Source organism: Artibeus jamaicensis, unplaced genomic scaffold (genome assembly GCF_021234435.1).
Source record: "Artibeus jamaicensis isolate MK-2021 breed Jamaican fruit bat unplaced genomic scaffold, CSHL_Jam_final contig_1803, whole genome shotgun sequence".
Lineage (NCBI taxonomy): Eukaryota > Metazoa > Chordata > Mammalia > Chiroptera > Phyllostomidae > Artibeus > Artibeus jamaicensis.
The window spans coordinates 1278343-1350280 of NW_026521356.1; the positions used below are offsets into that span (position 1 = coordinate 1278343).

Genomic DNA, 71938 nt, shown 5'->3' on the forward strand with positions numbered 1-71938 from the left:
AAGTCAGTTTGAGAGCTGCTGGTCTGTGTGATGCCACACAACCAAGGTGCATAGTTTTCCCAAAGTTCAATTCAGTTGATACAATTCTTAGCAGTACATAAATAGAGCTACAGTCAGTACAACATAGATAGTGGGAAAACTGTCAGATTTGGAGGCACAAGGACCTGAGCCAGAGTACCCATTCCTACCTTTTCTGGATATTCATTCGTACAAAAACACTGTGTGTCGGGGGAAATTTTAGACTTTGAGAATATAATAGTGAGTGAAAACATGTCCCAAGTTTTGGGAGCTTTATTGCTAGTGCAGAAGACAAACAACAGGATGTAAAGTACAGCATAGAGAATATAGTCAATAATATTGTAATAACTATGTATGGTGTCAGGTGGGTTCTAGACTCATCGGGGGGATCACTTCTTAAGGGATATAAATGCCAAATCACTGTGTTGTACACCTGAAACTAATATAATATGGTATGTCAACTTCAATGGAATGATAAAATTTTTTTAAATTTAAAAAGACAAACAATAAGGAAGGTAAGTAGGTAAAATATATATGGTAAGTTAGACAGTGGTAAATTTCAAGGAGAAAACACAAAGGAGAAAATACAAAGCAGAAAAGAGGGCTATGCACAGTTTGAGTGGGGTCTGGGTGAGAAGGTGACTTTGAGTAAAAACCTAAAGGAGGCTAATAGGCCATGGACAAGTCCTCACCTATACACACGTACATAACTAAGCATTTCCTTGTGTAGGGTGTTCCTGAAGCCCAGACAAGATGATGTATTTGAAACTCCAGGCAGAGAACCCAGCATGTGCCAAGTACTCAGAAGAAATTCATGTCCCAACACCTTCCTTACTTCCCCAAGCTCCCAAAGATGTATCTACTCTATGGATTCTCAGTAGTAAAGAATTTATCCAAAGCCAGTTCCCCACTAACCTTGGTGTCTCTCAGGGCCAATACTCTCTTTGTTCACGTCCTTGTTCTTAAGGAACGCTGGGCCAACTTAATTTCATGCCAAGTCTAAACCAGTTAAGAAGGTAAAAACTGCTTCTAAGTATAGCCATAACACACTTTTCAAATCCAATGATCATAAATGAACCACTGGTATGGAATTATCCATCCACCCACCCATCCATTTATCTATCCAGCATACACATATTGAGCACCTACTATGTTTCTGGCACTGTGCTAGATGCTTGGGATACGGCAATTATCAAGACAGGCAAAGGGGCCTGCCCTCCTGGAGCTGACATTCTAGTGGGGAGAGAGAAAACATTCCATAACAATAATTAATAAGTAAATTAAATAGTCTGTTAGAAAGTGATAAGAGCTAAGGAAAAAAAAAAGCACACCTGTGTCACAGTGATTGGCAGAAGAGATTATACTTTTCAATGAGCAGAGGACCTTCATGGCTGCTCCCCAAGGCATCTGTTAGTGTGAGGGAGGAAGCTCTGGACAGGGGTGATAGGAAGTCCCTTCCTGACCCTGACCTTGTATCCCTCTCTTCCAGGCGCCACAGCCTGAGTGACCAGACCATGGAGACCCTGCTTGGTGGCCTGCTGGCATTTGGCATGGCGTTTGCTGTGGTTGACGCCTGCCCCAAGTACTGTGTCTGCCAGAATCTGTCTGAGTCGCTGGGGACCTTGTGCCCATCCAAAGGGCTGCTCTTTGTACCCCCTGACATTGACCGGAGGACGGTGGAGCTGCGTCTGGGTGGCAATTTCATCATCCACATCGGCCGCCAGGACTTCGCCAACATGACAGGGCTGGTGGACCTGACCCTGTCCAGGAACACCATCAGCCACATCCAGCCCTTCTCCTTCTTGGACCTCGAGAGCCTCCGCTCCCTGCACCTCGACAGCAACCGGCTCCCTAGCCTCGGGGAGGATACCCTGCGCGGCCTGGTCAACCTGCAGCATCTCATCGTGAACAACAACCAGCTGGGTGGCATCGCCGATGATGCCTTTGAGGACTTCCTGCTGACTCTGGAGGATTTGGATCTCTCCTACAACAACCTGCATGGCCTTCCCTGGGGCTCTGTGCGGCGCATGGTCAACCTGCATCAGCTCAGCCTGGACCACAACCTGTTGGACCACATTGCTGAGGGCACCTTTGCTGACCTGCAGAAACTGGCCCGCCTGGACCTCACCTCTAACCGGCTGCAGAAGCTGCCCCCAGATCCTATCTTTGCCCGCTCCCAGGCCTCTGCTCTAACCGCCACACCCTTTGCTCCACCCTTGTCCTTTAGTTTTGGGGGGAACCCGCTGCACTGCAACTGTGAGCTTCTCTGGCTGCGGCGGCTTGAGAGGGATGATGACCTGGAGACCTGTGGCTCCCCAGGGGGCCTCAAGGGCCGTTACTTCTGGCATGTGCGTGAGGAGGAGTTTGTGTGTGAGCCGCCTCTCATCACCCAGCACACGCACAAGCTGCTGGTTCTGGAAGGCCAGGCAGCCACACTCAAGTGCAAGGCCATTGGGGACCCCAGCCCGCTCATCCACTGGGTGGCCCCAGATGACCGCCTGGTGGGGAACTCTTCGAGGACTGCCGTGTACAACAATGGCACCCTGGACATCCTCATCACCACATCTCAGGACAGTGGTGCATTCACCTGCATTGCTGCCAATGCTGCTGGGGAGGCCACGGCCACTGTGGAGGTCTCCATTGTCCAGTTGCCACACCTCAGCAATAGCACCAGCCGCACAGCACCTCCCAAGTCCCGCCTCTCAGACATCACTGGCTCCAGCAAGACCAGCCGTGGAGGGGGAGGCAGCGAGGGTGGGGAGCCTCCCAAAAGCCCCCCAGAACGGGCTGTCCTTGTGTCTGATGTGACCACCACCTCAGCCCTGGTGAAGTGGTCAGTCAGCAAGTCAGCACCCCGGGTGAAGATGTATCAGCTGCAGTACAACTGCTCTGATGATGAGGTACTGATTTACAGGTGAGCTGGGGCTGCACAAGGGCAGGAAGGGGTCTGGCTGGGTAAGCAGGAGGTGGGGTAAGGGCTTTGAGCTGTTGCTAGCTAAAGCCCTGTTCCCCAAAGGTGCCTGTAGGGATCCTGGGATAAGCCATGCCATTTGTGCAGGTAAGAGGAGCTAGAAAGAACATCTACATGTTTAAGAAGAAAAGAATCCACATGGGCAACCTGAGAAGATTTGTATGTAGGAGGACCAAGCCGCTAGGGGTGTGGCTCTGGTAGGTGGTCATAGGGCTTTGAGCCGCAGAACTTCTTGTTTTGAGCCACAGCTAGAGGGTAGGCATGAACAGTGAGTGGACCTCCTGGCCAAAGGGTCTGACTCCTCCAAGGAGGAGTGAATCTGGCCTTCACATGGACTCAGATGCAGTCATGATTAAGGTTTTGAGGTGAGAAAGAGTAGAATTCAGATCATGGCTTGGCCACTTGCTAGTTATGTAATTCTCCTGGGCTGCCTCAGTTTTCCTCATCTGGAAAATATGGGTGATCCATACATAACTTACTCTGGACACTTAGTTGTAGGTAATTGAACCCAAGTTGATACTGGCTTAAAACAAACGAACAAACAAAGGAAGAGGTAACATGTTTGCTCATGTAATTGAAAACTTGAAGACCTGCTTCAGGCTCAGCTACATCAGAAGCACCACAAACATCCTTCATTCTCAGAGCTTCTTACCTTCACTAAGTTCCATTTTCTTCTAGGTTGACTTTATCCCCTGGTAGCCTCTACCCTGAGCAGCCCTAGCAGGAGAAAAGTGTCTCTTTCCCAGTTCACTCCATTGAAGTCCTGAATGAGCTTCAATTAGCTACAGAAAGTCACATGAGCTCCTGAGATATTAGAGGTGGGGTCATCCTGTCCACCTGTCCCGACCTCTGGGTGTTAGTCTCTTCGACTGGAAGTGGAGACATTGATGTTGGCCTTGTAAATTTGCTGTGAGAATCTAGGGCCTATTTTCTAGGCATGGTAGGAAGGGAGGTTTAAGATAGAAAAGCTGCAGCAAAATTGCTCAAGTCATTCAGCTGGAGGGAGGAACTCACAGAATGACAGATGCAGGCGGGAGGCCCCAGAGGTCTGACCGCTCATGAGTTTCCTTCTCAGGTAGCCTCAGTTTGTGTGAAATATGAGGAACATGGTCTAGAATCTTACTGTTCAAGGAATGCAGTTTCTTTTCAAATCCTGTGTTTCCTTTCATGTATGTAAAATGATCCTGTAGACTGCACCTACAGCCAAAGTGTCCATAGGTCAAGAGAGGTCAAGAACCCTTGATCTATTGTTGAAGTTTCTTCCAGCTCTGACCTCCAAAGTTGATGAGTCTCAGTGGGAAGGTGTGGGAGATAAGCCGGGGAAGTTCCCTTACCTGGTGTATGCTTATGTGGACTTTCCTTCACCTGGTTCATCTGGATAGCAGCTTCATTTCTCAGGATGAAGGGAAAGCAGTATTAGAACTTAAACATATGCATGTATACATGTGTGCAGAAAGATACATAGATATAGAGATATAATTAAATATAAATATACATATGTATATTTTTATTTATAAAATTAATAGTCTTTGTAGCAAATTTGAAAAATAGAGAGAATTGATAAAGAGGGAAATAAAAATTACATGTAATTCCGCTACTCAAAATTAATCAGAGGCCTTTAGTCTTTCCATTTTATTTCAATTCAAAACAATATTTATGATCATTCTAGTGTGTACTTTTGTTTCTTAATTTCTCCACTCAACATTATAGTTTGCTTAGTTCCTATGGTGCTAACATATTTTTCATTTGGCTGTACCATAATTTATTTAACCAATCTTCTATTGTGGACATTTAGGTTGTTTACCATTTTTTAATATTAAAAGTAATGCTGCAACGAATGTCTTTATACATAAATTTATTTGTGCAGCTTCAGTGATTTTCTTAGCATATTTTCCTAGGAATTGAATTACTGGTTTAACGAGCAGAGTATAACCTTTATATATTGTACATGAATATTTATTTACCCTCTCACCAGAGTGTCAGGTGACAGCGCCCACTCTGACCACACCTTTGCCAATTATTGAATATATAATTGCTTGCGTCTTTGCCAATTTTATAGGTGAAAAATGGAACTTATTTTAATTTGCATTTCCTTGATAACTTATGAGATTGACCTTTTAAAAATATGTATATTTCTTCACTTGTGAATGTATTATATGGTCTTGACTTTGATAAAAAGCGTGAAGGGGAAAAGGTATCAGCTCTAAGGCTTGCACAGGCCCAGGAGGAAGGGAACTGAAGTTTGGGGTGGGGGAACGTTGGTGTCAAGGGGGCAGCATACTAAGGTTGCTAAAATGGTGGCCTCCCAGGGGTCCCAGGAACTCTGGGAGGGTAAGTGAAGGGGTTGGAGCTGTAGCCCTGAAGTCAATCAAGGTTCTGGGGACATGGGGTTTATAAATATAAGTAAAATCAGAGGTCTTGGAATTAAAAAAAAAAAGATGCTGAGTTGCTCTTAGAGCACCATGAGGATTAATAGACATACCGCACAGAAATCTCCCCAGATAGCATGGGCACATAGGAAGCGTTCAAGGAACACAAGTTATTTTATCTTTGGTAGTGGTAGTAGTATGGGAATGGTGAAAGTAAGACCATTATCTTGTCTGCCAGCCTGGGGAATGAAATGGAAGAGCAAGGTTAGATACACAGTTCGGGCTTTAAGTAAACAGACTTCCCACCTTTTAGAGCAAAAGGTCAAAGTGTTGTGTATGTAGCAGTCACTAGCTGACACTACTGCCCACTTATGTATGTGTGACGTGCAGCTCCACAGGCAATCTCTCATTTAATTCTCCTGGACATACCAAGAAGTGTAGAGGCCGAGAGAATGAAACCACTCCCTGAGGTTGCACAGCCAGAAAGAGGTAGGACCGAAAGAGCCCAGGCCTCTGGCTTCAGACTCAGCCGCCATGGCCCTGCTGCCCTGCCTGTGACTCTGGCTCCAGAGGAACAGGAGACTCAAAGAAAGAAACTGCACTTTTAGGAACAAATTGTTCCCGTAAGGAGGAAATTACACCAATGGCTCTCTGATACGCTCCAACTTTGACAGGAAAGTGTACCAAAAAAAGAAAGAAAGGCTTGTATCCAAAGATGAATATTAAAGAGGAGCACATGCCATACAGAGAGAACTATAGGCAGCCAACAAGGGCTTTTAATCCATGTTTAGAGCAAGAAGAGAAAAATTACAAAGGTCTGCTGTTTGAGAATGGGGTTGCAGGAGACTGGACAAAGCCAGTAGGCAAGGCCAAGCAATTTCCAATATGCCTCCACCCTCCCCAGCAAGAACGACAGCAACAATATAGTCGGTCCTCACTTACCATCATCCACAGGTTCTGTGACTTTGAACAATGCACCATATAGCCAAACCAATTTTACCTTAGACTAATTGATGCATACACACAAAAGTTAAGTTCCTTTAGCATCTATCAATACTATAATGGAAAGACAGTATTATTGGAGGACCTGGTTAAAGGTACAAATCTGCACTGAGAACTTTCTTGCACTGGGAACTCTTCTAAAGGCTTTGTGCGTAAGTCATTTAGTTTTCATAAAACTCCAGGAGGCCAGACTGTGCTTCTACCACATTTTATATAAGAAACTTGCCTGAGGTGTTACATGGTGGGGTGGGGCAGGGGGCTTAGTAGCACAGACAGAATTCGAATCCAGGCAACCTGGGAAGGACAAGACCAATACTATGGAGAGGGATCCATAGCTCAGCAGAGATGTATCACACTGCCAGACTGGTCCCCAGGACACAGGGGTCACTTCTATGTCTAAAGGAACACTAGGTGAGGTTCCCAAGCCCAGGCAGTGATCCAGAGACAGCATGGACAGAAAGGGAAGTGTGTAAGATGGGAGATGGGAAGATATTCTACTTTGCAAAGAATAGACCCAGAAAACCATAGGATTCTGGGCTGCACATGGGCATTCCAAATTCTAGAAAGAATTTTTCAACAGATGGGTATAAGCCCCTGGAAAAGAATGCTGACTGCCAGTCCTGGACCTGGGTTCACAGGAAGCAAATCCTGCCAAGTTGTTGAGCTGTCTTCAGGGGACACAGTGGACAGTAGTTCTCAACCTTTTAATCTGCATCCTGGTCATTCAAGAGGGCAACACTTCTCAGTGACATCCCTCCTTGTACTGTGATTCTCCACTAGACCCCATCCCCATGATGGGGTCCAGAGCAAAGTGGACCAGGATCTCTGTGGTGATAAGTACATTTGGAAAACGTCCTAGAAGTTTCCAATGGCTGAGACTCACTGCCATAAATAGCCCACCACAATTGTATGGGGCATTTGACAAAATCTCACACTGTATTTGGAACAAAATGGAGAAATGGAAACTGATAAAGCGGACTTATAACTGGCCAAGAGCCAGCCTGGTGAATAAATTGATGTGAACATGCAGGAACGCCTCTGCCTTGTGCCTCTGTCACTGTGCTGTGCGGTGTGTCAACGTGGATAACAACACAGGAAAGTGTGTTCCTTTTGACTCAAGGACTCAGTTGCCTGAGTTCAAGGTGAGGAAAATCTGGCTCTACTGGAATTTTGTGTGGCATAAGCTCAGAATTTTAGTTGATCTCAAAGACATCATGGCCACAAAGTGGTGGAACTGCTAAAAAAAACTCCTGTAGTTTTCAGTTGTGTTAACAGAAGCAAAGTGCTCGGGTCACATATGGGAGGTTATGATTTTAGTCACTGAATCATTCACACTGGTCAGAACAGAGCTGTAATATGTTTAATACAGATGATGCAGTCTGAAGGGTCATCTTTTACCAACTGCACTGTGTCCAGTGATCAAGTGATGGAAATGTAATTCTGGAAGCTTACGTGTTATGGGCAAAGGTTACCTTGGAGATGACAGGACTTAGAAAAGAAATCATAGCACCCTTAACTTGTTCAAAAAACTTCCATGAGTAGAAGAGAAGAAAACACACACATACATGCACACAGGAAAGAGAGAGAGAGAGTAGGCATCGGCCCAATACAAGAAAAAATTCCAACAGCAACAGCTTTCCATGCCCCTCTCATAGCTCTCTCTCTCTGGCTGTGGAATGATTTGGCTTTGTGTCTTTCTCCCTCTCTAGCATGTGCTATTCTTGTGTGCTCAGCTCTGGACCCTGCAGCTCCTAGTGAGTCCTGGCCCATAACAACTAACAAGTCAACATTTGGTGAACTGAACAGAATGGAAATGAACATCAGAGCTGCCTACAGCAGAATAAGCAAGGGCTTCCACTAAGTCGTCAGCTGCCTGGGCCCGAAGGGTTCAGGCAGAACCCAGCTGACTCTGTGCCAGGGCTACTGAGTAGGCAGCCTGAATTTAATGTGTGACTTTAAATGAGTCCAGCCCTGATAGTCTATGACTCTGTTTAAGACTTTTACAATCCCAGGACCCAGACAATATTGTTACCATGGTTGCTAAATCCACCTGCTTTTACAAGCTGGGGCCCCTAAAGCATCTTGCCTCTCATGGTTAGGGAGCCCTGTCTCATAAGGTTTTGAGTCCCAGGGCCTGAGGACCCAGACAGGGACTTTGGCAATGGCTCAGATTGTCCAACCAGACCTGGACACAAGTCACTGACAGGTCACCCTTGACTCAAGCCTGGGGAGTTGTGAGCCGTGTCTGAAAGCATCAGGTTCTATTCTACATGCCAAGAAGGGAGAGCAGCAGCCTGGATAATCCCAAATCATGGATAACTCAGGATTTGAATTTGGCTATGAAATAGTGTCTTGTTCTTTTATCAGATATTAGCTGTCTAATTATCTAATGGTTCCTGCCTACTTCCCAAGACATTTGCCTTCCCTGAGTACACACTGCTGAGCCCTGCCGGCAGGTCCTGAGTTATGCTGGACACAGACAGTCCACAGGTGGATCCTGTTTCCCATATGTCTAGGGAGGGTAAGTTCTCCCATCTCTCAGCCCTAGAACCTGCCCTTGCAGGAAGAGGCCTACATTAATAGGGACAGTGTCAGAGGGAGGGGGGACAATAAGGGGAAGAGAAAGGGTGGCCAGAATTGAGTCAGGAAGAAGGGGTTCCCCTTACTCACCCAAAAAAAGCAGCAGCCCATTCCAGCTCTGCTTCCTCCCTGGTGTGACATAGGAAATTAAGTGCCCTGCATGTTATTATCAGTCCAAGTAACTTTCACAAACACTTGTCTCCAAGAGTCATCAAGAACATCTGTCACCAGGCATTATGTTGGAACAGTCCCCAGGAGGGCCAGGGGAACAGCAAACATGCTTCTAAAGCACACTGCAGAATTAGCCAGGATGCGGCGTTGCCTTCGTGGTACTTATTAGGCTGCTATTCTCTCCGTGTAGGGAAAGTGAGGGATTATGAGAAGAGAAACCTTGCAGATGGGGGGAGTCTCCCTCACTGTATATGCAGATCTCCCTTTCCATACTATATTCTTCCATGATTCTCATCCATACCCCCTATGCTGGGGAGACTAAACTACCCTGCTGAGTTTTTTTGGGCTGGTAAGAAGCATCTTTTACTCTTGCTCTGTCTCCCATCTTAGGAAAAGATAAGAAAGCATATTCAGTTCCCATTCCACCAATCAACACTTCAGTGGAGATTTGCTCCCTCCCCATGAAAATATAGCTGCCTTTAGCATGGGGTAGAGGAACATTTACTGGTGAACTGGGAATCTTGTGGGTATAGGGAGAAACTGCTAGGGATAGGTGTGCTTAAAGGGAGAGGGCATGGCAGGTCCAGGACCTGCCACCTATTCAGGGAGATTCTTTGATTCAGCTGCCTGCCCAGACATCCCAGCTTCTACTGAAAGGGTTGATTGAGCCCCCACAAGCAGAGGAAGAAAAGGGCATGAAGAAGGAACTTGGGGTAGGTTGGTGGGGAGGGAACTCCTTGGCAGTTCCTTGGTTGGAGCCAAAATCAAAATCAGCCTGCCTTGGATTTTACTTTTCTAAATATTTCTAAACTTCTTTCATGCTGTTTGATTGTTAAAACCTGACATCCACAAGTAGGGATGGACAGGACAAATACTATGCCCATTTCATGGATGGTAAAACTAGTCTCAAAGGAATTGAATCAATTTTGCAAGGTTCTACAAAACAGACTAGACATGTGGTCTCCAATGTCCATGTACCATGCTGGGAGGCACACCTCAACAACACCCCATGGAGGTTTTGTGAAGGCTGAAGACTTGGGCTGAGAGCACTAACTGTTATTTCTCTTTCTGGGAAGAATAGGGTAAGACGCTAGGAGTCCAATAAGATTTCTTCTTCAGCTTTAGTGTCTTCCCTCACATTGCTAAGGTTCAGCAATGTTGGAGCAAAGGGGCATGGGGATGCCAGTGAGAACCTTGGATCCCACTCAGAAATAGCTCCCTGGAACCAGCTAGCAGACAAGGTTAAGATGAGGATTTCTGGGTTTCATGTCTCATCAGGTGAGACATCATGAAGTGACCATATCGTTAGAGGTATCACAGAGAAAAATGAAGCTGGGAGCAAAAGTCTAGAGTGACAATTAGGATAATAACTTAATGTGACTTAAGGGTATATGTCTGTCATGTAAAAGAAATACAGTGGAATAGAGTTTAGGTCTAGTTTTCTGTGCAGCATGACCACCAGGAGACCCAGTTATCTTTGTGCTCTGCCATCCTCAGCACAGTTTCTGTCCTGAAAATCACCTCATAGTTCAAAATGGCTGCTGGAGCTCTAGCCATCACATCTCTTTTCTACGCATCATGAACTATGAAAAGCCGAAAGGTGAGAAGGCAAGGGGGAGGGGATTCTCAGAAACTCTAGACAATACTTTATCTTATATCTAATCAGTCACTCCTGACTGTAAGGGAAGCTGAGAAACGTAGTTTTTTAAAAGGTAGGCATAATATACATCCAGTAATATAGAGAAAATAAGAAGGCAGCTAGCATGCCTAGATCTGGGTTTGTACTCCAACTCCACCAGTTACTAGTCCTTGTCCCATGGACAAATCATTTCACTGTTCTCAACCTCTGTTTTCTGTCTGTAAAGTGGGAACAGAGATTCCTTTCTGCATATTTCATATGTTATGGTGTGGACTGAGTTAGGTCATGTATTTGAAAGTGCATCTTTCATAGTCAACTATGAAGTACTGGATACATGTAAGGACTTATTGTGATTAAGAGCCTGCCCGCTTTCCCTTCTTAACCCCCTGTTCTTGTCCCTGTTCTCCAGACTGCCTCCTGTGGCACCGTTCTTCAAAGCCTTACTCCAAGAGAGCTACAAACCAGGAAAATGATCTGATAGTGTTTTTAGATATCAAGGTATGAGGCATAACCCCTTTCAGAAATTTTTGTAGTTCAACTAGGAACTCTGGAAGAACCAAACAAGTGAATCTCTAATGGTGTAATTTAAAAACCCACAGCAGGTTTGTGTGTTGGAGAAATATTTTTTAGGGGTACCTTCCAAGAGTGTCTCAAATCATATCACTACCCTCTCTTACTGCCCTCTTTCTTTGCACACAAAGATTCAAAAAACCTTCAGAGGTGACTGACTTCTCCACTTGTTATTTCTTCATCACTCTCAAAAAGCTCTGGCTGGAGACACCTCCGAAGATAGAAATAATTAGCAGACTAAAGGGCTTAGTGTGCATCAGGTCTGCCTCTTCTCTGAAATGTGGCTTTTTCCCCTCCTAGGAAAGGTGAACCAGACTACCAGTCCCTTGTTAATTTTATATATGTTTGGATAGTTTAGTAGTAAGGTGAGGATATTGCTTATTTCCCTAGAAAAGCACTGAAGGTTTATAGAAGGAGGGGTTGGGAAGAGGAGTGTCTGGGATCTTTAGGGCTTGTGGTGGTAGCAGCCATGAGAATGACATCAATCACTCCTCTGACAGCTAGACTTTGCCAGACATCCACTGCAGCTAGCTCCTGTCAGCCTCAGTACAGCTCTAAGAAGACCTGGGGTGAGCAAGCAGTGAAACCAGGTGTTCTGAGACCAAGCCTGAGGTTTCCCACCACCCCAGCATCTTCCAGCCCTGGCTTCACATTGCAGTCCCCTGGGGAGTCATATAACCTCTCTCCAGGAGATCCTGAATCAGCTTGGTGTGGCACCCACCAGAGCATCAGTAATTTTAAAGTTCCCCAGTGACTCTGATGGGCATTAGCATCATGCCCCTGTACCCAGTGAAATCAGGGGCGTGGGAAGCACTGGTGGGGGGGACCCCTGCCAATCCCACAGCTGGCGGTTTGGTCTCTGAACTTCTAGTGATGGTAGAAGGCAGAAGATCTGGATTCTAGTCCCAGCTGTAGCCTAGTCACCTTACCTCTCTGAGACTTTGCTCCAACTATAACACCGACATAAAAATCCCTTCAAATGGGGGTATCTCCAAACAGATAAAGTATGGGAAACACTTAGGAAGCACAAACATTTTGTGCATTTTAGTTGCTGAAGTCATTTTTCTCATCCCTCAGCTGAGCATGAATGATTGATACGGGCATATATTTATTGTGCTTCACAGATACTGTGTTTTTCACAATTGAAGGTTTCTGGTAACCCAGCCTTGAGCAAGTCTGTAGGCTCCAGGGTCCCAATAGCTTTTGCTCACTTCGTGGCTCTGCTGAATTTTGGTAATTCTCACAGTATGTAAATTTTTTCATTATTATTATATTTGTTATAGTGATCTGTGATCAGTGGTCTTTGATGTTACTATTATAATTGTTTTGGGGCACCATAAAGATATCCATAAAATATGGAGAGTTTAATCAATAAATGTTGTGTGTGTTCTGACCATTCCACCAACCAGCAGTTCACCCATCTCTTTTCCTCCATCAGCCCTTCCTAATCCCTAAGACACAACAATATTGAAATTAGGCCAATTACTTATCTTACAGTGACCTCTGAGTGTTTAAGTGAAAGGAAGAGTTGCACATTTTTCACTATGTATCATGAACTACCAATGATTACACTTGGTGAGGAAGGCATGTCAAAAGCTGAGACAGGCTGAAAGATAAGCCTCTTGCTCCAGTTAGCCAAGTTGTGAATACAAAGAAAAAGTTCTTGAAGGAAACTAGAAGCGCTACTCCAATGAACAATAAGAAAGTGAAACAGCCTTACTGCTGATGTGGAGAAAGTTTTAGTGGTCTGGATAGAAGATCAAACCAGCCATGACATCCCCTTAGGCAAAAGCCTAATTCAGAGAGCAAACCTTAACTTTCTTCAATTCTGTGAAGGCTGAGAGATGGGGAAGCAGCAGAAAAAAAGCTAACAGGTTGGTACATAAGGTTTAAGGAAAGAAGCTTTCTCCATAACATAAAAGTATGAGTGAAGCATCAAGGTGAATGAAGCTGCAGCAAGTTATCCAGAAGATCTAACTAAGATAACTAATGAAGGTGGCTACACTAAACAATAGATTTTCAATTTAGATGAAACAACATTCTACTGAACTTTCATCTAAGACTTTCCTAGCTAGAGAGAAGTCAGTGCCTGGCCTCAAAGCTTCAAAGGACAGGCTGACTCTTTTGTTAGGGACTAATGCAGCTCTGTCTTCAAGGTGAAGCCAGTGCTCATCAACTATTCTGATAACCCTAGTCCCTTTAATAATTATGCTAAAGCTATTCTGCCTGTGCTCTATAAATGGAAAAAAGCCTGGATGACAGCACATGTTTTTACAGCATGATTTACTGAGTATTTTAAGCCCACCATTGAGACCCACTGCTCAGGAAAAAAAAGATTTCTTTCAAAATATTACTGCTCATTGACAATGCACCCAAGCTCTGATGGAGATGTACAATGAGATTAATGTTTTTTTCATGCCTGTTAACACAACTTCCGTTCTGCAACCCATGAATCAAGGATTAATTTTGACTTTCAAGTCTTATTGTTTAAGAAATACATTTCATAAGGCTATAGCTGCCATAAATAGTGATTCCTCTGGTGGATCTGGAGAAAGTAAATTGAAAACCTTTGGAAAGAAATGACCATTCCAGATGCCATTAAGAACATTCATGATTCATAAAGAGAGGTTGAAATATTGACATTAATAGGAGTTTGGAAGATGTTGACTCAAACCCTCATGGATGACTTTGAGGGGCTCAAGGCTTCAGTGGAGGAAGCAACTGCAGATGTGATGGAAAAAACAAGAGAACTGGAATTAGAAGTGGAGCCTGAAAAAAATGACTGTATTGCTATAATCTCATGATCCAACTTTAATAAGTGAGGAGTTGCTTTTTTAAACAAGCAGAGACTAGGTTCTTGAGATGCAATCTACTCCTGGTGCAGATGTTATGAGGATTGTTGAAATGACAACAAAAGATTTAGAATATTTCTTGAACTTATTTGGTAAAACAATAGGAAGTTTTGAGAGAATTGATTTCAATTTTGCAGGTCTGCTGTGAGTAAAATGCTATCATATACCATTGCATGCTACAGAGAAATTGTTCATGAAATGAAGAATCAATTGTAGCAAACTCCATTATTGTCTCATTTTAAGAAATTGCCACAGCCACTTCAATCTTCATCAACCACCACATGGTCAGTCAGCAGCCATCAATATCAAGGCAAGACCCTATACTATGAAAGGATTACCATTCACTAAAGGCTGAGATGATGGTTAGCATTTTTTTAAGCAATAAAGTACTTTTAATTAAGGTATGTACATGTTTTATGTATAATGTTATTATGCACTTAGTAGATTACAGCATACTATAAAGATAACTTCTATGTGTACCAGGAAACCAAAAATTCAGGAGACGTACTTCATTGTGGTGGTCTGGAACTGAACCCACAATATCTCCAAGGTGTGTCAATACAGGAAAGATGGAATTAGGGACTCTAGACAGGAGCTCCTACTATCTCCCTGTCCTTCACTTCTCTGAGCCTCAGTCTTCTCATCTGCAGAATGGGAATAATAATAACTGCCCTGCATACTTCACAAGATTGTTGAGAAATGGAAGATGTCAGGATGAAAGAAGAGCATCTTTATAAAGTGTTTCTAGTAGCAGAGATCTGACTGCAACCCCTTAACCACATGTGGGGAGTTGGTTTCTGTCATGTGACACAATCCCAGAGGGAGGTAATTCAGGGCTGGTATAATTTCTCTGTGGACCTTGAGGACTGAGGCTCCTTCTGCAGGTCACCTGCACAATCTTTAACATGTGGATCACTGTTCCTTTGCTTGCTGACACTTCCACCCAGGGACCTTCTCTGGGGTGTCCAGCCCACAGGCAGGACCGTCTCAAGTACAGAGGAGGTGATGTCCTCAGGAGCAGCCCCAGCCTGTGACAGAGGGAGTTGGAGGGTTAGCACCCCAGCTGCCTCCCCTTGGGTGGGGGGGAAGAAAAAGGAGGACAATTGAGTCATGTTTTATCCTGTCTCCCAGAGGGTCCTAGGGGAACTGAACCCCAGCTGTCCACAGTGGTAACTCACTTAGCAAAACACACTGTGTTTATTTCCTTCCCCACTCCATTACCAAATGGTCCTGAGTCCACCTCCCACAATAAGCTAATGGTACTGGAATCCTTGTCTCAGGGTCTGCTTCTGGGAGATGCAAGCTTCCCCCAAGAGTCAGCCCGTTTAGAGAGCCTCCCAGAAGTCTCGTGCAGTGTCTTCTGCTTCTCTCTCATTGTGTTTCCTCCAACCTGCATTGGAAGTAGAGAAAGGTAGTTGTTTGTTCAGGTATGTTGCCTCCCCAAATAAAACCAGGGCTCTGCTGGGAACTTAGGAGAGGAGAATGGGTGTTGGGGAGGTATGCAACCTCAGCTGAGCTGTGGCAAAAGCATCGGTGTCATTAATGTTTGTTGGCACCTGCCCACACAATCCCAGAATCCAGTAGCCAACCTGCAGCTGAGGCCAGCCTGGGAAGGAAGCTGATCAGGATGCTTTTCTGCCTCATGTCGATGCTCTGTTTTCGTCTCTGGAGACACTGAGTCACAGTGCAGCCAAGAGGGATTTGTTAGTTCTTGCCAATTAAGCCTATGGTCTGGAATGTGTGTGTGTGTGTGTAGCAGGTCACCCTGTGAGTAACAGAAGGGTTTGGGATATGAAATCAAATTAATGTCCATCATCTTCAGAGCCTCAGAGGTGGGGGCCGGGGTAAGTGGGTAGAATCACACAAAACCACCGACTGGTGTGCGAGCCTAGGGTGAAAGCTGAAACAAGGAGACATGCAATAGGGATGAAGAAATCCATTAATTATTTATAAAGGAGAGCTATTTCCAGCTGGGGTGGGCTGCAGAGATGGACTCCAACTTCTGTGGCTGTGGGGCTGATGCTGTGGGTGGGAGTACAGACCCAGATGTGGGAACTAACTTCCACTGCTTCGTGAAGAAGATAAGTGGTCAGAAATTAAACATCACAGGGAACTATCAAACACTTAACCTTCTAACTAGGTAATTAGCTAGTGATGGTACTTAGTTAAAGGGCTTTTCAGTTTAGTAATTAGCCACCTAAAAGGTTAAAATGTAAATGAATTACTTGGTGAACTTTATCCACTTGAGCTTTTTCATTAGCTAACTAAAGCAAATTCACATACTTGCCTTGGGAGGGGTATATTCTGTGGGGCTCTCTGGCCCAGGTGGAGAGGAGCACAAGCTGTGTCTTCATATAGGTGGGATTTGGAGGAAAGACAGGAGGGGTAGCTTTCAGTGGAACCGGCAAAGAAAGAGAGAGGCAGAAAGAATCAGGCCTAGTCAAGAACCTGTGTGGGCTCCTGATATATTTAGGCAGCTGTTGCCTCAATAATGTTTCAAAAATCTAGGTGGGCCCTGGGCTGGGTGGCTCAGTTGGTTGGAGTGTCCTCTTGTGCACCAGAAAGTTTCATGTTCAATCCCCAGTCAGAGAGCATACATAGGTTGCAGATTTGATCCCCGGTTGGAGAACTAGAGGCAACCGATCGATGTCTGTCTCTCCCTCTCTAAAATCAATAAAATCATATCTTCAGGTGAGGAGTAAAAAAATCAAGGTGGCTTACAAGCACTAACATTTAATATTCTTATTTGTGGGTCTATAGGTTGCTTGGAGTTCAACCAATCTCAGCTGGGTTGGGCTGGGCTGGGCTCCAGGCTATAGATAGCTTTAGACTTTCTTTATGTATCTCATTCCAGAGCCTAGGCAGGGGGACCATGGCCATGCAGAGTATGTTCTTCTTATGGTGATGGCAGAAGTGTAGAGAGTAAGCCCAACTGGAAAAGCCAACATCAGGTGTCTGCTGGCACCACATTTGGTACATTCCATTAACCTATGTAAGTGACATGGACAAGCCCAAAGTTAGGGGGAAGGGCATGTACTTCACGTACCATCAGACCATTTTATTACATCAGGTACCATTTTATTACAGGGGAGTGAAGAAGCAGGACCAACAACTCAGTCTTCCACACCTGGCCTACCTGGTAGAAAGGCTATCTCCATGACAGTTGTTCTCAGATCTGAGCACAGTCAGTCACCTGGTGGACTTAGCACACAGATGCAGGATGCTTCACCCCTGAGTCTCTGACTGTGTATGGAGTGTGGTCTGAGAATCCGCAGTTCTAACCACTGAGCTGATGCTCTCTGTCTGAGAACTTCCAGCCTAAGGAAATAATAGTAGTTTTGTTCAGAGGGGATGGGAGAGGGCCTTGAATGTCAAGCAAAATAGCTATACTTACTGAGCCCTTACTATATTTTAGTTATTGTTTTTAAAATTTTCTGTGTGTTCTTTTAGTTGGTAAGTCAACCCTGAAAGGTATGGTATTGGCACTTGACAGATGAGGACTCTGCTGGGGGTGCAGGATGTGACTTATGAGGTCCCACAGGTTGGAGATGATGGAACTGGAGCTTGTAGCCAGAGCTCTGTCCTGACCTCAGGCTTTTTTTCTGCTAACAGTGGGGACCCAGGATTGAGTTCTGAGGGCAGGAATGATCTGTGGAGGAGAAAACTCTGGCTTTGTAACTGGATGCTCATAGGTACAAACCACACTTTGACTTCTGGTGGCTAGATTTTCATTTATTTAATCAACAGATATGTATTAAGTATTTGCTTTAGGGTAGACTCTGGTCAAGACTGTATGGTTGGAGCAAGATAGGCAAAGTCCTTGCCTTCAGGAAGCTTACATTCTTATTGAGGAGAGGGTTAATAATTTTTAAATGTGCACTAAGCATAAAAATAACTAGTGTAAGGAGACAGAAACTGGGAGTTTACTGTTGTGTATGGGTGGTCATAATGGCCTCTCTGAGGACTGACATTAGATGGAGTGAAAGAAAGAGCCAGGCAGTGGAAATAACATGTGCATAGGACCTTGGGTAAAGACAAGCTGGTCTTGTTGGAGAAGCAGCAAGGAATCCAGTGCATCTGGAGGAAAAGGTAACAGCGAATGATGGTAGAGGACTGGTCAGGGCTCGATCATGTAGGACCCCAATAGACCATAATGATGCCTTGCATTTTATCCTGGATGATATGGGAGCCATTGGAGTGGTTGAAGTCAGGAGGGTGGCATGATGTGATTAGAAAGGAAGATTCTGGCCACTGGATGAAGAATAGCCTGCAGAGGGTCAGGGATGGAAGCAGGGAGACAAATTACAGGATGGTTGCGGGTGTCTTAGCTTTGTCTTGAGATCTCTTGCTCCATACTGTCCACATCCATAAAACAAGAGAAGGATCCTTCCATCTTTTCCCCTTGGGCTATATGGGGCAAAAGGAGATCAGGGTAGGGGCATGTGAATGAGCAGGCAATATCAGAGCAGTGTGTACTGATGGTTTTCCTGGCTGAATTCTTGGGCCAGCATCTGCCTGGCCTGAGAAACTCAGGGCCCACGGCCTTGAGTGGAGAGGAGCCTCGATTTCCCTTTCCAGAGCAGTGCATGTCATCCATCACTGCCCCAGCTCCTTAGTCAGCATCCCCCACCCTCTCTGCCCCAGTCCTCTTTCTCTGATAGGGAGTGATTATTTATGTTCTTGTTTAATGAGCTCTTTAGACATGTGCTGCAGTATTTCTGAGAATAAATCTTCTCTAGTGGCTTTGAAGTGCATTTGCTGGTGCTTGGCTGTGATGATGGAGGTGGCAGTTGTGGGTGGGAGGGTGGCTGATGGTCGGGGGCTTGGTGACCTGTAGTCTCCCAGACGTGTGTGGACAGGTGGGGAAGTTGCCAAGGTCCTAGTATGGAGGCAGGACCTTGCAAGCTGAGATGGTGGCAGCAGCCAGCATTGAACACCAGAGATTTTTACCGCCCATCAAAATGCCATTGTGTGTGAGCTAGTGCCAAGGGCTGCTTCTCAAGGTGGCTATGATTGTCATTCAAAAGGAGGTCTGAATGGCACAGGGAGGCTTTGAAAATTTCTGGGTTGACTAGGCAGGTGCTCAGCAGTCTTTCCCTTGGGCAGGAGGCTGGAAGGACGTTTCTGTCATGTAACAAAATTGAGTGGATGGTGGCTGCCTCCCTGAGGCAGAGAAAGCACACATGCCCCCATTAGACCCAAACTCCACTCTCCCATATCCTGCCTAGAGTGGGCCCAGAAAAAGGATGCCACCCAAAAGTACTTCCTTTATGGAAAATCAGAGGGCCTGATATTCTACCATTAGAGATGCATTTCTTTGCATCTATCATGCGTAGAAACCAGGGAGATCCTGAAGTGGTTTCCTCTGGGAGTGTCCAATAGATATGGACATAGTGTCCTCCAACAGATGGAGGACATAGTGAAGGTCCCAGCAATAAAAGGATGGAGGGGTCAGGAAGGGGTCATAAGTCAACCTCAAAGCCCAATTCCCCCATGCAGACATATTGCCAAGGACTTGAGAGAGCTCAGGGAGAGGGGGAGAAAGCTAAGCTCTTAGCACCAGCTTATCTTACTTACCACAACTCTCTTGGACTCTGTTCTTCTATCTTTAAAATGGGCCTAATTCTTGCTATTCTTCTAGGCTGGAAAAACCTTAAGAGTAAGAAAGCGACAGTTCAAGGTCACCCAGGCCAGTCCTCTCCATTCTTTGTGAATCTTTGTTATGCCCACACACTCTCACCCATCACCCCACTCTTACCTTCCCTGGGATGCTGACTGGCCCCATGTGGAGATAACTTCCAGACACAAGAAACTTCCCCCTCCTTTTTTTAAAGAGTCTGTACCATGTTGGGTGCTCTAGCTAAAAAGCTTTCCTTAAAGCCCCTAAGTCCGTTTCCCTCCACCTCTTGGGTTCGGCCTCCATTCTCATCAGGAGGAAAACAAATTCTTCTATGTTTATTTCATTTTTGCAGATAATTCTCATGGCTCACTTAATGCTGTTTTTTTTTTCAGATTCAACATTCTTCCTCCTTTCCTTCCTCCGTTCTTGCCTTTCACCTTTAGTCTTTCAGGAGGTATTTATTTTATATTTATAACATCAGGTCTGGGTCACCCAGGGAAGATGGCTATGAACAGGACACTCCTGGTCTCCTGCACCATTTATTTCCTGGGGAGACAGACATTAAAGGACTATGTGCTTGGGTAGTGATTGATTCAGTCCTACAGCTGTGATCAGCATTGTGTGTGTGCATATGTGAGATCAGGTCCTGGGGGACTGACCCAGACCAGAGAGATCAGGGAAGCCCTCCTGGAAGAGATGACTCAGAAGGTCAAGTAGAAGCCCAGTCAGTGAAGAGACATGAGAAGCACCACATGTACAGGGCTTCTGTATTTGTCTCTGGAACAGGAAAGGGTGTGTCCTGTGGTGCATCTCCTGGTCCCTTGCCTCAGATGTGTGCCAGGTTGTGCGACCCCTATGCATGTGTGGAGTAAATCAAGGGACAATGTGCTGGATGTGGCCTGGCCATAGCAAAGTGGACTGTGGCAGGCCCTCCTGTGCTTTGGGGGCCCTTCTTTGAGGGCAGCCTCAGCTCACTCTGCCATCCTGTGGTTAGAGTCCTACACACACAGGGTGCTCCTAACAAAGCTGCTCCCTTCCCATGGTTCTGAGGCCATCATGCCCCCTCCAACCTAAGCTATTCCCTAGATGCAGTGGCCCAGGGTTGTGTAGCAGCTTTGTGGACATGTGAGGTTTTAACTGAAGTTAGTGCATTGGATGTCACAACAAACCAGCATGAGATCCAGGGCCTCTAACTCAAGCCTTCCTATTTATTTACTTGTCTGCCATATCACATTTTTAAAAACTTACTTGTCTCATTTTATACATGTTTTTATGTTGCAAGTCACTTCCTATCTCTGGTGGGAAGTAGGTGGGAAGTAAGTGGATTATAAATCACAAAACCAACTGATGGAAATTAGGTCAAAAGTGCCAAGTGAATGCAGGTGGTTTCTTCTCCAGTAATGATGATGGTAATAAGAGCCAACCTTTCTGAGAAGTTATTACATGCCAAGTATTGTGCTAAGTGGTTTCCATTTATTAGCTCATTTAATTCTTCCCACTTCCTGATGAAGAAGGTGCAGTTATTATCTTGATTTGATGGGTGAGAAAACTGAGGCACAAGCTGATTAAGAAGCTCACCTGCAGTGTCTTTCCTGAGGTTTGAACCCAGGTGGTCTGGCTCTAGGGTCTGCACCTTGACACCTGCATAACTAGCATTCGAGTGTGTGCTGTGTGCATTCCCAATGCACTAACCACACATAATCCCCTGGGAGGCAGCTGTTACTATCATGCCCTCTTTACAGAGTAGGAATCCCTAGTTCAGAGGAAGTAGGCAAGCTACACAAAGTCTCCCAGCTTGGAAATGCCAGAACAAGAATTTGAACCCAGGCTTGCTGTGTTCCAGAGGGAGTGCCTGACCCCCCTCTCTTCCTCCTGGGACATAAGTCAGGATGGAGAGGAGAGATAGAAATAGCTATTTTGGAGTCACAGCTGGTGTGTTTAAAACAGAAGACAGTGCCCTGACAAATGTGGCTCAGTTGGTTGGTCATCATTCCACAGAGTGAAAGGTCACCAGCTCAATTCCTGGTCAGGGCACATGCTTGGGTTGTGGGTTCAGTTCCCGGTTGGGGCACATTTGAGAGGCAACTGATCAATGTTTCTCTCACATATCAATGTTTTTCTCCCTCTTTCTCCTTCCCTTCCCCTCTCTAATAAACAAACAAACAAACAAACAAATAAATAAAATCTTTAAAATAAGAAAATAAAACAGAAGCCTGTGACCCCACTTTCCTTCTAGACTGGTCCCTTCCCAGCTGCCTAATCCATTACCAAGCCCACACCATCAGCTGTTGTCACTCAGAAGCACCATGAGGAAACATGGGAAGTGTAAACCGGACCAACCCATCCAACCCCCCACTCGGAGGGGGAAACAAGAGGAAACGTGTGGGTGCACAGGGTGGGGTCTCAGGTAGACAAATGGAAGGACTACAGGCAGTGCTCATAATGTCTAACAGGCAAAGCCATGGCTTCTCTGAGAACAGAAGGCGGCCTCGGCCACCTCGAGGACCTGGAGGATTCCATGCGAGACCCATGGACTGATGCATGTCTTTCACCCCTTCTCCACGCTGAGCCAACTGATGACCGTGCCTTCGGGCATTCTAACTTATGAATTGTTATTTGAACCGTAGCTGCTCAGCCTCCCTAAGGCTGCCTCCTCCCAGGACTGAAATGGAACCTGGGTCACAGGTTCGATCCTGGTGAGGGGGTGTGTTCAGGAAAGAGTGTAGAGACTTATGTCTTGGTCCCTCCCCTCAACCAGTCGTCATCTCCCAGAACCACTGTGACTGCTGCCTCCCTGGCCCACAAATCCCAGGCCCAGGGCTTTGGGGCAGGCAGGGCTGGAGGACGGCACCATGAATCTCTGACAGCCATGGGGCTCCCTGGCTCACAGACATCCAGTGGAGGGAGCAGCTGATAGATCACAGCTGGTCTGTTGACCTTGAGTCTTAAGCAAAGTGAGAAATAAAAGGTCATATTTATGTCATCAGAGCCACAGGGGCTGTGAAGTCCCGGAGTGTGAATAAAGACAGCAACAAATCACTCAGCGCTCCTGGGAACTTGGCTGATCTGTCTTCTGGCCCTTGGCTGATCTGTCACCCACCGGCAAGCTGGGATCAGTGTACTCAGAAAGGGAGAAAAAGGAGGGATGGGCAGTCCAGGGGACCCAAACAGTGCTCTCTCTGGAATGTAGCAAGAATCACTGAGATTCATAGGTTGCTAGGATGTAGGATGTCCCTCACCTCAAATGTCATCCTTTTAAATAGGTTACCCCCAACCACTCCACTTAGAGATCGGCCTGCCCTCCCTACCCCCTAACACTTTTGCCTTCCCTTAACCTGTGATGCTTCTCCTTTTTCCATAGGATGCTCTACTTCCTAACATACTAAATAATTTACTCATTGTGGTTATTGTTTACCATCTACCTTGTTCCCACCAAGGTCAACTCACGAGGCAAGGACTTGTCTCTCATGGTCACTGCTGTATAACCCAGGGCCTACAGCAGCACTGGCACATGACAAAGCCTCTGTGGCATTTACTGGGTGAATGGATGAGTCTGGGAAGACCTTAGAAATGCACTAATCACCAGACCCCTCACCGGTGAAGAGCAGAGACCCAGACGAGAGAGAGGACTTGGGCTGGGTTACATACAGCCCGTTGGGGGCCACAGATCTGGGAGAAGAACCAGGCTCCAGAATTTTAGGCCAGAGCTCGGGTCCTGTGCAGTCCAAGTTGCAATCACACCCATCAGAGAATGTGTTTGCCGGGCTAGGTCACATTTTCTTAACTACCTATAGGACCAGAAGCTGTGTAGCCCTGGCAGGGAACAGGCTGGGGGCTTTCTTGCTTCCTTCCTTGATTTAAAAAACAAAAAAAAAGGTGATAAATATGCTGATTACCAACTCTCTGTCTTAAAGGGCATCCAAAAATATGGCTTCCATGACTGGGAAAGGTCAGGGAATTTCCCTTCCTGGGATTTTTAAGGGCTGGGGTGGGAGTGAGGTAAGAAGTGTTTATGAAGCACCTGTGCCCTGTCTAACCACCACTGCACTGGAGCCTTTACATGGCTCACTCATTTAATCTTCACTTCCAAGCTGGGATGGAGGGTAGTAGTAATATCTAATATTTATTGAACTATGTGCCAAGCACTGTTCTCCATGCTCTCAGGTACATTCATTCATTCAATCTGCCCAACAACTCTGTGAAGTGTATAGCTTCTATTATGGTCTCCATGTTCCAAATGAGAAACCAGGGGCAAATATGCTGTAAAATAAATGCTACCATTCTGGGTGCTTGGGATGCATCAGTGAACAAAACAACTTGGAGATCATCGTCCTCATGGGGAAACTGGCAACAAGCACAATAAATGGGTAAATTATATAGGTGTGGGGTGCAATCCATGCTATACAAAAAAAAAAGCAGAGTAGGGCTGGGGCTTTGGAGTAGTGGGCAAATGGCAATATTACATAGAGGGACTTGGAGGGCCTCACTGAGGAGGAGAGACTTGACAAAGACTTGAATGAGGTGGCCAAGCAGAGCAGTTTGGGAAGGGCATTTCAAGCAGAGGGAACAGCCTAGGCAAGGCCCCAAGGCTGGAGAGCATTTAAGAAGCAACAAAGGGCCAGGGTGGCTGCAACGAAGAGAGACAGGGCCAGAGTCTAGGAGTTGGGGCAGGGAGGTGGTGGGGCCAGATCACAGGAGACTTGTAGGCCCCTGAAAGGACAATTTCTCCAGTGCATCACCTTATTCAAATGCCTACCTCATCTCAGTGCTTGCATCCATTCACAGCCTCCAGCCAACACCCTCCTCTCAGCTCTGCTCACGCACTAGTGTTGTTTTTACACTGGCCAATAGCACACACTCATGCTCACATACACACAGAGCAGCCTATGGACACACATACACACCAGCCAGTGCATACACTTGCACTCACACTGGCCAATGTACACACATTTATACACACACACTATACTCACACTCACACACTGGGCAGTGGGCACTTACTCAGCCCCCTGCTGGCCTTTACCCTCTACCCACCTGCGTGTGGGAGAGGGGCAGCAGCTGTCCTCATCAGCCTTGCTCCCTGTGAAGCCCAGCATGGCCTCTCCCCAGCCAGACCAGGAGCAGGAGGAAAGCAGGCAGTTCCTGAGGCCTCAGACCCATATCCCCAAACAAACAGGGCTGGAGAGACTCCCAGAAAAGTACAGATGGGAGAAAGTCTGTGATTTACTTACATGTAATTTATTCACATGTTTACTTTCACACTAAGATCACAGCCCCATGTGGTCATCCTCTAGGAATACTGAAGAGCATTTAGTGGCTCTGTTTTGTGCTGATTGTCCCCACAGGAGCTGACTGTTCTCCAGGCTTGGAGAGGGGTTGGGGAGGGGAAGAGAGTAAAACTGCTGTTTTTAATTATTCCCAATTAAAACCAGGACAGTGCACCTCTAAGCCAGGACAGCCTCACCTGCAAGCTCCTGGCTAATGAGTAAATCCCCTAGAGAGGCTCATCTTCCTGCTCACCTCAGAGACCCTGAACCCCAAGGCGACCTACCAGTGCCCTCAGGTGCCACTCACCTGCCGCTGCGAGAGATCCTTCCAGGAGATGGGGGTGGGGTGGGGTGGGTAGTGTTAGGGTTCTCTACAAAAAAGATGACAATAGTGATGGATAGATGATAGACAGATAGATAGATAGATAACAGACAGATGATAGGTAAATGACAGAAGACAAAGTAGGCAAACCTTCACCATACACATTAAACCCTCACTTAACATTGTCAGTAGGTTCTGCAACTTATGTAAAATGATGTCTAACAAAACCAGTTTTGCCACAGGATAAAGGTTAAATTCCTACAGCATCTCATGAACAGTAGAACAAAACAACCTTAAGTGAAACAATATTATTCAAAGACCTGCTGCACATATATGATTTATTGAGTATATATTATATGCCAATGCTTTGCATATATTATTTCTAATTCTCATATGAGTCTAAAAATTAGTTTTCAAACTGCTTTCACAAACAAGACTGAAGCTCTGGGAAGTTAAGTAACAGGGGTAAGATCATCCACCCAATAAAGTTATGAGTCAGGATTTGAGTCCAGAGCTCAGGTCACACTGGTGTCAAATTCTGTATGCTCTGATAGCTGTGCCCTGCCTGCCCGGCTCCTGCATCTCGCTTGCTCACCTGTATTCTGGTGATGTTTCTGGAATTCTAGAATGTCAGAATTGGACATAGAAGCATAGAGAAAGAAAGTGATTCCCCCAAGGCAAGCCCCAACAGAGCCAGCCTTAGAGCCTCGTCCACTCAGGTTGGACCTGAGGATATTTGATGGGTGTGGACAGCTCTGCTCCCCCATCCCCACCTCTGACTCCAGGGTTGGGATCCTGTCAGCACCTCTCACTTGGCTGGACAGTGTAGCCTCCCCACTGCCCACCTGAGGTCTCACAACAGAGGTCATTTCTCCCCCCACCCCTGATAAATCCTTTCCTGGCCAACCTGCTTGGAGAGGCACTGATACCCAGGGAGGATCAGCAGAAACACAGCCCAGAGAAGTGCTGAGCAGGCACCTCCTGACCACTGGCTGGAAAGGCTTATCTCTGTGGGGTGAAGCAGCAGGCGAAATGACACTGCAGCCAGCACAGCAGGCATCTGGCAGGCCACCCTGTCGAGGGTCCAGCCTCCACATGCTGCGTGGAGCAGTCCTCAAGGTAGTGCCAGTCAGTGTCTTGGTCACTCATTCATGCATAGGTGCTGGAGTGTGCCCACTATTTAAGAAATGGCAGTTCCCATTTGCAGATGCCTTGTCGTTACACACCATGTCCAAGAAGACACATCTCTGCAGGTTTTCTCAATAATTCTATGGACCGAATAGCAGTATTATCATTCCCATTTGACAGATGAGAAAGCTGAGATTCTGAAGAGTGATATCTCCTTTTTCAAAGTTGCTCAGCTAGCAGATGATGGGTCTGGATTTGAACCTGATCTTCACACACCAAATCAAACATCATCATGGCTGCTTTTTATTGCATAAACCAAACATATTCCAAGTACTGTACTCAGTACTGAATAAATACTGTATTTAATTCCCACAATGATGCCATACAATCAATTTTATTAACCCATTGTGCAGGCAAACAAAACTGAGTGAGGCTCAGGGATGTGAAATGACTTACCTACAGCGCACATTAAGTCAGCTTTTTTCACCATAGCCCAAATTCAACCCCAGAGCCTGATACCACACATTTCTTCAGGAAATTCCTGACTTCACAGAGGGAGGGGATTATAATTGGAGGAAAAGGCAGATCTCCAAAACTCACCCAGGAAATGACTGAAGACTTCATTTCACCTTGGTTTCTTCTCTAAAGGGTCCTCATTGACTCTGCTGTTGTCATTGAAACAGAACCTAGTGTCTAGGTTCACTCATCTGTTGCCAAGCACCATGCTAAGTGTTTGACACCCATAACCCCACAGTCCTGACAATAGCTCTACGGAGTAAGTGCTAGAACGCCTATTTGAATAGACAGAGAGAGCTGAATAATCTTTCTTAGGTCACACAGCCAGTCATTAGCGGAGAGTGGGATGTGAGTCCAGGCCCAGTGGACAGCATAGTGGATGCTGGGAACCACTGTGCTTTACCTTCCACAACCTCTTTGCCTTTGTATTTGACTCATGTCAAGTCCTGCTCTGGAGCTGCCCTGTTCTTCACCCACTGGGACAAGAATATGGCCAGGGACCACCCTACCCCAAGCAGGTCCTTCCCCAAATGCTGCTGACCATCCCAAATCTGATGGGGCTAACCAAGCCATGGTCAACAGAGCTAAGAAGCTCCTGCTGATGGGGACTTACACCCACATGTGCATCAGCCACACTGACATGATAAATACGGTTCCAACAACCTCTGCTCTTCCTGCCCACCTGGCAGGATTTGCTTTGTGATAACACTTTCTTGCCATTGTTAAAATTGTGCTAAAATGTAGACGGCATAAAAATTGCTATTTTCACCAATTTTAAGTATGTAACTCAGTGGCATTAAGTACATTCACACTGCTATGCATCATCACCACCATCCATCTCCATGGCTTTTTCATCACCCCAAATGGAAACTCTGCACCCATTCAACACCAACTGCCACCCTCCTCCCCCCAGTTCCCTTCTACTGTCTGTCTCTATGAATATGACCACTCTAGGTGCCTCATAAAAGTGGAAACACAGTGTTTGCCCTTTTGTGTTAGGCTTATTTCACTTAGCATGACATTCTCAAGTTCCCTGCATGTTAGAGCATGCATCAGAATATGGCCTTACACAACACAGAATACTTCTTGAATTTGTGTCTTCCATGTACAGGGCCACACAAATCTTCTCTGTATCATTCCAATTTTAGTATATGTATAGCCAGGGAGAGCTCTGTGATTTCAATTTTGAGGAGGTTGGTGCTGTAGGTGATTGTGCCCCTGGGTGGTGCAAACTGCCAGCAGGGGAGAACTGTCTGATCAAGCTCATCAGTGGGTGGCACTGACCTGGGGTTTGTGTGTTCTGGTGGGGGTTCTTTGCTCTGCGCACTCCTGTGTTTATAACAATGTATAATTGGTCTGACACCTTCTGCTTTTCTTCTGTAAGTGATTAATTGTTTTTGAGCAAGCTTTTCTCAGCTCCTCAAGGAGAAAAATGGCAACAATCTTCCTCATCGTCATGATTATTGGGGCACCCAATGGCTCTGGGAGGGGAGCAGAAGGGGGTGCCACATCCCCATTGTACGTAATTTCTCAGACTCAGTACAGGAGGTTGATACTGATGTCCTCACTATACATGTGAGAGAACTGAGGTTCAGAGAGAGGAGAAATGACCCAGAGTCACACAGTTGGTCGGGGGCAGAACCAAGAGACATTTCTGTTTGATTACAAAGCCCATAGCTTTTCTTCTGAGACACACCAACCCAGTTCTTAGGTCCTGGGAGCTAAAGAGAGTTAAATACAGAGATAAATCCACATTCATAGAAACTTGTATGAAGAGAGACAGAGAGAATGAGAAAGAGAGAGAGAAAGATAAGGAGGGGGCCTGTTGCCCTGCGCTGAGGAGCTTGCCTAAGTCTCTCAGTCTGTAGTGGTAGAAATGCCACTCCAGGGGAATGGACTGGGTGCAAAATGGCTTAAGAGCAACCCTCGGGACATCGCAGGGCACACCCATTGACAGCCTGCTCAGTGGAAGCCACTGTTGGGATATAGCTTCCTGTGGGGCCTCACCAGAAGTGTGACATTTGTTTGGAGGAATGTGGGTCTGACCCAGTTCTCTGTGCTCAGACCTCCCAGGAAAGGAGGGTTAAAGACAAAGGTTGTGTGATCAGCAGGGAGCAGCTGGGATGCAAGCTGGAAACTGTGTCCCAGAGAAATCGTCAGGAGGAATGCAAATGTTAATTCTGGAGAATCGAAGACTCAGTGGGTTGAGAGAGTTGCTGCACAATTTGGGAAGCACCGACATATGTTAAGGAAAGAAACACCTTGTTCTGGGTGTCCCCATGGGGTAGAGTTGGGGCTGGCTGGAGGAAGCATCAGCTGTCACCACAGCCTGATGTGAAGGGGAGATTCTGGGCCACTAGGGGCTACATGAAGCTGGGCCCAGCATGTCCCTGGAAGCGAGCAGAGCAGACAGCCAGCGCACACACTGAGCACTCACTGTGGACCAGTCATGGTTCTAATCACAGGCACCAACTCATGCAGTCCTCTCAGCAATCCCGTGAGGGAGGTCCATCATCTCTTCCCTTCACAGGGAGGTTAAGTAGCTTGCCCAAGGTCAGACAGCCTGTAAATGACAGCTCTGGGATTTGAACCCTGTTGGTCCAATGCTAGTGCTCATGCTCTTACCCCTGGCTTTATCCTCTCCATGAAGGAGTGCCATGGAGCAGGGTGCAGCTGCCACCCTGACACTGCTTTCTCTGCCACACACAGGGGCTGCTGATTCCCCAAACACTGGCCAAGCCGCTGGATCTGCTACACATCCTAAGTCAGGGAGCAAAGGCAGTGCCTAGAGAGGTCACATCCTCACCTCTCACCAGGTGGGAGATGAGTACAAAGGCAGCCTGCTGGGGCTTGGCTCACTTTGACCTAATTTCCAGTAAACTCTGCCATCATTGAGCCAGAGCTTAACTAACACTGTTACCTACCGTGCCTCTTCTGAAAGAGACTTCTAGAGTCATGTGGGGCAGAAAACACGTCCTGCTGTGGGTATTGAAGCCATGATGTCTTTCTGCTGGCCCAGCCAGGGTCCAGATGTAGCCCAAGTCTCTCAGTTCCTAGCTCACACAGGCTTGCCAGCCACACATCCCAAGGCCTGGATTTCCAAGATCAGAGATGTGCCTCCTTTGGTTCAGTATCACCCACCCCTTAATACAACAAACCCTCAAGTTGAGCTGATCTGCCAGACAGATCTGGTCTGTGGGATGGGTGTTGAGAGCTCTGCCTTAGATTCTCGGCTGTGTTGAGTATGGCTCCTCTACTTGCAGACAGGGCAAAGCCACTGCCAACCAGACAGAGTGACTCAGGGTACCTGCGTCTCCGCGTGTTCCCAGGAGAGGCAAAGGCAGTGGGGCAGCAACCCATGGACCTTCTCAGAAGTTGGTAAGAGGCTTCTGACCCTTGGAGCCCTCACAGGGTCATTCCAGCCCCATGACCATTCCTGTGTAAGGAGCAGCCACATGCCTTCCCCTGTCATTACTCAGGGCCATGAGTTTAGGGATGGCTAGCATCCCGCACCAGAGGAGGGGATCCTACCATTTGTACTGGTAATTCCAGTCATTCTAACTGTTCCCTGATCCCTGGGCCAGAAACGACAAATTTGAGACATACATTCTCCCAGACTCATAGCACTGTGTCCCCAGTGAATTTGAACATAGCCTCAAAATCTCTCTCAATATGAGCAGCCAGCAAATCCTTGGAGTTGGAGCATAAGACTGAATCTATTCATGAGCCCTCCAGGCCCTGGCTTCTGGCTACTTACTCCCTTGGTGACCTAATTTTCTACCACTCTCCCTTTCCCTCACTCTGTTCCGGCTGTGCCAGCCTCCTTACTCTTCCTGCCTCAGTGCCTTTGCACTGGCAGCTTCCTCTGTGGAGAAACTGACTACAGATATCCACATGGCTTCCTTTCTTCCTTCAGACCTTCCATGAGCATTCAGAAGTAGCAAGATAACCCTCATCACTCACTAGAATCCGATCTGCACCTCTAATTTAGCCATGTGACTTCAGGGCAATCAAGTTAATCACTGTCTCTAAAATGGGGAGCATAATTAAGAAAAATACTTCCCAGGGTTATCATGAGGGTTGAATGTTGAGGTAATATGAGAGTGCTGGGTTTAGTTCTTACCTAAACACAAACATCTCTCTGTCAGACCTTAGGCAAATCACTTAACCTCTCCAAGCCTGAATTTTTTCATCTGTAAAATGGGGATAATAATAGTCCATCCCTCACAGTTACTGTTGATACATGTGACTTACTCAAAACTGTTTGTTTGACATGTATCAACATGTGGTAAGAGTTTGATCAATGTTAGCTGTCATTGTAGTAGGATAAATACTTTTAATTGCTGTCAAACAGTCTAACTCTAAGACTTGCTTCCTGCTGAAATCTGATTCTGCTCAATTCAGTTCACGGTACTACAGTATAGGGAAGACCACACTCAGTGGCTTGGCAGACCTGGCTTACAACACTGGCTCAGCCACTTTCCAGCGTGTGAACTTGAGCAGGTCACCCATCTGCCTTAGCCTCAGTTTCTTCATCTGTAATGTGGGGATAATTATTCCTACCTCCTAGAGTCAGTGTGTAGAAGCAAAGAGACCCTGCCTGTCAAGTGCTCAGCACATGGTAAGCAGTCAATCAGTTGTGTGCAAGATAGATGCAGCCACATCTCCACCACTGCTTGCAGTTTGTGCAGGGAAGCAAACAGGCCCCTTTGGGGCTTGCAGGAAAAGGGAGAGATTGGGGAGCCAGGGCCACTCACCTTGGTTTAATGAGGCCTTTTCCTGTGCCCTGAGGTCTCGCATCTGGCCAGAGAGGTTGACCCAGGTCAGTGCTTCTGTAAAGAGTCAGTAATGAGGGTGCAGAGCCAGGGAAGTTCAGTGGGGAAGCTTGACATGGCTTCTCCAAATTAGTGCTGAGGCCCAGCAGGCAGCTGTGCATCATCAGTGGGGGTTGGAGAGGGAAGAGCACCTAAAAAGCAGTGGCTGAAAGGGGGATGGAGGCTGGAGATTAAAGAGGGGGAGTTTGCTGACAATTCCAGGGAAGCAAGGATTGCAGCTCTCGTGTAGTCACCAGCACCAATTTCTTCCTCTTCCACAAATACACACTCCCCTGCTCTTTTTGGTCACACACCTATGTGTAACAGTGACAGACTTCTCGGGTTCACCTCATCTCATCTAAAGGTGGCCATATTAATCAGAAGGGGCTAATTACTGTTGCAAACGCATCCAGGGCTCAGGTACAATAGCATCTGACTTCTGGCTCTCCTAAGAGACCGGGGTGGTATACCAGGTTAGTCAGGGTGACTTCTTCACTTGGAGACTCAGGCACCAGGTCTTCATCACCCCTTGGGCCTTGTCACCACACCCAGGCCAGCAGAAGGGAAAAGAGGGACAGATGCTCCGTCTCTTTTAAGGCCTGGCCCAGAGGTCACACACACTACTGCCAACAAATTTCATTTACCAGAGGTTATCACTTGGACAGCCCCAACTGCAAGGCAGCCTGGAGAATGTAGTCTGGAGTGAGCTCAGAAAAGGGGAAGAGTGGACTTTGGCCGTCAGCTCACGGCTTTGGGTGGAGACTCTGAGGACCTCTCCCATTCCTATTCCCATTCCTGGATGCCACAAGTGCCTGTAATGGTAGCACTTAGGAAAGAGCAGGCTTGGCCTGCAAGTGTCTCTGGAAGAGGTCACATGAGGAGTCATCTCAGAAGTGTCAGGGGACATATGGAAGCTGTGGTTAGGGCAGTGGGTGGGAGGAGGCAGAGCAGTGACCAGCATTGCCTGGGATCAGAATCCTTACAGACCTTATATACATGAACACCTATTATACCTTATATACAGACCTTATATGAACACCTATTCTCTCTCTCTCTCTGTCACACACACACAGGCTTACAAGTAACCACACATGTAGTTCGCAAATGATACTTAGACACACACACTGTCTCTACACACTGTCACACACATGCACCCCACACACTGCCACACACTGTCACACATATGCACACCCATGTACCTACACACCTGCACTCACACACCCCAAACACTTACCTACATCACATCCATAAACATTGTCAGGTGGAGAAATGCCTCCCTGGAAACCCCTCACACCAGCCAGTGTCTGAGAGTCACCATTAGCCAGCCCTCATGTTGAAATGAGAATGTCTTACATCTGTATAGGCCTTCACATTTAACAAAGCACTCTTTCATTCACTGCTCAGCCATAGAGCAAATATTTACTCAGCAGTGACTTGAAGTCAGATACCATGACTGGCAGTGGAGATGCAAAGATGAATAAGACACAGGCTGTGGCCTCGTGGGAGACACAGGCACAGACAGAGAAGGTCTCCAACAGAGGAGTGAACAAAGGACTGTGGGACAGGAGAGCAGGAGCAGGTCTGCACAGGGTCAGAGAGGACATTTGAGTCAGGTCTTAAAGGATGAATGAGGTCACCAGATGAAGAAAGAGATAAGAGATTTCCAGGAAGAGGGGCTGGTAAGTGCAAAGGCTCAAGGTGGTTTGTTTCGGGAGTGAGGAGTGATTCAGAGAGGGTGTCGAAGTACTTTCTAAGGCTGGAGGTCTGCTAGGTAGGGCCGAGATGTGCTGCTGCTGATGTGAAGTAATGATGGTCTTTTCCCAAAGAGTGAGGAGAAAATGATAAATTAACAGGTAGAATATTCTTGTCATGTAAAGGTTGTGTCTTTGTGTCACTCAGGATGCCATAAAAAAAAAGAACACTCTATATATCACAGGGAATTTAGTGCATGGAGGGGTTGGATTATATGGGTGATGGAATTGCTATGGGTCAGTGGGGGGGACAGTGAGGCATTGCAGACACTAGCTACAGCCCAAAGCCACTACCACCACCTATTCCCATCCAAGGATGAAAAGACATGGAGGAGACAGTATGACCAGAGCCTCAAATCCATATCCATCTGGCAGGAGCTAGAACCCTGGAAACTGGGATCACACAAGAGGCTCAGTGTCATGAGCATCTGTTTGTGATGTAGCCTTTCCTATAAATCAGCTGGGAGATTGCTCGGCCAGCAGCTTGCTCAGAAGCCCGGCTCCAAGGAATAGACAAGTCACATGCAGTAACTGTGCTATTCACTCAGTGTTTATTAAATGCATGTTCACTTTAAAGAAGAACATCAACACACATTAATATCCTACTCACACTCAACAATTTAAAAGAAATATAACACACACAGCAATCAAGGAGGGATAACGAACCCGAGTCCCAGAGTGTCCCGCACCGTGCAGGTGCGGGAGGCAGCACGGTGGGCAAGGGAGTGATCAATGTCTTGCAAGGAAGGATCTCCAGAGCCAGGAGGGCAGCAGGGCAGACGAAGTCCTCAGTCCAGCAGGGCAGAGCCTCCTGTGGCTGATGCCAAGGGAGATCAGCGTGGCGTGGAGCAGCACTCTGGTGTGTGGAGCTCGGCTGTCTCAGCCGTGGTCTGGAGCCTACCTCAGCTATATGTTGAAAATGGTGTAGCCCACTGTTCTGGGTCTTTTTGATAAATGTCTTGATAACCCTGCTGGCAAGTGTGGAATTTCCCCAGGAATCTATGGGTGGTCCCACTCTGCAGATGTGGCTACTCTGGTCATGTGTGCAGATATCTTAAGTTGTCTCCTTTCCCGACATGTCTGCTCTGACCACATGGGCAAATATGTCTACTTGCCAGATATGTTTACTCTGACTTAGGTCATTTTCCTTTGGCACTAAAGTGTCATGGCTAACTGACAGCCATTTTAGTTGACATAAGTGACTCCACTTTGTTTTATATAGTTTATGGTATCTTAATTGGACCAATGCCATTGTATTGGCCCCACTCTCCACACTCAGGAGCCAACAGGGAGAAGCAGAAAAAGGGGAAGAAATGCTGGCTTCTCCCCTCCTCCCCTCCAGTCTTCCTCCAGTGTTTCCATTGGCCAACTCTATCTGGAAGCCCAAGGGCAAAGGAGCCTAGGAAATGTAATTCCTTATGAGACCCAGAGGGCAGGTGGAGGGGAAGACATCTGACAGCAAATAGTAACCAGTAGGCTGTGATTTCTTTCTCTGGTATCAGCTGTAGATATCATCTGTAGATGTGTTTGCTAGTGTTAAGTTAAATGAACAAATACCAAATGAACATTAATAGAAAAAAACACTCAGAAGGCTCTTATGCTTTTGTTGTTTTTTTCTGGGTAAGTGCTTGGGGTTGCAATTTCAGATCTTGCTTTAGAACATGTGACCTTAATTAAATTTTACACACTGGAGCAACTTAACTTAAAATGGCAATTCATGTTTTCTGCTAACAGCAATGTTGCTAGTTTATGTGATGGAAAGAAACCTACCATAATGTTAGGATGTGCCTTTCACAAAGAAGACATGATGGTTGTGACAGATATCTCTTTCTGCCTCTCCATCCATCCACTATCTCTCCTCCACCCTGCTGTGTGCCCTGAGAGGCTGACCAGTATGCACCCATTAACTCTGGCTTTTTTTCTTACAATGCTATTTTTTTTTAATTTTAAAAGAGGGGAAAGGAGGGGAAAAGAGAGGGAGAGAAACATCAATGTGTGGATGCCTCTCATATGCTCCCTACTGGGGACCTGGCCTGCAACCTAGGCGTGTGCCCTGACTGGGAATCGATCCAATGACCCTTTGATTCACTGGCCAGCACCCAATCCAGTAAGCCACACCAGCCAGGACTAAACTCTGGCTTTTTGTTGGGCTCAGCCATGAGGAGCAGTAGTAGAAAAGTGGGAGGAATGAAGACAGTGAGGTCAGGGTACTTATCTGTCTGGTTCGTGTGCTCTAAGATTCCCCCTGGCTGCCTCTGTCCCTCATCTAAATTTTCTAGACCAGTGTGTCTCAGTAGGGGATGATTTTGTGCCCAGAAGATACCTGGCAATGTCTGGAGACATCTTTGGTTGTCACGACTGGAGATGCTACTGGCATCTAGTGGGTAGGGGTCAGAAATGCTGTTAAACATTCCTATAGTACACAGGACAGCCCACCAAAACAAAGACTCATTCAGCCCAAAGTACCAACAGTGCCAAGGCTGAGAAACTCTACTCTAGATTAGTCCTTCTCAAGCTATTCATAGTGAAGGACAAGGGAGGTTTTCATTCCATCTGTTGCAGACCAATGCTTTTGTAAGAATATAATAGAAATAAATTATCAGGGAAAATCATCATGTGCTTGAGTATCACAACCAATGCCAAATTGCTGTAAAACTTTCTTAATGCTTACTCTCAATTTCTATACTGTCTGATCATGAATCTGGATTAAACAGCTCATCAACCGGCACCTAGCTGTGGGCTACACTCTGAGCAGTGTGGACCTGCATAAGCCTCTCATCTCCCAGCATTTGGTGACCTCACCTGGTACGCTCAGGCCTAGAGAGGGTAACAGCTTGGCAGCTACCAACTCTGAGTTATTGTGCATTCCCTTGTTGTCCCCCATCCCCTATCCACCACTTTGTAATGAGTCCTTTTGTAAGTAAAGTCTTGTTATGCCTCTGTGAGTGTGCCTACTGCCCCTGAAAATCCTGACTGATTCTGAAGCATTTCCCTGAAGAATGTGCACAAAGTTAGACAGTGTTCAGGTGGAAGAACAAGCCAGGTTTGGGAGCCCAGCTTAGGAGCTTGGACTGTGCCTTACAGGTCATGGCAGCCCTTGAAGAATGTTTCAGTGGGCGAGGGGCATGGCCAGAGGTGGGCTTTAAATGCTCTGGAAATAATGGTGCTGCACACACCAGAGGCAGGGAAGCTTGTCTGGAGGCTGCTGCATTCATCTAGACCAGAGGTGGACAGTCCAAAGCAAAAGGGTTGGCATGTAAGTAATAATGAAGGTGGGATCCAGGCTGTTTGACCTAGCCAAGAGATTCAGTGGTTGGTGGTGTTGGAGACTATGAGAAGGAGGACAGGGCTATGTGGGCAGGAGATGAGTTTGGTTCTGTCCCTAAAGTTTGAATGGTGCCCATTTCACCTGACTTTCTCATGCAGTTTGTCTTTTCTGCTGCCTGGAGGGGAGAGTGGTGTTGCTTCTATGAGTTTGGGTTCTGAATCTCAGTGGATCCAGATATGGTCTCAGCTCCAACAGGGCTCCACAGAAAGTGAAAACTGCTTAACTTCCTTCTTCTCTAAATGGAAATGATGATAATGTCCTCAGAAGGGCTGTCAGGAGACTAATGCATGTAAACTTCCAAGTGCAAGGTTGGCATGTGGTGAACACTGGTTAGTGCTGTTATTGGTAAAGGCAATCTTGACTGCCAGAGGCTGTTTTGAGCCCCCTGGTTCCTACTCTTATAAGTACACATACATGTAAGTCCACACACATGCATACATACTTGCATACATGTGTGCACACATTGCAGAGAAACCAGGAGCTGCTTTCTTCTGATGGGCCAATTCTTGTGCAAGACTTTTCCAAGCCTGACCCTTCACTGCTGATGCCAGGGATCAGCCTCACCCTATTAACCATCATTTGCAGTGCGGCCCAGCGATGGCTCCATCACATCATGATTTTCCCTGACTGGGGAAACAAAGAGAAAGAGAGAGGCCAAGTAGGGTCCCACACAGTCACCTGCAGAGGGCAGAAAAACAGGCCAGCAGCTGCATGGCACAATGGTCAGGAATGGAGGCTCTGGGGCCAGACTGCCTGGTTCAGATCCCAGCTCTGCCAATGTCTAGAGCGACACTAAGCAGATGGCTTAGTCTTCCTGTGTCTCAGGTTCTTTATCTGTAAAATGGAGATGACAGTCACAACCCGCCCTGCCCCCCAACAATTGTTGGGAGGATTCAATAAGTATTCATCCTCTTAAAGCTCTTAGAACAGTGCCTGGCACAAAAGAAGTCCTCCATAGTAACTACTCTCTATTTTCATTATTATTATTCATGGTAGTGGTAGGCCAGGCTTCCTAGAGGATGGTTTAAACATTGAGATGATTAATGCATTAAGTGCAATATGGAACATAGAAGCCCTTGTCACATAACAGATGTTCACTAAAAATGTTAGCCCATCCCTCATCCTCAAATGGATCAGCTCTTACACAGCTCATGCTCCAGTGAGGGGGCAGCATGCAATGACTCAGAGTGGACAGGAGCTGGGCTGCCTGGGTTTTAATCCCAGCTCTGCCAGTTATGTTTGCTTCCTACCTCTGGAGTCTGTTTCCCCCTCTGCAGGATGAGGAGCATACTAGTGGCTACACAGGGCCTGGCACACAGCTGCCACTTGGTAAGTGTTTGCTCTTATATTGTCGCTGTTCTGGGGGTGGTAACTCCTGCCTTTCCAGCTTCCAACATGACCCCAAGGGGAAGGAAGTGGGCCCTGTAGTGCTGGGCACTGAGGGCTCTCAAGGCTCTGCCCAGTGATGTGTAAAGCACAGGGGACTCCAGGGCAGGAGTTGGCTGACAGGCCCAAGGCCAGGGTGGGCTTTTCTCTGAGATGAGGAGAAATGCCACATGTTCATCATGTGGTAAAGAACAAGCCCAGACTATGGTGCTAGAAGCTAGTGTTAAAGTCCCAACTGCCCCATCCTAGCAGTCCAGCTGTGTGAGCAAATCACTTAGCCTCTCTGAGTCTTGGCCGTTCCACTCCTTGGACATGAGAGCAGGACTGCCCTGCTGCCCTGAAAACAGATAGCTCTGGGGGCCTGGCTGGCAGGCATTAGCTGAATCAAGCCATCCCCACTCCCTACTCCCTCCCACTTCTGCCCCAAGCACTGTAGCTATGGATTTGGGGTGAAGCAGGGGATGACGCTCCCTCCATGGTGGCTCCCCAGCAGCAGAGCAGCTGGGAAGGGGTGGGGAGGAGACAGAATTCTCAGGTTGCCCTCTAATAGGATATCAGTACCTGTCTCTCAGCTCCACTCCTCTGGGCTCCCAGGTAGAAGTCCTCAGCCTCTGGAATTTCATATTTGAAATCTCAATTAAGCTGCTTGGCTGTGGGTTTGAGGGGTTGTCTGCTGTTGATGGATCCATTGAGTAGCAGGAGCAGGAGAATGGAGGGCTTTTTTGGAGTAGGGGCTATAAGGAAGGCTGCAGACAGGGACATGGCAGGAGTGTTTATAGGGTCACATAGGCATCCTCTCTGGAAACAGCACAAAGCACACTACATGAACAAGAGCCTCAGTGATCAGAGTTGGAGTCCTGGCCTCCTGAATGTCCAGGCTACGTTGGTTGGCTGCACTGGATGGGCTCCAGTATGGGGAGACTGCTGCCTCATCAGACCCTCCCCTAAGGTGGAGGGACCCATCTAGGCTTCCCCAACCAAAGAAACTCTTTCTGCAGGTCTTTGTGGTTGTGCCTGGCCTGCTGTGGCTGTGACAGAGGAATTGTCCTTCCCTCTGGGAAGCAGAATTGCCTTCTAATCTTCAATTACAGTTGCACCCCCACCCTCAGTTTGCCCCAGCAAATCTCCTCCCTGTCCCCTCTCCCCCACCACAGGCATGAGGAAGCCCTCTGGAGATGAAATGGTCTTGGCTCCCGAGGTCAGGACATTGTCTGTGACTCCATGTAGCATGGGGCCTAGGGAGGAGGCTCTGTCAGTGTTGATGTGTCTCCAAGGGGAGGACAGAGACCAAGGCTTTGGGTGGGCCAGAGCAGGGCCAGAGCCAACCCAACTCACACAGCACTTCCCAGAGACTCTGGAATAGTTGCATGGCAGGAGCGGGGCTGACTGGCCAGGGGTGGGAGGGAGTGTCCTCTTGTTTAATTTCTGCTTTTTCCTCAGGACTTTAACTTCTCTGTCTCTCCCTTTGCCCCTCCCTGTGTTTCCTCTCTCATCTCTGCTGGCTCTCTCTTCTTCCCTGTACCTCCATCTCTAAACTACTTTCCTGTCTCTACTTTGAACTCATCGTGTTTACTTCCACCTCTTCTGGGTGGTTTTCCCACACTTGATCACCGATGCCCCTTCCTGTGTATATATCTCTCTGGCACGTTTACCCTCGAATCTTTGTCTCTCACTTCCCTTTTCACCTGACCTTTTTGTTTTCTTACCTGAGTCCCTCTCCTCATGCCTCTGATTCCTTCACTATTTCCTTTGCCTTGTTCCTGTCACCTGTCTGTTCCTGCTGCTTCTCCACTCACGCCTCCTCTTTCTCTCTGTTCTCCATGTCGCCCCTTTCCGGTCTCTTCACCTGTCTCTCTCTCCTGCTCTTCCTCATTCTGTGTCACTGTGTCTGTCTGTCTCTCTCACTTCCCACTTCTTCGTCTCTCCTACATCTGTCACTACCTCTCTTTTTCTTTCTTCCTCTGTTCCCCACCACTCTGCTGTCCATCACTATCTCCCTGTGTCTATCTCTACCCACCCTAGGATGATACCAGCTTCCAACAAGGCCTTTGTGGTCAACAACTTGGTGTCAGGGACCGGCTATGACCTGTGCGTGCTGGCCATGTGGGATGACACAGCCACGACACTCACGGCCACCAACATTGTGGGCTGTGCCCAGTTCTTCACCAAGACTGACTACCCACAGTGCCAGTCGATGCACAGTCAGATCCTGGGCGGCACCATGATTCTGGTCATCGGTGGCATCATTGTGGCTACACTGCTGGTCTTCATCGTCATCCTCATGGTGCGCTACAAGGTCTGCAACCACGACGCTCCCAGCAAGATGGTGGCTGCCACAGTCAGCAATGTGCACTCACAGACCAACGGGGCCCAGCCACTTGCTTTGAGCAGTGTGCCCAGTGGGGCCCCTGTGCCAGGGCCACCCAAAGTGGTGGTGCGCAATGAGCTGGTGGAGTTCAGTCCCAGCTTTGCCCGACACAGTGACTCCTCTTCCTCCAGCTCCCTGGGCAGTGGGGAGGCAGCGGCGCTGGGACGGGGTCCCTGGAGGCTCCCTCCCCCTGTCCCACGCCCCAAGCCCAACCTTGACCGCCTAATGGGGGCCTTTGCCTCTTTGGACCTCAAAAGTCAGAGAAAAGAGGAGATGCTGGACTCCAGGACTCCAGGCGGGAGAGGGTCTGGGACATCGGCCAGGGGCCACCACTCAGACCGAGAGCCACTGCTGGGACCACCTGCAGCCCGGGCCAGGAGTCTGCTTCCCTTGCCCCTGGAGGGCAAGGCCAAGCGCAGCCATTCCTTCGACATGGGAGACTTTGCAGCTGCAGCTGCAGCAGCTGGAGGGGTTGCCCCAGGTGGCTACAGCCCCCCTCGGAGGGTCTCAAACATCTGGACAAAGCGCAGCCTCTCTGTGAATGGCATGCTCTTGCCCTTTGAGGAGAGTGACCTAGTGGGAACCCGGGGAACTTTTGGCAGCTCTGAGTGGGTGATGGAGAGCACGGTGTAGGCTTGGGGGTGGGTGTCCTCTTGCCTGCTCTTGCGGGGTGGAAGAAGGGGAAAGAATCTTTACTGGCAAGTCTTCATGGTGTTTCCATGGTGATGTTTACATCCAGGGACAGTTTAGTCTCCCTGTCAATGGCCTCCCCCTGACCACCACCCACACCACCTTCCCAAGCCTGTCCCCCCAACCACCCAGCCAGGGTGTGCTCAGGGAAAGCAGACTTGATCTCTAAGTGTCGGACTGAGCTCTCAGTGTTTGGAAAGGTGGGATTCTTGCCTTTCTACTCACAAATGCAGTGTATAAGCAAGTGGCTTTGGATTGCTTATGGTTCCAGTGTTGTTTTTATTTCTTAATTTATCTCTTCTACTTCCTAAATGCCTCCTCTTCGTTCACACAGATAATGGAGAGTTTGTTCTACATACGAAAGCAGGTTCCAAGCAGCCCTGACAGTGGGGGATTATTGCCAATTGAGAGAAGGGACAAAGTCTGGTCTCACACTTATTTTGGGGAAGACTGTGGAGTCCCTTGTCCAGACCTCTCATTATTCATAACCATCCTCAAACTTGGGAGAGTTGGGTGATACCCCTATACCTGACCCAGCTTTCTTTGCTTCTGAAACATGACTGTCCACATCCATCACATTGGCTTAAACCAGAAGCGTAACTTCCTGAACTTCTCGTTTGTGTCAGGGAGAGGGTGAGGGCTTTCTGAGTCATAATGGTGTAAGGGATGTTAGCTCTTGGAGTTCCTTTGGGATTTTTGCCTCTTTTGGGGGGAAGCTGGGACAGAAAGTCCCCATGAGCATGTGGTGGGCCAAGGGGACTTCTCACAAAACAAGTATATTGGTTTGGCATAAGAACATTGAACTTAGAGTCCAAAGGTCTGAGTTCGGGTTTCAGAACCACCACTGATTAAACCACCTGAAGACGTTGGTGGTGGGGGCACTCTTTTCTCTCTCTTTGGTCTTCAGTCTCCTAATTCACAAAATGCTGGGATTCAGGTCTCCAATTCCACTCCAGTTCTAAGGACCAGTGAACTCTCATGACTAAATGTTGGGGTTTCCAGCTTGGCGGTACCATAGCACATGCTGGTCAAGCCATCCCTCTCCTCCCTGCTGGACATACAGGAGAATCCCAGAGGATTTGGAGGGGAGTGCTGAATCTTTTTAGTATCATAGAGTTTTGAAACTGGAGTAAGCATTTGCAATTATTTCATCCTTAACCCTCCCTCCTCTTCCCCTAGAGTGTAAGGGATTTGCCCAGTCACACAGGGAGTTAGTGACCAAATCAGGGCAGAGGCCAAGGCCACCTGCCTCCTGGATGATGGTGGGATCTGTCACTCTGTCTTCACTCAGGCTAGGGCATGTCTGTGTCCAAAGTCTGTCCTTTGTTTATTGCTAAAGAAGCTGGCTCAGGGTGGGACATGGGGTTGCCATCTGTGGATGCCATCTGTGAAGAGGATTCATCCATGGAAATGACATGATGGAAATGGGAGGGCACATAGGCTCACATCCATGTAGGGAGAGACCCCCACCCTCTTAAAGTGTTGAGAGGGACAGGGAGATGTGGCCAGGGAGCAACTGCTTTAGCAGCAACTGAAGGACTTTCCCTGGCATCTCTGTCTCCCCTGGTCTCTGTCTGTTCCAGGTCTCTCCTCATTGCCAACATACTACCTCTCACTTGGCCTCCCCAACTCATCCTTTCCCATCCCAAACCTCTGCCACTGATCTGTAGCCTCTCTCTTGTCCTTTTCCTTCCTTCTTCTACTTGCCAACCACACAATATACAGAGCATATAGGTGAGTCTATCTTGGGCTGAAAAGTTCTGATGGGCTCAGACCTAGAGCTGAGCTGGTGGCCCCCACCCCAACCCAGAAAGCACAGGAGAGGGTGGACAATAGTCTATGCAGGATTGCCTTCTGGCTCCAGCCCAGGAGCCTCCAAATCCCATGCCTTCATCCTCCCCCTGGTTCCTTCCTCACTTTCCTCTCTCCTCACCTTCCCTCCACTGCCTGTTTTCAAACTCTCTGCCTTCCCTAGTCCCTGTGTGGTCCTGGCAAGGGCATGAACAGACCAGGCCGGTCTCTTCCGAAGACCACAAGTTTATTTTCACAGGCTAGTACCAGTGCCAGAACACAAACCTTCCCCAGTCATGGTGGCATCCACAGAACTGGGTGACTTGAAAGAAAATCTACCCCACCCACCCTCTCTGTCTCCCACACTGTTCTCCTCCTCTCCTTTTCTCTCCGCACCTTCCTCACTCAGTCTTTCAAAACATAGCCATTGAGAAAGTGACCCCAAATACTGCCTTTCTTTTCATCTTTGGGTTCAGGCACCCAGAGGAAGAGTGGTGGACATCAGAAGGGGAGCAACCAAACATCTGTTCTCGTCAGCGACTCTGAGCTCTGTGGTGATATGATATGTACTTGCACTGTGTTTGTCATGTTTCTGACTTGAAGTTTTGAAAGCATCATCCCTTTGGTCAGAATATAAATGCCAATCTCCTCCTTTGCTAAAAAAAAAAAATGTACAGTTTTAAAAACAACCAATCAACCACACTTCTTGGGAGAGAGAAAAAAAGAACATTCTTGTGTCTGTGAATGTCTGCTGTTCATTTCTCTGGAAACCGCAGTCTTCTAAAGCTGGCTTTGAAGTGTCATTTTCCTTACACCTTTGTTTGTTACTGCCCGGTGGGAGCCTGCTTCCTGCCAAGTTCATGTATACGATGGAAACCTTCTGAAATAAGAGAATGAGGCCATCCTCTGGACTAAAGAGCAGTAGAGGGATCTAGAGTGAAGCTCCAGGCTACAACAGACTAGTGCCTCTTCAGCTACCCTGAGCATCCCACCTGTTAACTGGACTCTCTCATATAGCACCTGCCTCCCCTTTCCTACACTGTGGACACTACCACACTTAGCCACTAGGGGCGCACAAGTACCTTCCACACACTTTGGTTGAGCTCTGTATGGCACTTTTTCAAAAATGGGTCTTTTATTGGAGAAGCAGTACAATAAACCAGAGCACAAACCCAAAGTATGGAAACAAATGAGCTTGTAGAACACATCTTCCCAGCCCTACTTTCCTCTAATGTGAAGATCAGCACTGACCAATAGGAATAAAGTGTAAGCCACAGTGTCATTTTAAATTTTCCAGTAGCCACATTAAATCAAGTTTAAAGTTAAAGATAATTAACTTTATCTAACTAAACATATCCAAAATTTTATCTCTTCAACACATAATCACCGTAAATTTTTTTCATCTTTTTTTAAAATTTAATTAATTTTCAAGTACAGTTTTCTGTCTTTTACTCCCATCCCAGTCCCCCTCACCTCCCCCCACCCCCCCCATGCTAAAACATTTAACTTTTGTTTGGTACCAAGTTTTGGAAATCTGTTGTGTTTTTTACATTCATGCCACATCTCAATTCAGACCAGTCACATTTTAAGTGCTTTAGAGGCACACGTGGCTAGCACTGGCCACTCTGTTGGACAGCACAGCTCCAGACATGGTATAATTGACTTGGAAGCCCAGCTTTTGGAAGGGGAGGGAAACTAACAGTTACTGAGCACCTACAGTTTTCAGGTATGTTGGTATTTTACATGCATTTCTCAATGAATCCTCTCTGAAGCCTCTCAAGGTAGATATGCCAATTTTACAAATAAAAGGCTCAGATGGGCTAAGTAACTTCCCAAGGTTACACAGTAAGTTTGGCTGAAAGGCCTCAGATCTTTCCATAATACCAATGCTGCCTCCTCCATCCTTTCTTCCTCCTTTCAAACCATTATAGGTTGCAATTTACACTGATGGAAGTACTCAAATTTTTAGCCTAACCTAGAAGCTCTTGGTTTGACCTCAAGGTCTGGTAAAATTCTCAGAGTGTTGATTACAGGCAAATGCTTCAGTGGTTTCTTCTCATGTTACACTGGCCTCCTGGCCCTTCTTAGCTTGTAACACATTCCCTTCTTTGGCCAAGATTCCCCAAGCTTCAGACAGTCCTTCCCAGACCACCCTTGTGATCAACCCTACTCCTAACCTGGTGAATTGTTTAATAGCTTTCCACTTACAGCCTTGTCTGTTTCCCTCTGTCCTGAAAGCCTATAAATTCTTCCCCTTAAGACAGAAATCCTCACACCACTTGCTGCAATGACCAGGCCTATCTTCCCACCTCTTCCTACTCTAAAATCCCTGTCTCCATCAGTAGGGGTGTTTGCCCACCCAGACCCACTTTCCTGATAAGAAAGAAGCCTTTAGCCCTCTGATCTTTTGCAGAAGAGAGGTGGCTGACAACCTCTGAGCCCACCTGAATTATTAGGCTTTTTGAAAAATAATCCAACTCTCTGTTTCCGGGTTCTTAATAATGACACATTCTTCAGGTTTTCCTCAAAGAAGGTGTTTTTCATTTCGCCATTATAATAGTGTTGATATTCCAAAAGAACTTAAACATACACTTTTTTTTTCCTTTTGAGAGATAGAGTTTCCAGCAATTTAAGAGGAAGGTCATTGTCTTAGATTTTCTCCTTTCAAAATGAGTTGTAACTACCCTCCCAAAGTCTGTGGGTGTTGATGTTTTGTAAGTACAGCCTGGGTACTTCTGTGGCTTCTATTCTCTGCTCTCAGTGTGTCTGCAGTGAAGATCTCAGGGCTTCAACAAGCTGGTGGTGCTTCCTCTGTTCTTGCCACTGCAGTCTCTGCAAACTGCTGCTGGTAAAACAGACACATTCATTCAAAAGAACAGACTACAATAGGCAGCAGGCAGGACCTGAACACGTAGTTTTAAATTTCACACCTGCATTCCCAAACTCAGCCATTCTCTGGGATTCTGTTGGCAGTAGGGAAAATTTGTTGTGACAAGAAGTCTTCTCCCAGTTAAACACCTGAGGTTTCTATCTTCACATTTTAATAGAATGCGACCCATTCAGACTGCTCTCCCAACATCTAACAGAAACACTGTCCTCTTCACAGTTAAAAAATATTTGTTGTGCTTTCAGTCTTTAAACCAAAGATCTTACTTTCTCAGTTTCTGTGGTTTCATTTAAGGTTCCCCAGCTCACAGCCAGTCCATGTTTACAACAAGGCTAATTGGTTTCCCTTTACTGCAGAGGAAACTTGATAAGTTTCCCAATAGAACAAAGAGGGAAGCTGTTGTTGACCTCCCAAGTTGTCCTGTGATCTTCGTTATAGCGATTTAGCATCTTCTAACAAGAGCAGTGATCTTGTCTTCATTTTGGACAATGTTTGGCACTTTCTTCTGCTCACCAGCTCTGGGGAAATGGGCCCAGATTGTAGGCTCTGGGTTGGTGATTTCCTTGTTAAAATCATTGTCTGGTCCCTCTAGCCAACAGTTGAATGGCTCCTGGTGAATGAGAACCAGTATTCTCCTCCACCATCTTGTGCTGAAGTTTCTCTGGCGCTGGAGCAAGAAAGACCTCACTGCCTAGGTCCTTTCTGAGACGTCAATGCATCCAGCAGTTATCTGCTTGGTTTCCTACTGATGAGGAAGCGAAGCTGAAATTTTACCCATATCCATGAGGTCCCCAAACCCATCTGGTCCACAGCCAGTCAGCCCACTGACCAGCCTCCCATGTCCTGGGGTCCTCCTTCCAGCAGCCATCTGGTTAGGTGATGATGACACCCCCCCTCCTCTTTTGGCATCTCCCCTGTAATATGTGTTCATTGGTGCTCCTACCACACCCAGCAATGACTACCATATATATATATATATATATATATATATATATATATATATATATATACTTTGCAAGGGTGAGTTTTCTTTTTTTTTTTGACTCCCTTCTTTTCTTGACTCCTTCCAAGACATCCCCTCTTCTTCAAGTTGTGGTTACCTCTGTTGGCTGACCTTCCTGTTACTGTTCCCACTCTCTCATGAAGAAAATTTTCAGAGCCCCACATCTGTCTTCTTTATCACTGACTTGACATGTCCTGGTAGCTGCAGGTATCTTGCTCACCATTTGAGAAGAGATGTGACAAAGAAGAGATTTAGGCTCTCCTTTGTACCAATGAATCTGAATATTCCCTTCCTGGGTTCCCTGTCATACTCTCTCCACTCATTCATTCCTTTAGGGATGTCTCAAGGATACAATTCTGTCTGTCTACAAAAGATGGGTTGGTTGACTTCCCTACCCAAACTAATTACAGGATAATTCTTACTCAATTCCTTCATTAGGTTGACTCAGGATTGGCATTTTTCCAAGTGGATATTGAAGTGCAAAATGAAATTGATAATACTAGCTGACTTTCATTGAGAGTATCCTATGTCCCATGCACTGTTCTAAGAGCTTAATATAGATTATTTCAATTTATCATCAAAACAACACAATGAAGCAAGTATTATTATTATCATTGCCACTGGCAAAGCTGAGATAGAAAGGGGTTATTTAAGTTGCCCTGTGTCACACAGCAAGTGAGAGATAGATTTGGGTAAACATTTAATAAACTAAAGGTGCCTCCAGAGCTTCAGAAATGATTAGTAATTCAGTTTTCTAGGTTTTATGTAATAAGCCTAAATCTTGGCATGTGAACCTTGAATCTGAGAAGACTGAGCCTAGCAGAGAAAGTGAGAGATTTGTATGTTCAACACGCATTTTCTGACCAGCTACGTCCTCACACTGTGCCAATTTTTAGAGAAATCAAAATAAAAATGAAGGACTCTGTGCACACCCTTAATGGCTTCACATTTGCCTTTGAGGGGCAGGAACATAAACTGGTGTCTAGCTCTCTGGTTTTACAAAGATAAGTCTGTTTTCATTCATTTCAAGATAATGAATACGTTTGATAGCTTTGGGAAGCCTACCATCCAGGAGGAGATGGATGGTGGGTTGGCCAGGGCCACGACTCCAATGTGGCACCTCTGGCTGGAAGTATTCACTAGATTTTAAATTCCAAAGGGACTTAGTATTAGTGACTGGCTTTGGGTCAAACTGAGACCCAGTCAGGGACTGAAATCCCCAGCTTGGGGCTTTACTTGGACAAGGAGAGGTGGGAGGGGGCAACTCTAGCTATTCTGGGAGTCTGAAAGAGGGATGAGAGGTGGGGTGGAGGGAACAAAGCAAGCCCAGAAGAGGGGCAGTTGCAGAGAACTAGGGGTCCTGAATCACCCAAGGTAGGTGCAGTCATTCCTAGGGTGGAGGGGCTGTTCACTAGGAGGATCTGGATTCAGAGCCTATTTATTGGCCTCAGTTTCTTTCCAGTAAAGTACCAATGATAAGTATCAACTTTGGTAAGTATGCCTGAGGGGTACCATTTAGTTCCATAGATCACAAATTGAACTGAAAAAAGGAGGGTGATAGTCGTTATTATTAATAATATGCATCATCGAAAACATTATTATAAATTATAGTGTATTAGTGATGATATTAGGTAATTCAGGCTCAGAAAATCTGAGCAAAGCTATAAGAGGTCATCCAATCTAGCCTCCTTTAGTGGGTATTAGAATCCCCTGTTCAATATCCATGAAAACTGTTATTAATCTTATTATAAGCAAGACTGCGTATGATAGATTTCAGAATTCACTCCAGGCAGGGAGTGGCTCCCTGTACTCCAATCAGACAAAAGCCTGGTGGTTATGGCTCCATAATCCTAGTTGGCTCTTGCGGAGCCATCATTCACACCCTCACAAGTAATCCAGAGCCCAGAAAGCAGCTCCTGGAAACTGCTGTGGCCAACTAGGACGGTAGGACACTAGATACAGAGCTCGGGCCCTGGCTGGGCAAATCACCCTGGTAGGGCAGGAGATGTGGTGGGAGTGAAGATGCTGTTCCCTTGCCAAATCAGCCCTAGTGTGGACACTGAGAGAAGGAAGGAGGCAGGAAAGAAGCAAAAAGCATGTGGTAGCCCCTGGTGCTGATTTATGTCCTGGGATCCATAGTCCCAGTTGCAGATAAAAGGACCTGTACTATTCCAGACCCCACCCTTGGGCTCTCTTACTCACAAGTTCCCCAATCCCTGCTTACCCTTCACCCTTATTCCAGTTTTTGGCCTATCAGCTGAAATCTAACAACCAGACCTCTGAATGATACAGATGCTGCCGCCAGAATCCTCCCACTGGTTTTCCTTTATTCATTGGGTTAACAGACATTTTCCCTCCTAGGATGTAAATGTTCCAGTGCCAGGTAAATTATCCAGTGAGAGGCTGAGAGTGGGCCAGCAGGTCCCCACTTGAGTTAGAAGGTGAGTACTTTCCAAGGAGTGGTAGGATGACCCAGGGAAGCCCACTGACCAGCCCTCTCTATCTTTCCTCTAGCACAAATACCATCTACCTGCTTAGAGTGGGAAGATTAAAATTGGTTTCCAGTTTGGTCTTTACTTCTGAATCATCACATTAATCCCAACCTGTATGTAGAAGAAATGTTAAAGAAGTATTTAACCCAGCTGGAAGTCAGAAGGGGTTGGGTGCAAGGTGCATGGCTGGGCAGGCCCCTTGAGTAGAGCTAATACTTCCCACTTCAGGGAGAGTCAGGGTGCAGTAAGACATATTGCTGCGGATAGAGGACCCACACATGGAGAGTTTGGCTTCCATGTTGAAGGTAAACAGAGCTGACTGGGGGTTACACCAGGGTCTGGGAGGAAATGAGGAGGACCTCATCAATAATTAAGTACAAGGGCCCAATTCTTCTTTATCCTTACACTTTTAAGAGTTCTGATGAAATTCTACCTTCTGAGGAATCCTGCAAACAGCTTTAGGTGAGCTCAGCCTTGACCTGTTAGGGAAGCAGGGACCGGGACTTTTCTTGGGACTTTCTACTTTAACCCTGGGGCTTTCCATTCTCCCTGAGGTTTATAGAAAATGGGGGTCTTTGCAAGGCATAAGAAGACTAGATGCTCTCACATGAGCCCTCTAACTTTAGTTTAGGTTAGGAGACCAACTGGAGGGAGCTCAAACAAGAATTCCTAATTCCAGGGGTGGTCAACTGAGGTACCTTCCCTACACCAGCCTTATCTGCAGGGGAGAAACACAACAGGAGACATTTGAGATAAACTGAGTCAGCTGCAAATATAGAGGTATTATATAGCATCTCACTCTTCCAAATAAATTATTTCACATGAATCTATCATTCCATTCCTTACCTAAAACCTCTAATTTATGCATTACTGTTTTCCCAATTTACAGATTTTCCGAACTGAGGATGAAAGTTTTTTTTCCTTGCAAGTTTCTGTAGAACTTATGGAACAGAAGTGGATCTCAAACTTTAAATCTTCTGACCACAGAACTGGAGCTCCCTTCACACCACACTACTGTTTCTCCATGAACAAAAATGAGGCTTTGTCAACCTTCCAGGGCTAGGCAGGCTAGGACAAGGGTCAGACACCATAATCTACTGTGAGCTCAGCAATAAAAAGGTGGGGGAGTGAGAGGGGTCTAGGCAAAGGCAATAGGGAAGGGGCAAGGGGCAGAATCAAAAGAACAATTGGGAGGACACAACGGTGCAGGTCCAGGGGGTGGGTCCAGCCCACCCATAGCCCACATGTAGAAGAGGGGAAAAGAGCAGAGGCCCAGGGTAGGGTTCCAGCTAGAGTGTCTTTGTAGGCCTTCTACCTAGTGAAGCCCTGAGGCTAGTAGTGTCTACCCAGAAGTTGAGATCTTTGTCAGGATTTGAGTATTTTTCCTGTATGCTTTCATGTTCTTATTCCTCCTTGAGGGAAGGCAAAGACTCCTGACCCCAGGTAGGAAAAAAAGCGCAGTGGGAAATCCTGGCTGTGTCTACACCTACATTTCAAGGTCTAGTGGAAGAAGATGGGGGTGGGGTTCCTCCATGAATACTAGAGGCTCAGAGCATAGCTCACCCATCAAATCCATTTGTCTCTTCTGGGAATAGTTGGCCACTGAATGAGTGGAAAATAATTGAGAGTAGACTAATCTGCTATATACAGTCTCTTTGGGAAGAGGGTTATTGTATAGAATGGAAGAAGTCTTTCAGAAAGTTTCATGGCATCTGGATTTATCTTGAACCAGCTAGGAGAATGAGGAGTCAGAACTCGCTTCTGGTTATGAAGCACCATGAATAGGAACATTCTTCACAGAACCCAAAGGACCATCCATGCAGGGAAGAGGGAACCCGTGTTATTTAATGAAGAGTGTGGTAAGCATCTGATATAGTTAATCTTCATAATCCTTAACCATCCTTACTGTGATTTAGGAGTTAGAGCATCCACTGACAAAACTGAGACACAGAGAAGTTCAATAATTTGCAGAAGTTCCTATAACTCATTAGGGGAATGGATGGATAATTACTCAGTAACTGGAGTTGCTCCAAAGTTTACCTAAGGAACAGCAAAGACATTAGAATTTCAGCTAATTTTCTGGAAGGAATCAGAAACTGTGAGCAACAAGTGTTAAAAGTGAATGTAACATTTAAAAATGGAACGCCTGGGGAAATGTATTGAGCAGAGCGACTTCTGTGCCTGTCCCAGTGTCTCACGGTAAGCCAAGGCTGCTCCTAAGGTCCTTAAATTTTGTCCAAATAGGGCATTGAATTATCCCCAGGTTCCTGTTTGCTATTTTTTGTTTGTTTTTGTCTTCTAAAGTGTGGGGGTTGGAATGGAGGAGTAAGATAGCAGGCCTAAGGAGGCAAGTGAAGTGCGTACTCTCATTAAAGGAGTTCAGTCATTTTTCTTCTTTTCAGTATCAGCTGTAAAATGACCAAGGTATCTACTGCCAGATTCTTGTTTGCAAATTATAGAGCTCTAGATAGCTACACAGTAACCATTCGGATGTGAGAAGTCACTGATTCATGATAATTAATGAAGTGGATCAATGACAACACTGTTATAAAATTATAGGACATTAATGGTAATTATATATTAGGCCCAGAGTCTCAGGACTAGAAAAATCAAAGGTCTCCAAATAAGCCTTCCTCTGCTTATAAACACCCCTGCCAGGTGGTGCTATTACTAATGACTCCATACTTTAATTCGTTAAGTCCTCCAAGGAAAAGAACTCATACCCTGCACTGAGCTCAGAGCTTTGATTTTGGTTCTAACATTGTACAGACTCCACCATTCATGTTCTTACTTTTAAGAACATTACAGAGACATTACAGAAGACAATTCCCAGAATATTCTGTGGTCACCACTGGGGTAGAAAAAAGGTCCAGGGCCCCAGCTGGGGCATTTTAGGGATGTTTGTCCTCCTGACAAATCAGCTCTGGTCCCCATGGCACAATGGGGATATAAGGGGCAGGGGTACTGGCAACCTCTGAGGACCCAGTAAGTGACGTGTTCTGGGACTTTCACGACCAATTGTGAGGTCCAGAAGAGTCTCCCACAACCTCCCAGGTGCACGGCACAGGCCCATGATGGGATACCACTACTCTGATTCAGTTTACTAAGGACAATCACCCCCAGCCACCTATAATTTGTTCTGCAATAATTCTCCCTTTACCTGCATTAAGGACTATAAAATCAAGGTTATGAAAATAGTAACTCAAAGTTCCAAGACCTCTGTACAAACCACTGTTTACTCCCTCCCTCATCCCTCCTAATGACCTGCCATTCTGGTGGGTAAGTTTGTTCCTTAATTTTTGCCCTATTACACTGTAAGTGTTCAGAGAAAACTCCACCAGGTGTCTCATAAACCAACTAGTTTTAGGTCTCTGAGACAGTGATGAGCATTTTTCAAAGAGAGATGTAAGAGGACCAGGGGGCACCTCTATACAGCCCCGCCTGCCACCTTCCCTTCATTCCCATTTTCATGAAACACAAACACCACCTGGTTTGGGTGGGAAGAAAATAAAAGGGCCCCAATATTTACTTCTGAATCAGCACACCAGTCACAAGTTTCAGTAGTCAAAAGCACATGCAGTCTTTATTAAACCTCTCCACTAGACCTAGGGCTGAGGGGCTTTAACTGGGCCTGGATGACTGACCAGGCCTCTTGAGCCCTTCAGTCCTCCTTCGTGGGAGGCCAGTTCTGAGAAACAAGACAGTGTATAAGTGCATAAAAGAGGGAGAATACCCCATATGAAAAGCCAAGTTTCTATGTTGATGGTAATTGGAAAGGCCTTTGGGTCAGAGCTGAGCTCTGGGACAAACACTAAAAGTGACAAAGGGAAGTGACCCATTTTCTTGACTGATCTGAAAGCCTACAGCTCACAGCCTTGTCCTTTCTATTCAATGTGATGTGAAACTTGACCTTTGAGAAAACCATGACCTGTGAAGGCTAGGCTTTTCTCCTGCTGCCTAAAGGTCCAATCTCCTCCCTGAGGGTAGAGTTCTGGATGTCTTGAGAGGTAAAGGAAGTGATCAAAATACAGAGAACAAAGTCCCAGATCCCACCAACAGATCCTTTTCCAAATAGCTAAAGCCTTGCAAAGCCTCAGAAGAAGAGAACAGTCCCTCTGGGATGGGCGATGCAAAAAAAGGTTGGCCTCCTAGTGCCCAAACAGGGGACAAACACACTGCCTCCATGTACGCTGGTAGGGCTTGAACTGGTGATCGCAGGCAGTGACCAACCCTGTGAAAGTAAAAGAGAATCAGAAGACAATTATCACACAGAAAGGCAACATGCCAACAAAGTTAAAGTCGCAAGGAATATGTAGCACAACTATTTTCAAAAGACATAACCACGCACATCCTCACAAAGACTGTGTAATAGGCACGATTATTTTGTCACTTTTCTGGTGGGAGGGCATGCTTGCAAAGATGTTCCCCATGATTACCCAGAGGTTCCACTGGGGACCTTGCACTTAAGACTGAGCTCTCCTGATCTCAGGCCTGGAGAGCCTTTCCCGCTCCACCAGTCACAGCAGGAAGGGAGGTAAGAAATGTGGTAGAAAGAAGCCACGGGGAAAGTACCTCCAGATCCTGAGGGAGAGGCGGCCTGTGGACCTCAGGGATACGCTGAGAAAGGCAGCCCGGCCGGCACGCGCTCGTCCACGTTGTACTGCTGTCTTTCATGGCGCTCAGGTGACCCTCCTCCTTCGGCCGTAACAGGTAAAATGCAGAGGCGGCGGGAGAGGCGAGGGGAGAAATGCAAGGGTGAGGACCGAGGCAGTGGGAGGGGCGCGAGAGCGGCTTCGGGTCACTTCTGCCCGCCGCCCACCTCCTGCGCGGGCGGGGAAACCAACTCAAAGCCCGGGGAGCGGAGGGCGAAGGCTTGCAGCCCGGGGAGGAGGCTTCCCGCCAGGCTACCGCCCAGCGTGGTTATTGCGGGGGGACCCTGCTTCCAATGGCCACGCATCGACTTATCCCTGGCCTGCGAGGCAGCGGGCCGCCGTCTGCGGGGCTGTCCGGGGCCGGGTGCGGGCTCCGCTGGAGTGGAGACGGCAGCCCCGGGGTGAGGCCGGAGGGGAGCGGACGCGCGCGGCCCTGCCCACCGCTCGCCCCTGGCGGGACGGGACGCCGCGTCCGGAAGAGGGAGGACAGGAGGCCCACCAACCTGGGGTGAGGAAGAGAGCGCCCCGGTTTCCACATCATAGACTCTGGAGGTCTTCCTGGGCAGACTCGCCACAAGCCGGTTCCTTAACTGAACCCGCCCAGCTTCTGCCCGAAATTAACCGCCAACGGCTCCTCCTCCTGCCGTTGGCCACACCCCCACGGGCCTCCTCCAATCACTGGCCCAGCTCCTCTCCCCGCCCGCCCGGTCGTCGTAGTGAGAGGAGAGGCCCTGGGCCTTCCAGAAAGTTCTACAGCCTCGCAATGGCGCTAGTCCGGACTTCGCGTTCCCGTGGTGGGGTGCGGGGCGAGGAGCCGCCCTGAGTCCTGGGATACCGAGGGCTTCTGGGAAAGTGCGGGGTCTTTGCAGGGTGGAGCGTCACTGTTGGGGAATGCGGTGAGGGTATGGGAGGGCGTATGAGCCCCAGGCCTTCAGGAATGTACGCCGGTCCAGGCCTGGCCTTTGAGGGCCCAAGTGCAGAGTGCTGGCAGTACCCCTTGCTTTATATTTACCAAGCCATTGGCTCACAGCACACCTGTGACCCATGAGTTCTCACTTCCATTTTACCTCAAAGGAAAGTGCCATCCAGAAGGCACTTCGAGTGAAGCCTCATAAGAATCAGGAGCAGAGGTTCAATTCAGGCTGTCCTAATGCCAACCTCTGGCATTTTCCCACCAACCAAAGACCTCTCACTAGAGAGAAAGGTTTGAACATGCTCAGCCAGCTTTTTGGGACCCAGACCCCTAAGGAGGGTTTGCATTATCCCCTTCTTCCTCTTGCACCAGCTGCAGGGCCTGGGGGACTTGGGCTCTCCCTCACGGCCTGGATCCAGCCAATGGGAGAGGGTTGCTGAGCCAATGAGCGTGCCCCTGACCAAAGAGACGGGGAGAATGTCAAGGTAGTTGGAGGGATCCCTTGTGTTAATATTTATTGGGCGCTTGTTTCCAAAGACTTTTTTTTTGTCTTGAAAAAGTTTAAAATGCATCTTCATGTTTGAGCATTGCATATTCTTTTAAAAAAATTGACATAGAATTCACACAACAATGCTCCTTATTTTAACCATTTTAAGGTGTACACAAATAAGCAGCTTTTAGAACATGCATGAGGTTGTACAAACATTATCACTAATTCAAGAACATTTTATCATCCCATAATATGTATGTCCCATACACATTAAACAGTCATTCCCCATTCTTTTCTCCCCTCAGCCTCTGGCAACCACTAATCAGCTTTCTGTTTTCATGGATTTGCCTATTCTGGACATGTCATGTAAATGAAATCACATGATATGTGACCTTTCATGTCTGGCTTTTTTCATTTAGCATAGTATTTTCGAGATTTATCCATGTCATAACATGTATTAATGTACTTCATTCTTTTTAAAGCTAATTAATAGTCTACCGCATAGATATACTATATTTTGTTTGTTCATTTTGATGAACATTTAGGTTATTTCTACTTTTTGGTTATTATGAATAGTTCTCTCTAAAAATATGTATACACATTTTTTTCATTTGAACATAGGTTTTTAATGCTCAATATTTAGGAGTGGAATTTCTGGGCTATATGGTAATTCTGTGTTTAACTTTGTGAGAAACTGCCAAAATACTTTCCCCACAATTGATACACCATTTTACGTTTCTACAAGAAATATAAGAGAATTCCAGTTTCTCCACATTATCATCAACACTTGTTAGTTTTTTTTTTTAATTGATAGCCATTTTAGTGGGTGTGGAGTGGCATCTCACTGTCGTTTTGATTTACTTTTTCCTTGTTATTTGTTTTGTGACTTTTCTGAAGTAGTTTTGTAAAGCTTGTATCTTTTGTCATACATGGTCACTAAAGTCTGCTCTGTTAGATTAATGGTCAGCTAGTGATTCAACAGAAATTAATTTAAACACTGGAACTAAGAACAAATTCTCCCAGTCTTTTGTAAATGGAGAGTGTGTGTGTATGTGCGTGTGTGTATGTTGGGACTGCATTCAACACTCAGCTAGACAATTTACAACTCTGCCGTAGCCTTCATTTCCTGCTTATGCAGAGACTGATGATCAGCCAGAGGTGAGAGTTTAGGGCCCTTTCTGGTCTTTTCTGAGCATGTGCATAGGCCCAAGTATGTCATGGCCTTCTAAACTGTCAGAACTATGTGGCAGATTTTCAAAGTCCTTATTCCCCCGAAGTATCTCATACTCCAGCCTTTCCTTGCAGGTTTTTAGTTTGGTCTATTATTTTCCCCAACTATTCCTCTATGGCTCAGGAAGCAGCATCTAATACATTTTTGTAAATGTTTTTGACAAATTCTCCCTAGGTAGCTGCCTCAACCCTTGGAATTTTCTAAGTGGAATAAGGCAAGTCCTTTGAGACAGTTCTTCAAGGAGCCACCAGGCAGATCAAAACAAAACTCACAGTTATTTGAAAATGAAGTCTGTTTTGCTTCCAATGGTACCAGGTATGTACTGGGAATACCACCTATTTGTTGTCTTGACCATGCCAGGCTGGAGAGTGGAAGATGATGCCATGGTTAACATTTTGCCACATTAGCCTTATCATTCTCTCGCTCCAGCTCTCTCTCTCCATTGGTAAGTTGCATTACATTGTGCCTGTTTACTGCTTCATAATAAGGAAATGCTCTGAAAGGAACACAGGAGTTACAAATCATGAAAGTTAATGTGTATGCAATACTAATAAGCTAATCAACAGTTTTATTCTAATTTCTTCTAGCGTTCAAATAGTGTCCTTTATACCAATTATGTTTTCCAGCCCAGGATTCAATCCAGCATCACCCTTTCCATTTTAATCTGGAACAATTTCCTCAATCTTCTTTTGTATTATATAATGCGGACATCTTTTAAAACTACAGGATTTTTATGTTTTAGAATGTCCACAGTTTGGGTTGGCCTGCTGTCTCCCGTGAGTTAGACCAAGTTAATGCAGTTTTGGCAGAAACACTACTTCAATGATTTTTGTCCTTGTCAGTGAAATACATAAGGGGGCCATGACACTGCTTTTTCCCCATTATTGATCATACTAACATTGATTACTTCGTTAAGATGTCTTAATCCAGGTTTGCCCATTATAAAGTTATTACTTTTTAATTTTATAATTAATAAGTAATTTGTTGGGAGATACTAAGATGATATAAATATATTTTTCCTCATATTATTTCTGCTTTATTCTTTGAATATGTAAAATATTAACATAATTCTATATTTAAAACCATATAAAATGCACAATCACTGAACTTTTGTTCAATCTCCTTCTTCTTGCACCCAGTTTATTTGCATATATGTGTGAAATGTAGGTATTTCTTTAAAAAAACTTTCCTATATGTTAATGATTATTTCTTCTTTGTTAATTTTTTACATATATTTATTTTTCTTGTTTTTAATTTGAATTAGATTACCTAATGTTTTGTCTATATTGTTAATTTACAGAAACCTGTGATTTTAATTCATTATTTAGTTTTACACCTTCCTAAGGTGTATTTCAACTATTTATATCCTTAGATTTATTATTTCCTTTCTTTTGCTTTTTGTTTTGAGAGATTGCTAGGGGTTTATTTTATTTTACTTTATTTTTTGGCTTTTGTGGTAAAATTTTAATTAAATTATTTTCATCCTTTTGTTTTTGGAGATATAGGTGTTTATGACCATAATTTCCTCCGATCACTGCTTTAAACATTTCTTATAGGTGAGATACAGTGTTTTGATTATTCTTTTCTTCACTATTCTGTTTTTGTTTATATTTTATTATTATCCAAGTATTACTTAATAGAGATTGTTTTTAAGTTCCAGTTGTAGGGGCTTCTTTAAAAATATTTTTTCATGTGAAAATCTTTTCTTACTTGCTTTAATGAGATGTAATTGACACACAAGAAACTGCACATATTTAAAGCACACAGTTTGGTAATTTCGGACACTTATAAACACTAATGAAATCATCACCATCACCACAATAAAGTTACTGTATATCAGCTAAATCCAAGTGTGTGTCCCTTTCTCCAAGTGTGTGTAATCTTTCTCGCTCACCTTGTATTCTTTCAATGACCATTGACCTGTTGTCACTGTAAGTTAATTTGCACTTCACAGAATTTTATATAAATGAAATCATATAAGATGTAATTTTATTGTCTGTCTTTTTTCACTTAGCATAATTATTTTGGGATTCATCAATATTTTTGTGTTAATTTATTTTTATCATGGGATAGAATTTTGTTGTATATATGTACAATAATTAGGTTATCTATCATTATTTATCAGCTGATGATGAACATTTGTGTTGTTTCCAATTTTTAGCTAATACAAATAAAGCTTCCAGGAACATTGGTCTGCATTTAAATGGACACATACTTTTGTTATCTTGGATAAATATTGATGAATAGAGTGACTTGATTATATGGCATGTATATGTTTTAAGAAACTGCCAGACTCTTCCAAAGTGATTGGGCTTTGACATTCCCAAAAGCAGTATATGCATTTAAGTTTTCCACGTTATTGCCAACACTTGCCATAATCAGTGTTAAATTTTAGCTGTTCTGAAAGGTGTGTAGTAGTAAAATGCAATTAAAATCTTATTGTGGCTTTAACTTGTTTTCTCTAATGACTACTTATATTTAATGTCTTTTTATATACTTATTATGTGTGTAATATGTTCTTATTATGTGTGTAATGTGTTCTTCCACATGTGTTCTTTGATGAAGTGTCTATTCAAATCTTTTATTTTCTGTAAATTTGTATGGCTTATTTTACCAAGTTATGAGAGTTTTAGGTATCCTAGGTATAAATCCTTTGTCAGAAATGTAATTCACAAATATTTTATCCCAAGCTATAGCTCATCATTTTTCATTTTTATTTAATTTTCATCGTATTTTTTCTTCACCATTCAGTCTCTTTATACCTCCCAACCCCAACCATCACCACACTATTGCCCATCTCCATGAATACATTTTCCTTTGTGCTCAATCTTTCCACCCCCTAACTTCCCCACTCAATAGCTGTCATCCTGTTCTTCATATATGAGTCTGTCCCCATTTTCCTTATTAGTTCAATTTGTTCATTAGATTCCACATATGAGTGAAATTTTATGGTATTTTTCTTTCTCTGACTGGCTTATTTCACTTAGCATAATTTTCTCAGGTCCCTCCATACTGTCTCAAAGGGTCTTTGAGACTCAAAGGGTCTTTTTAAGACTAAGTAGTATTTCATTGTGTAAAGCTAGAACAACTATGTTTTTTATCCACTCATCTACTGGTAGACACTTGGGATGCTTCCATATCTTGGTGATTGTAAATAATGTTGCAATAAACATCAGGGTGCATATGTTCTTTTGAATTGGTGTTTTGAGTTCCTTCAGATATATTTCCAGAAATGCGATTGATGGGTCACAAGGCAGATTCATTTTTAATTTTCTGAGGTATCTCCATACTGATTTCCATAGTAACTGCACTAGTTTGCATTTCCAACAGTCCATTAAGGTTCTCGTTTTTCCACATCCTTATCAACAGTTGTTTGTTGATTTATTGATGATAGCCATTCTGATGGGTGTGAGATTTTATCTCATTGTGGTTTTAATGTGCATTTCTCTGATGATTAGTGATATTGAGCATCTTTTCATATGTCTACTGGCCATCTGTATGTCCATTTTGGCGAAGGGTCTATTCAGGTCCTTTGCCCATTTTTTAATTGGGCTGTCTGTTTTGGTGTTATATTTGGTGTTGAGTTTTGTAAGTTCTTTTTTTTGAAATAATAATTTTATTTATTTTTTTAATTTCAAACACTAAAATTTTATTACTTGTGATTTTTTAAATTTTATTTAGTTATTTTTCAAGTACAGTTTTTTTGTATATTTCTCCCATCCCAGCCTCCCCCGCCCCTTGCTCCCCACCTCCCTCCCATTTCCACCCCCCTTAGTTCTTGTCCCTGTGTCCTTCATATTTGTTCCTCCAAATCCCTCCCCCTTTTCCCCCCTAAATTCCCTTCCCTCTCCCCTCTGGTCACTGTCCCCTTGTTCTCTATTTCAGTGTCTTTGTTGTTTTTTTTTTCTGCTTGCTTATTTGTTTTGTTGTTTAGCTTCCTGTTAAAGGTGAGATCATATGGTATTTGTCTTTCAACACCTGGCCTATTTCACTCAGCATAATGCTTTCCAGTTCCATCTATGTTGTTGCAAAGGGTAGTAGCTCCTTCTTTCTCTCTGCTGCATAGAATTCCATTGTGTATATGTACTACAATTTTTTGATCCATTCATTTACTGATGGGCACCTAGGTTGCTTCCAACTCTTGGCTATTGTAAATTGTGCTGCTATGAACATTGTGGTGCATAGGTTCTTTGATATTTATGTTTTAGGATTCTTAGGATATAATCCTAGCAGTGGAATTGTTGGGTCAAAAGGCAGGTCGATTTTTATTTTTCTGAGAAAATTCCATACTATTTTCCATAATGGTTGTACCAGTCTGCAATCCCACCAACAGTGAACTAAGGACCCCTTTTCCCCACAACCTCTCCAACATTTGTTGTTTGTTGCTTTGTTTATAATAGCCATCCTGACTGGTGTAAAGTGGTATCTCATTGTGGTTTTAATTTGCATCTCTGATAGCTAACAATATTGAGCATCTCTTCATGTATCTCTGGATGTTCTGTATGTCCTCCTTGGAGAAGTGTCTGTTCAAGTCCTTTTCCCATTTTTTAATTGGGTTGGGTGTCTTCTTAGAGTGGAGTCGTGTAAGTTCTTTGCATATTTTGGAGATTAAACCTTTGTCTGAGGTATCATTGGCAAATATGTTTTCCCATACAGTTGGTTGTCTTTTTAATTTAATACTGTTTTCTTTAGCCATGCAGAAGCTTTTTATTTTGATGAGATCCCATTTGTTTATTCTTTCCTTTATATTCCTTGCTCTAGGGGACATATCAGTAAAAAAGTTGCTGCATGAAATATCTGAGATTTTCTTGCCCATGTTCTCCTCTAGGACTTTAATGGTGTCACGGCTTATATTTAAGTCTTTTATCCATCTTGAATTTATTTTGGTATATGGTGTAAGTTGGTGCTCAAGTTTCGTTTTTTTTGCACATAGCTGTCCAGTTCTCCTAGCACCATTTGTTGAAGAGGCTATCTTTACTCCATTGTATGTTACTGCCCCCTTTGTCAAATATTAATTGACTGTAGAGAGTTGGGTTGATTTCTGGGCTCTTTATTCTGTTCCATTGGTCTATGTGTCTGTTCTTATGCCAGTACCAGGCTATTTTGATTTCAGTGGCCTTGTAATACAGTTTGATATCAGGTATTGTTATCCCTCCTACTTTGTTCTTCTTTCTCAAAAGTGCAGCTGCTATTTGGGGTCGTTTATGGTTCCATATAAATTTTTGAAGTGTTTGTTCTATGTCTGTGAAATATGCCATTGGTACTTTAATAGGTATTGCATTGAATCTGTATATTGCTTTGGGTAGTATGGACATTTTGATGATGTTAATTCTTCCAATCCATGAACAAGGTATATGTTTCCATTTGTTTGTGTCTTCCTTGATTTCTTTCTACAGGGCTGTGTAGTTTTCTGCATACAGGTTTTTTACCTCCTTAGTTAGGGTTATTCCCAGATATTTTATTTTTCTTTTTGCTATATTGAATGGGATTTTTTCCTTGTTTTCTGCTTCTGCTGATTCATTGTTGGTATACAAAAATGCCTTTGATTTCTGGATATTGACTTTGTAACAAGCTGTTTTGCCAAATTCATTAATTAGTTCGAGCAGCTTTTTGGTAGAGTCTATAGGATTTTCCATGTACACTATCATGTCATCTGCAAACAGTGACAATTTTGCTTCCTCCTTTCCTATTTGGATGCCTTTTATTTCCTTTTCTTGCCGGATCGCTGTGGCTAAAACTTCCAATACTATATTGAATAGAAGTGGTGAAAGTGGACATCCTTGTCTTGTTCCTGTTCTTAGTGGAAAAGCTTTTAGTTTTTTTCCCATTAAGTATGATATTGGCTGTAGGTCTCTCATATATGGCCTTTATTATATTGAGAAATGATCCCTGTATTCCCACTTTGCTGAGTGTTTTTATCATAAATGGGTGTTGTACCTTATCAAAAGCTTTTTCCGCATCTATTGATATGATCATGTGATTTTTGTCTTTGCTTTTGTTTATGTGATGTATTACATTTACTGATTTGCGAATATTGAACCATCCTTGCATCCCTGGGATGAATCCCACTTGGTCATGGTGTATGATCTTTTTGATATATTGTTGGATGCGATTTGCCAATATTTTGTTGAGGATTTTAGCATCTATGTTCATCAGTGATATTGGCCTGAAGTTTTCTTTCTTTGTTGTGTCTCTATCTGATTTTGGAATTAAGATGATGCTGGCTTCATAAAAAGAATTTGGGAGTTTTCCATCCTTCTGGATTTTTTGGAATAGTCTGTGGAGAATAGGGGTTAGCTCTTCCTTAAATGCTTTGTAGAATTCTCCTGTGAAACCATCTGGTCCAGGGCTTTTGTGTAATGGGAGTTTTTTGATTACTGCTTCAGTTTCTTTTGCTGTTATTGGTGTATTTAGATTTTCTGCTTCTTTTTCACTGAGTTTTGGAAGATTGTATTTTTCTAGAAATGTGTCCATTTCCCCTAGGTTTTCAAATTTCTTGGCATACAGTTCTTCATAGTAATTTCTTACAATCTCTTCTATTTCTGTGGTATCAGTTGTAATCTCTCCTTTTTCATTTCTGATTGTGTTTATTTGCGTCCTCTCTCTTCTTTTCTTGATGAGCCTACTTAAAGGCTTGTCTATTTTGTTTATCTTCTCAAAGAACCAACTCCTGGATTCATTGATCCTTAGAATTGTGCTTTTAGTTTATATGTCATTTAATTCTGCTCTAATCTTGGTTATTCCCTTCCTTCTGCTTGCTCTGGGCTGTCTTTGTTGTTGTTCCTTGAGTTCTTGCAGGCGTAGGGTTAGGTTGTTTGTTTGAAATGTTTCTATCTTCTTTAGGTAGGCCTGCATTGCTATAAACTTCCCTCTAAGGACTGCCTTCTCTGTGTCCCATAAGTTTTGGGTTGTGAGATCATTTTCATTTGTTTCCAGAAATGTTTTGATCTCTTCCCTAATTTCATTCTTGACCCATTCGTTGTTTAATAGCATGCCATTCAGTCTCCATGATTTTGGGTGCTTTGGGTTTTTTTCTTTGGGGTTGGTTTCCAATTTCAGCCCCTTGTGGTCAGAGAAGATGCTTGGTATGATTTCAATTTTCTTGAATTTTTTGAGGCTCGTTTTGTGTCCTATCATGTGGTCTATCTTTGAAAATGTTCTATGTGCATTTGAAAAGAATGTGTATTTAGCTTCTTTGGGATGAAGGGCTCTCTATATATCAGTTAAGTCCATTTCATCTAGGGTGTTGTTTAATGGTGCAATATCTTTGTTGATAATTTGTTTGGAAGATCTGTCCATTTTTGATAGTGGGGTGTTAAAATCCCCTACTATAATTGTGTTGCTGTCAATATCTTTCTTGAAGTCCTCTAAGATTTTTCTTGATATATTTGGGTGCCCCTATGTTTGGTGCATATATGTTCACAATGTTAATGTCTTCTTGGTGGATTCTTCCCTTGAGTATAATGAAGTGACCTTCTGGGTCTCTGTTTATGGACCTTTTTTTGAAGTCTATTTTGTCTGATATGAGAATTGTTACCCCAGCTTTTTTTTCTTGTCCATTTGCTTGGAAAACTTGTTTTCAGACTTTCACTTTTAGTCTGTGATGGTCTTTTGTCCTGAGGTGGGTCTCTTGTAGGCAGCATATATGTGGGTCATGCTTTCTTATCCATTGAGCTATTCTGTGTCTTTTGACTGGAGCATTTAATCCATTTACATTTAAGGTTATTCTTGATAGGTACTTATTCATTGCCATTTTCGTACCTGTGTTCCTCTCTATCTCCCTCTTATCCTTCCTTCCCTCAAAGCAGTTCTTTTAGTATTTCTTGTAGAGCTGATTTGGTGGAGGTGTATTCTTTTAGGCTTCTTTTGTCTTGGAAGCTCTTTATTTGGCCTTCTATCTTGATTGAGAGCCTTGCTGGGTAAAGTAGCCTTGGTTGTAGGCCTCTGGTTCTCATTACTTGGAATATTTCTTGTCATTCTCTTCTTGCTTGGAGTGTTTCCATTGAGAAGTCAGTAGCTAATCTTATTGGGGCTCCCTTGTATGGTACTTCTTTTTTCTCCCTTGCTGCCTTTAAGATTCTCTCTTTGCCTTGGAATTTTGCCATTTTGATGATGATGTGTCTTGAAGTGGGCTTCCTTGGGTTCCTCTTGATTGGGACTCTCTGTGATTCCTGGATTTGTGAGACTTTTTCTCTTATCAAATTAGGGAAATTTTCTCTCATTACTTGTTCAAATACATTTTCTATCCCTTGTTCTTCTTCTTCTCCTTCTGGTATTCCTATTATTCGGATATTATTACATTTCATATTGTCTTGCATTTCTCTTAATCCCTCTTCATTCTTTCTGAGCCTCTTTTCATTTTTTTGCTTTTTCTGTGAGATGCTTTCTACCTTGTCCTCCAACTCACTAATCCTATCCTTCGCTTCATCTATCCTACTTTTGAAACTTTCTACTGTGTTCTTCAATTCGGAAATTGTATTCTTCATTTCCTCTTGTCCCTTGCTGATAGTTTCCATTTCCTTTTTCATGTTGATGTAGTTTGCAGAGAGATCATTGTAGTTCCCCTGTAGTTTCTGGTAGTTCACTGTGAGCTCTTTGAACTTTGTAATAACCAGTGCTTTGAATTCACTATCTGATAGTTGATTAGCTTCTATTTCATCTAACATTCTTTCTGAAGTTTCTGCTTTTTCTTTCATTTGGGGATTGTTTCTTTGTCTTCCCATTGTTTGAGACTCTTCTTGTTAGTCTCAGCTTCTAAAATTGCTCTGTTCTGAAACCCTGGGTTTATGGTGTGAACTTCTGTGGTATGATACCTGTGAAGTTCAGTGGTGCAGACTCCTTCAAGTTTCTTGATGTTCTTTGTCTCCACCTGCTCTCATGCTGGTCCTTGCGCTGGTCCCTGTGTTGGTTGCCTACCACTGCTGAATGTCCCGGCTCTAATAGCCGCCTCCTCAAGCACCCAGGCCCGTTACTACGGCAGCGGCACAGGGGCCTCTAGTGTCCTGGCTCCCGCAGCTGACTCCCCGGTGCCCAGACCTGTCACTATGGCAGCGGCACTGGGACTGAGAATGTCCCGGATCCCGTAGCTGGGTCCTCTGCTGCCCAGGGCCACCACAGGGGTTTTGAGTGTCCTGGCTCCTGTACCTGACTCCCCAGCATCCAGTCCCATGGCCATGGCAGCAGCACAGGGGCTGAGAATGCCCTGGCTCCGTAGCTGACTCCTCTGCTGCCCAGGGCCATCACAGGGGTTTGGAGTGTCCCGGCTCCTGTACCTGACTCCCCAGCTCCCAGGCCTGTTGCTATGGTGGCAGCACAGGGGCCCCATGTGTCCCAGCTCCAGTAGCTGACTCTGCTGCTGTCTGGTGTTTCAGCGTCGGTCACAATCTCTGGTCTTTTAATTTCATAAATGCTGGGTAACCAATGGTTTCTTGTGCTGTTTCTCTATAGATCTGCCAGGATTTTCACCCATGAGTACAGGAGCTAGAATCAGCTCTGTCCTACTCTGTCGCCATCTTCCCAGCATCCCTCTGTAAGTTCTTTATAAATTTTGGATATTAACCCTTTGTCAGATATACTGATGAATGTGTTCTCTCATTCTGTGGGTTGTGTTTTTATTTTGTTGATGATTTTTTTTTGCTGTGCCAAAACTTTTTAGTTTGATGTAGTCCCACTTGTTTATATTTTTTGTTCCCCTTGCCTGGGGAAATATATCTAATAAAATATTGCTATGAGCAATGGCCAAGATTTCACTGCCTATGTTTTCTTCTGATTTTTATGGTTTGGAGTCTAACCTTTAAGTCTTTGATCCATTTTTTGTCCTTGTGTATAATTTAAAAGGTGGTCTAGTATCATTTATCTGCCCATATCTACCAAATTTTCCCAACACACTTATTAAATAGACTATCTTTAGCCCACTGTATGTGCTTGCTTCCTCTGTCAAATATTAATTGACTGTAAAGGTGTGGGCTTATTTCTGGGCTGTCTATTCTGTTCCATTGGCCTTTGTGTCTGTTTTTATGCCAGTACCATGCTGCTTTGATTACTATGGCCTTATAGTATAGCTTGATATCGGGTAACATGATTTATCCAACTTTGTTCTTCTTTCTCAGGATAGCTGTTGCTATGTGGAGCCTTTCATGGTTCCATATAAATTTTTGAAATATTTGTTCTAGTTCTATAAAATACATCATTGGAATCTTGATAGGAATCACATTGAATCTATAGATTGCTTTGGGTAGTATGGGCATTTTAATGATGTTAATTCTTCCTGTCCATGCACACAGTATGTGATTCCACTTATTTGTATCTTCTACAATTTCTTCCTTTAGTGTCTTATAATTTTTGGAGTATAGGTCTTTCACATCCTTGATTAGATTTATTCCTAGGTATTTTATTCTTTTTGTAGAAATTGTGAATGGGATTGTTTTCTTAATTTCCCTTTCTATTAGTTTGTTATTGGCATATAAAAATGCAACCAATTTATGGGTATTCTGTATCCTGCTAATTTGCTGAATTCATTTATTAGTTCTCGTAGTTTCTTGGTAGAATCTTTGGGGTTCTCTATGTATAGTATCATGTTATCTGAAAATAGGCAGTTTTACTTCTTCCTTTCTAATTTGGTTTCCTTTTATTTCTTCTTCTCATCTGATTCCTGTGTCTAGGACTTCCAGTACTATGTTGAATAAGAGGTAAAAGCGGACATCCCTGTATTGTTCCTGATCTTATGGGGAACACTTGTAGTCTTTTCCCATTGAGTATGATGCTGGCAGTGGGTTTGTCATCTATGGCTTTCATTATGTTTAGTTATGTTCCCTGTAGTCCCACTTTACTGAGAGTTTTATCATAAATGGGTGCTGGATTTTATCAAAAGCATTTTTCTGTATCTATTGATATGATCATGTGGTTTTTTATCCTTCATTTTGTTTATGTGGTATGTCACATTTATTGATTTTATAGCTTATCATTTTATTCTCTTAAGAGTATGAAAAAAAAACAGAAATTTTAAATTTTTATGAAGTTTAATTTATCAATTTGTTCTTTATGGGTCATGATTTTATCATATCTGAAAAATATTTGCCTAACTCAAGGATGCAAATGGTTTCTTTTTGGTTTTCTTTAACAATTTTATGCTGTAAGATTTTTAACTTAGTTGTGCAATCTATTTTAAGTTAATTTTTGTGTATGGTGCAAAGTATGGATGGATGGAATATTATCACTGTTTTGCATGTTGATATCCAGTTGTTTCAGGACTATTTGTTGAAAAGGCTGTTCTTTCCCCACTAAATTGTCATTGCATCTTTGTAAATTGTCCATATTACATAGGCCTACTTCTAGACTCTCTATTATGTTCCATTAATTTATATGTGTCCACATCAGTGCTGTACTTCCCTGATTACTCTGACTTCAATAAGTCTTAAAATCAGGTAGCATTCATCTTCACACTATATTCTTCTTTTTCAAAGTTGTTTTGACTATTTTCAGTTCTTTAATTCCCATATAAATCTTAAGGTCAGGTTGTTAATTTTACAAAATCTTGCTGACAGTTCAGAGTGTATTGAATCTAGCAATAAATCTGAGAATTTATATCTTAACAATATTAATTTATTAGATTGTGAACATGGCATATCTCCCTATGTACTTATACCTATTTTAATTTCTTCTCAGCAATGACATAGATTTCAGTGTATAAGTCTTGCACATCTGTCATCTGGCTTATTTCTACATAATTTACATTTCTGATGTTATTGTAAATGGCATTTATTTAATTTTAATTTCCTGTTGTTCATTGCTACTATATTAAAACAAAATTGATTTTTGTCTACTGTCTTGTATCATGCAAACTTGCTAAATTCACTTATTAGTTTTTTTGAGGATTCCATAGAAATTTCTGCATAGACAATCCATAGAGATGATTGCATAGCTTTTATTTTTGTTTTCTTGTAGTAAATTATATTGATTGCTTATTTTAATTGTTAAACTGACCTTGGTGTTTTAAATAAATACCACCTGGTAATGACATATTACTCTTTTAATATTTTGTTGTATATGATTTGCTAAAATTTTAATAAGAATTTTTGCATCTATGTTCATTCCAGATACTGGTCTTTAGTTTTCTTTTCTTCTCTTTTTTGTTAAAGATTTTATTTATTTTTAGAAAGGGAAAGGAGGGAGAAAGAGAGGGAGAGAAACATCAATGTGTGGTGGCCTCTCACATGCCCCCTACTGGGGACCTGGCCCACATCCCAGGCATGTGCCCTGACTGGGAATTGAACTGGTTATCCTTTGGTGTGCAGACTGGCACTCAATTCATTGAGCCACACCAGCCAGGACTAGTTTGCTTTTCTTATAATGTCCTTGCCTGAGTTTGTTACCACAGTTATGCTGGCATCATAAAATGTGTTGGGGGGAGTACTCCTTTCTTTTAATTTTCTGGAGAAGTTGGTGTTGAATTGGTATTATTTCCTCTCTGAATGCTTGATAGAGTTTACCAGTGAAGCCACCTGCGTCTAAGGTTTGTTTTTTTTTTCCTTTCCTTTTGTTTGAAGGTTTCTAATGACATATTAACATTTAAAAATAGATGTAGAGTTATTTAGATGATTTATTTCTTCTTGCATAAATTTGGGGAATTTGTTTCTTTCAATGAATTTCCCCATTTTATCTAAGTTGTCACATTTATTTGGCATAAAACTGTTCAAAATAGTCCTGTTATCTTTTTTCATATTCATGGAATCTGTAATGATCTCATTTCTGCTATTTTTCATATTGATAACTTGTAGTTTTTAGTGTATTTTTCCTCATTGGTTTAGATAGGATTTTTTTTGGATGATTCTTTTCTATTTTAGATGTCTACTGTGGTACATTTGCCTTTAGATAATGCTTTAGCAGCATCCCACAAATTCTGATAATTTTTTATTCTAATTCTCATTCAGTTAAAAATACTTTTCATTTCTTTTTTAAATTTCTTCTTTGATTCGTAACTTATTTAGAAGTATGTTATTTAGTTTCCAGACATATGAAGTTTTTCAATGATTTTTCTATTTCTGATTTCTACTTTAATTCTATTGTGTTCAGAAAACATATTTTTATATGACATGAAGCCTTTAAAATGTATTGTGACTTTATTTGTGGCCCCAAATATCTTGGTAAATGTTTCATGTGCACTTGAGGGTAATACATATTCTGCTGTTGTTCAGTTGAGTGTTTTATAAATATCCATCAATTCAAATTGGTTGATTGTGTTCAAATCTCTTATATCTTTACTGATTTTCTGTCTATTTATTTATCAGTTATTGAGAAAGGAGCATTAAAATTTTCAACCACAACTATGGGTTTGTCTATCAGTTTTTACTTGACATATTTCAAAACTCTCTTATTAGATACATAGATATTTGGGATTGTTAAATTCTCTCAATTTATTATTATTATGAAATTTATCATTATGAAATTACATTATTTATCCCTGAAATCTGCTTTGTTTCATATTACTATAGACTACAGGTTTTTAAAAATTGGCCTTAGCAGAGTATATCTTTCCCATTCCTTTACCTTAACTATGTGTGTCTTCACATTTAAAGTGAGTTTTGCACAGGCAGCAATGGTGAATATTGCTTTTTTATTCATGTTAATAGTCTTGCTATTTTATTGATATCTTTAAATCCTTTACTTGTAATGTGATTACTGATATGGTTAGATTTAATTATACCATCTTGTAGGCTGTTTCCTATTTGATCTATATGTCCTTGATTTTTATTTTTCTCTGTTTGCTTTCTTTTTAATTAACTGAAGTTTTTTTACTATGCTTTCTCTCCTTTGTTGGATCATGATCTATAGCTCTTTGTTTTGCTATTTTAGTGGTTGCTTAAGGATTTGTAGTATACACCTTTAAATTATCACAATCTATCTTCAAGTAATTTATACTATTTCATATATAGTATATGAAATAGTATAGACTCTTCATATATAGTATATGAAATAGTATAGACTCTTACTATAGTATATTTCCATGTATCGCCTCACAGCTTTATGTCATGCATTTCAATTTTACATGTATGTGTGTGTGCAGCTACATGGATTATAAAGTTCACATAGCTACAATTTCAGTGTTTTTTATTACATTGTGCAATTTTGTATTTCCATCTGATATCACTTTTCTCTGCTTGGTGGATTTCTTTTAACACATCTCGTAATGTGGTTCTGTAGGGCATAAATTCTTTTAGCTTTTGCACATCTAAAAACTCCTTTATTTGCATTTGTTTTGAAATATACTTTTACTAGGTATTGAATTCTAGGTTGACAGTTTACTTTTATTAGTACGTTAAAGATGTTGCTTCACAGTCTTCTTGCTTACATTGTTTCTGACTAGAAATCTGCTAGCATCCTTGTTTTTGTTTCTCAACAGGTAAGATGTCTTTTTCTCTAGTTGCACTTAAGGGTTTCTCTTTATCACTGGTTTTGTGTAAATTTCTTATGATTTGGCTTAGCACGGCTTTCTTAGTATTTCTTGTGCGTGGTGTTTGCTTGAGCTTCTTGAGTCTGTGAGTTAATAAAGTTTATTATATTTTGGGTATTTTTAATGTCCTTTATTTTTTATTGTTTACACTGTACAGTTGTCCCCACCTCTCCTCCCTTTTCTCACCTTCACCCCAGCCCCTTCTTCCCACCCCCCCAGGCCATCACCACACAGTCTTTCATGTCCATGGGTCTTGCCCATATGTTCTATGGCTAATCCCTTCACCTTTTTGGGTACAGTACCCCCTTCCCCACTCCCCTCCAACAGCTGTTAGTCTGTTCCATGTATCTGTGCCTCGGTTTCAATTTTGTTTGTTAGTTTATTTTGTTCATTATATTCCAGATATAGGTGAGATCATATGGTATTTGTCTTTCACTGACTGGCTTATTTCACACAGCATAATCCTCTCCAGGTTCATTCATGCTATAGCAAAAAGTAAGAGTTTCTTTTTTTTAAGTCAATTTTTTCTCCCTTTCTTTCTACCTTTTTTTAGGGGGACTCCAGTTATATGTATAATAGGCAGCATGAAGTTGTCCTATAGCTCACTGTGCTCTTTGTATTTTTTAAAATTATTTGTTTTTCTGTGTGTTTTAGATTGTTTTCATTGC

General features: G+C 44.2%; 1 protein-coding gene, 1 long non-coding RNA gene and 1 other non-coding gene across 3 annotated transcripts; 1 reads left to right on the top strand and 2 right to left on the bottom strand.

Annotated features, from left to right (window-relative positions):
* Positions 1-1517: 1517 nt before the first annotated feature.
* On the top strand, positions 1518-41543 carry LRFN2 (leucine rich repeat and fibronectin type III domain containing 2). Its single transcript, XM_037153772.2, has 2 exons — positions 1518-2932; positions 40327-41543. Exons 1-2 carry the CDS (start codon positions 1533-1535, stop codon positions 41303-41305), a joined length of 2379 nt encoding a protein of 792 aa, XP_037009667.2. The 5' UTR covers positions 1518-1532; the 3' UTR covers positions 41306-41543.
* On the bottom strand, positions 28094-28195 carry LOC119056834 (U6 spliceosomal RNA). Its single transcript, XR_005083954.2, has one exon. It is a non-coding gene; the product is annotated as a U6 spliceosomal RNA (small nuclear RNA).
* An 11547-nt stretch (positions 41544-53090) lies between the features above and the next one.
* On the bottom strand, positions 53091-54799 carry LOC119055544 (uncharacterized). Its single transcript, XR_008392662.1, has 3 exons — positions 54691-54799; positions 54108-54230; positions 53091-53766 (listed from the first exon to the last, which is right to left on the bottom strand). It is a non-coding gene; the product is annotated as an uncharacterized LOC119055544 (long non-coding RNA).
* Positions 54800-71938: the final 17139 nt, after the last annotated feature.

Bases quoted from the DNA above. Each gene is read 5' to 3' on its own strand.
- LRFN2 (XM_037153772.2), top strand. From the start codon at position 1,533: ATGGAGACCCTGCTTGGTGGCCTGCTGGCATTTGGCATGGCGTTTGCT. The intron at 2,933-40,326 runs GTGAGCTGGGGC...TACCCACCCTAG, and splicing joins GATGAGGTACTGATTTACAG to GATGATACCAGCTTCCAACA.